Below are 60,948 nucleotides of genomic sequence, written 5' to 3' on the forward strand. Positions count from 1 at the left end.
TCAACCTTTTTTGTGCCAAGGCACACCTGGCATAGCCAAAACATCCCAGGGCACACCTAGATATACGGTATATATATATAATTATATATATATATACGGTATATCTATATACACACACTAGGGGTGTGCCGACACTAATTTCACGAAACGATACGATACGATATTGGGCACACAACTTCAATACGATTTCGATACGATACGATACGCACTTTTTTATCATGAAAATATATGGGGGAGAAAAAAAGCAAATGCAAACAAATATTTCTGTTTTTGCATTATTCAGACATGCAAACTTGTAGCTTTTCAGCTTCCACTAGCCGTTTTGAATCCAAATAGGGCAATAGTGTGACACCTGACCCGAAAAAAAAACAGCATGTTGTCACCCTTTTCACCTCGGGGCTGTTTGCATGCCTGATTATTATTATTGTTTAAAAATATATATATATATATATATATATATTTTTTCAAACCTTCAAACGGTGCGGCACACCTCAGCAGTAGCCCCGGCCCAAAATTGGGACGTTTGCCAGGGTTGATATACACTGGTGTAGAGGACCTCACTGATCTCTGTTCTCTGTGATCCCTTTGTGTTGTTCAGACGCGGTCATGACGTGCTGCGTGGCCAGCTTCCTTCTAAGGAAGAGCATGTGATGATGGTGCGGTTGTCCCCGATCCAAAGGGCGCTCTACACCGAGTTCATGACCCGCTTCCGGGAGGCTGGAAACAGTGGCTGGCTTGGCCTCAACCCCCTCAAGGCTTTCTGTGTCTGCTGCAAGGTAATCTCTCAAGAACAGATTCTGCACTGCGTTGGAATCTGTCGGGGAGGTTCGTCATAACGTGTGCGCATTCAGATCAGGAAGCAGGCAGCGCTTTACCCAATCAAATGTAGTGGGCGGGATTCACATGTCCGTCGATCTTTCCCCCTCGAAACAAACCCAAACTAATTTAACAATAGCGTCCGCGGAGCAGACAAAACCACGGAAAGATATTCACATTTTAACTTACTCTTTCATCATAGAAACAAGTGGGCTTATAACCAAAACGATCCATGTTCTCTGGGAGAAGTGGTGTTAGTGTTCCGTGTAGAAATATTGTTAGTGGGAATGAAAACATAGTGGCACCCACCGGAAGTGAAAGCTGAAGGCAGACCTAAACCCCGGTTTCCTTTGCGCACTGGTGTTACGTTTTCTTCCGCCCAGAGCCAACAGACATAGAACAAACAGCAGAGGTCGCTGTTTTTCATTTTCAGTTGGATCTGGGTTCCCAGATTGGCTGCAAGGTGATGCTGCTTTCTTCATTCATGTGCTTGTATGTCCAGAACCAGTACTTGGCTCTGGGTCCATAAGGCAGGATAGTCAATCTTCCTGTGAGTCTTAGGAGTGGGCTTTGACTTAATGCTGATTTGGCATGGTTTGAATAAGCGATGCATCTTATTTTTCGGATCCCTCCCAGATTTGGAACCACCCTGACGTGCTGTATGAAACCCTGCAGAAGGAGAACCAGGCTAACGAGCAGGACCTGGACCTCGATGACATCGCTTCCAACGCCCGCCCTGCCCCGGGTACGGGCGTCAAGGGCAAAGCTGCTGATAGCAAGGCCATCACCTTGCCTCCACTCAACACCACTCAGGACAGAGCCAATCAAGTCATCACCTATGATTGGGTATGCCTTGTTATCTTTTTCATTAAGTTTGTGATGGAGTAATGCAATTTAGTATTTAAAAAAATGTCCAGGGGTTGACACTAATGGTTGCCCGATTGCCTGGGGTAAGAAAAAAGAAGAAAAAAAAAGTCCAAAGAATTGAAGCAACCTTCTTTTGTTCGCTGTTGACACAACATGCAAGATATGTGCCGGTAACACAATCGAAGGTCCTCATGCTCTGTTCACAGAATGCTCTCTCTCTCTCTCTCTCTCTCTCCATCTCTGAGATGTAAGCATGCACCAGCTCACAATATGAGCCAACTAGAAAAAAAGTGATTTTAGATTAGAGGCATTTGCTTCAATCTAACTATCCTGCCGCGAGCAACAGCAAACTGAGCAGTAACGTCTGTCACCCCTCAATACTCGTTCACTGTGTCTGAGGGAATGTTGGTGTCCCGACCTGGCTGTGTGTGTGGATGTAAGCGCACGCAGTGGAGATATTCCTCTCCTTGCCCGAGTTGTTTACACTTAGTAGTTAATTTGATTGGTTCATGCTGGTCTCGATATGACAGGCCATGCTACATTTCAGGACAGGTTAGGTTTAGTGTGATTTAATAAAACTTGTCGTTTTTCCACCTATTTTGCCTAATGACTGTGGCACGCATGTGTTACACTGGTAATGTGTGGACTCGTTTTTTTTTTTTTTTTTACAGAATCTACTTTCCATTTGTTCATGTGCTAAAGTGTAATTTGGAGATAACTGATTGACAATATTCGCGTTAACATCATGCCCTGGGTTCTATAAAAGTTCAGCATCGCTTTAAAGCGCAAAGCCTCACTTGTACATGAAGTAAGTACGGTACACAAGCAGGCTTTGCAGAAGGATTTGACAGAAGGCAGAAGGTTTTGATCACATTGCTAGAAAGCAGGCTGCCTAGCAAGGCTACGCTGTGATACTAAGAAAAGGCCGTGAAAGAAATCACCATCAGCTGGGTTAATAACTGCCTCATAACTCCTGACAATTGTGAGTTATATAGTTGTTGTTCTGAAACCATAGACAATTATGGAATACTGCATGCAATCCCTTAACCCTTGGGTTTACTATTGGTACTCAAAAAGGGTTGGGAAACATAACTTTCACATAACTCTGCCATATTTGGAGGGTTACCTACATAATAACTTTCAGTCATACATACTATGACAGCATGTCCCACTCCCACACTCCTATAGAATGGGGACGGTTGTGACAATTTGACATTGACAATGTGGTCAGATGGAATACATTTCACCAATTGCTATGCAAAGTCATGTCTGTCTTGACTGGTCAAAGTATCCCCAGAACACTTATTAAGTCCTCTCATTGTGGTCATTGAGTATTCAGCAAATAAGACGTTCAAATATTGACTGTGCCATTGTGTTCATTTCACCTGTCTGGGGTTTCTTCAAGAAACCCTAGACAGGCCTACCCAGGCCTATGGGGGAGATACCAAGAAACTTTCTTGGTATCTCCCCCATAGGCCTGTGTCTAATTCTGCATCTATTTCTTCCATTGATCTATCACAGGCAAAGGGCATAATGTTAAACTACCAGCCAGGACTTTTGCAGAACTCTGCCAAGATGGTTCTGCTCTTCCATTTGATTGAGGAGAGTGTTAGGAGACGAGACAAGGTTTTGGTTTTCAGGTTAGTCCGGTATACAATCCAACATTAAGTGAATAGTGTATTAGAAATAGATTAATTAGCGCTGATAATAATGTATTCATCTAAAAATGGAAAATGTCTGTATTATTACCTGGTTTGGACAGATAGTTGGGGCCAATTAATCTTTACATTTAAAACAACGCTATCATTTAAATATATATATATATATTCTTTTTCAATATCTCTTCCGCACAAATACCCAGACCCAACTTCTATGACCTTTATATAAATGCATTGCTTATTTGAGCTTGTTAAACCTCCCTGTAATAACTGTCATTTCTCCTGTTTGCCCATTAGCCAAAGCTTGTCCACACTGTCAGTCATTGAAGAGTTCTTGTCTAAAAGGCCCATGCCTCCAGGCATCGCTCCCCCAGACGCCCACAATCAGGCCTGGGTCCGCAATCTCAACTACTACAGTGAGTCATCCAGCCTCGGCTCTGTTCCCATAGCAACTACTTAATCACAATGTGGGCTTTAATTTGCCGTGGAAAACTCTTGAATGTGAATGTGTGCATATTATCTCATTGGCGCGTTTGGCTGGGATTTTTACCACGGATGTCCTGTCCGCCTCTATGTAATTTGTTCTGTGTATAGAGCAGAGATTCATTATTGTCTATTATGAATTCTTTTTTTTAAAAACCCACATAAAACAAGTCTTAACGATTTGAGGAGTACAAATGTACTAACCTCTAAAGAATTAACATATGTGCCTGTGTTGGTGTGGATTTAAAATCCATCCACCCGTTCACTCACACCAGAAAGATTTCAGCTTCCTCTAGTGTGCTTGGATGCTCTGGGATTCAGTAAGGAGGTCCTGCATAACTTTCCTCATTTCTACTATCCATACAGGATTGGATGGGGGTACGTCTGCCTCAGAGAGAGAGAGACTGATCAACCAGTTCAATGACACAGAGAACACCAACACATGGCTCTTCCTTCTGTCCACCAGGTAGCTGTTCTATGCTTTATTAATGCTCTGCATCGCATCCGCGACGCATCGTGAGCTTTTCGATCTGCTATTTGTTTGTCAGCAACACCGTTGTACGGCAGAGCCTAAATCTGGCACGCTTCCCCACTGGAATGTCCACTGATATTTAATTCATTGTTGTGATTGTCCACACAGAGCGGGCTGCTTGGGGGTCAATCTGATTGGGGCCAACCGCGTGGTGGTGTTCGATGCGTCCTGGAACCCTTGCCACGATGCCCAGGCCGTGTGTCGAGTGTACCGTTACGGTCAGAGGAAGGCCTGCCACATTTACCGCCTCGTCTGTGATTTCACCCTGGAAAAGAAGATCTATGACAGACAGGTCTCCAAACAGGGCATGTCCGGTAAGAGATGATGTCTCAAAAATGCTACACATTATCTGCATCCAAAAGTGCCTGAGGAAGAGCTCTTAGCCTTAGATGTGCCACGCCACCTGTGTAGACTGCATCTTGAGCCTCTTTTAATGGAGTTTTAATTAGTGTGCTATTAAAGAAAAAAAAGGAAGGAAAAGGTCTGCACACCGTCTTGATGCTCCCAGCATAATTTAATAACAGAGCGGTCAGAAAAAAAGGCACTCCTCGTTTGGATTCTCAAAAACGGTCCGGACCGTTTTTGGCACCCGATGTGTTAACCGCTATAGACTGTAACATTGGACTTGTGTATTCAAGTACCTTTGCTTTTCTAAATCAAACAGACAAAGTCTAAAAGGGCCACTAGAGGCCCCTAGAGCAGTGTATATCAACCCTGGCAAACGTCCCAATTTTGGGCCGGGGCTACTGCTGAGGTGTGCCGCGCCGTTTGAAGAAGGTTTGAAAAAATATCATTTTGAAAAAAAAAAAAAAAAACTATTTTTTTTTTTTTTTTTTTTTTACAATAATAATAATCAGGCATGCAAACAGCCCCGAGGTGAAAAGGGTGACAAAATGCTGTTTTTTTTCGGGTCAGGTGTCACACTATTGCCCTATTTGGATTCAAAACGGCTAGTGGAAGCTGAAAGTTTGCATGTCTGAATAATGCAAAAACAGAAATATTTGTTTGCATTTGCTTTTTTTCTCCCCCATATATTTTCATGATAAAAAAGTGCGTATCGTATCGAAATCGTATTGAAGTTGTGTGCCCAATATCGTATCGTTTCGTGAAATCGGCACACCCCTAGTGTGTGTATATAGATATACGGTATATATATATATATATATATATATATAATTATATATATATATATATATATATAATTATATATATATATATATATATACCGTATATCAAGGTGTGCCCTGGGATTTTTTGGCTATGCCAGGTGTGCCTTGGCACAAAAAAGGTTGATAGACACTGCCCTAGAGGCCGTGCTGCACCCATCCATCATCCTTAAAGCCCTGTGTTCCTGCTAGTGGGCAAAAAAACCAAAAAGGTTCCTCAGTTAAACTCTGCAATTGCGTATATATTCAGTTCACTCTTTAAATGTTGTGTTCTATTCAGACCGTGTGGTGGATGACCTGAACCCGGTGCTGAACTTCACCCGTAAGGAAGTGGAGTCACTGCTGCACTTTGTGGAGGAGGAGCCTAACTTGACCAAAAAGTCTTTGGAACCAAAAGAAGACCTGGAGACGGTCATCAGTCAAGCTTGTCTGCTCTATCCAAACCTCATCACCAAGGTACAGCACACACGCCTAGCTGTTGGTCTGGCTTTAAACTTATAACGAGCACAGATTCAACTTAATGGTTTCTGAGATTCAAAATGTGTGCAACGTATCCCCCAGGCCGTCACTGTAATTAAGTGTGTTTTTGAATACAGGTTTGAAAAGAGGAAATGTCAGCAAGTGATATATTTCACCTTCGTGAAATTTGAACCCAGAACATTTTAGCCTTGTGTTTACAACCCAGCCTTAGGGGAAACCATGGCACAACATGAGTAAGTGGGGCTCCCCTCTTTCCTGCTCCCAAGAACCACTAGCAACAAAGTGTTTTCAGCCTTTTTAAGGGTTTATCAAAACCCTGAAACTTCAGGGTGGGCTAACAGCGAAACAATAAATTAATAAATAATTAAACATGAGCAACCTAGACTTACAGTACCTAATAATAAAATCAAAGGAACCAAAAAACAAATCACTAAACCTAACACCAACAATCAAAAAGCATAATGATCATAACGCAGAGACCTGACATTGTCCCATCTTGAACAAGCATTTGGGCAACAGTGGCAATGAAAAACTCCCCCTTAACTGGAAGAAATGTCAGGCAGACCCAGGCCAAATATTGCTGGGTTTATGTAAATTAACTCATTGAGTGCCATTAACGTGTTTCACGTGTTTTTGAAAAATAAAATAGAAAAAAATAAATAAAATAAAAATAAAAAACATTTGCTTTTCTTTTTTTTTAGAACCCAAGATATCATTATCTGAAGATTTGCAGCTCCATCCACTCCTTGTTTAACTTATAACTTAAAAAGGCTGCATCTCGCTTCCTAAGCACTTTTTTTTTACTTTGAAAAAATAAAAAAATTAAAATCATAATGGCCAGGAACAGATAATAATAATTTGGGCACTCAATGAGTTAAAAAGTAGCTTTATTAGTTTAATTCAATTTCTCGACTACTGCAAGATACTGCTCCACGATGTCAAATGCTTCAGGAGTCGAAGGTCGCCTGGCGGGCCTGTTACCTCCGGAGGGTCCCCCTGGGGGCAGCATTGGAGTATAGCAGCGAGAGCATGAGGTGTGCTCCTCAGACTCCCTCTTACCTGCCTGAGGTGCACTCTAGCCCTGCTACTACTCCTTTACCTCTCTAGAGACCCTCCGGAGGTACCAGGCCCGCCCTCCAGGCGACCTTGACTCCTGAGGGGTTTGACCTTGTGGAGCAGTATCTCGTAGGATTCAAGAAACTGAAATAAACTAATAAAGCTTCTTTAAACGCACCCACCCACCAATAATTATTTTCACACAACAAATGTGTTTGTGACGACGAGCTGGAAAAGTGGTTTTGGACGTAAAACAAATGATTGCAATGGATTCGAAATCATGAAAAACGCCTAGTATGACCCCTCACAAGCTACCAGAATGTAACATTTTCCTTTTTTCCCGGATAAGGTGCGACTATTCCAACATTCAGCAGCTGTCACAGGTTCCCTTCGGGGAGTCGATTTTCAACTTTTTTTTTCTAGACACCTTTACAAACACATTTGTCAAGAAACTTCTCTGTAAGGAATGTGTTCCCAGATTAGCCATGCATCTGATCTTACGACCTCGGGATCGTAACACCTTGTCATCTGGTCATGTTGAATCTACCTAGGCTCCTCTCGGTCCCACTGGGCTCTGTCGTGACAAAGTAATTCATTCATCATTATTCAATTCACAGCCACCTTTCCATCACGAGTCTCTGCTGGTGGACCGGAAGGAGTCCAAGCTGACCAAAGCAGAGAAGAGGGCTGCCAAGAAGAGCTACGAAGACGAGAAGCGTGCCTCCGTGCCCTACTCTCGTCCGTCCTACGCCCACTATTACCCAACCAGTGACCAGACGCTTGGCAATATACCAGCATTTAACCAGCGCAACTGGTGGGTTTCAAAGCTTTCGTGAATAATTTTAACAACTCTAAACCACTCTGTGTGTAGCCCAATTTATTTATTTATGTTAAAGTAATTTTTTCAAGCTTTTCTTGCCTTTATTGATAGTTATAATGTAGTAGAACAACTAGCTGAGGTGAAGCCAAAAGGTGACATGAAGAACTGCAGATTACTGGTCAGAGAGAAATATACAATATAGCGTCATTGTATCATGGCTAGCTGTGTGATTAATCCATATTGAGAAACCGTATGACCTATTTATTTATCACCTAGAACGTTATCTCAGCTACAAACTGTTTTTGGCGATACACATGTAGTAGGTATCAAGTCCACACAGCACTAGTGTTAGCATTAGCTTTATTAACGATAGTATTGTTTAGCTTTAACTTTGGAACCAACCACACAGGGTTGGATGTCGCTATGACAACCAACTACATTGCAGGGATCCTTTCTGCGGTGGAAAGTTGAGGCGAATTCCGTTGCAGTATAAAAGTGACACAAGGCAACACCTTGGCATATGATCCTATTTTGACCATAACTTTTATGTTCCAGGCGTCCCATAGCACGGCCAGATGACAAGCCGGTGGCAAGCGTCCGGCCAATTCAGTCCACCCCGATCCCCATGATGCCTCGTCAGGTGGGGATGGCTGGCTCCAGCTCTGGCGGCAGCTTTCCCGTTAACTATCTACAGAAGGCTGGGGTTTATGTGCAGAGGATTGTCACCACGACTGGTAAACAATACTGTGCTTCTCTTACCGATCAAACTATTTTCAGTCCCAAACAGACACACCGGTGGTCAAAACAGGTGAAAATAGCCGATCTATAAGCTCGCAACGCGTCACATGACGTGATGAGCTTGGAGGTCTGCTCTTTTCTGCGAACGTTTACACGGATACTGGGGTTGAAGTGGTTACGATATTTAAGCTACCAATGCCATCCAAGTATTCGACAAAACGCCATCATTTTGATCATTTAAAGCGGGATCATCATCTGTAAAGCTGCATTGTGCCATACAATACATAGCCCTTACCGTTAAACAATAATAAATAATAATAAACTTAATTTATAAAGCGCTTTTCAAAAACAGTGTTTACAAATTACTTTACAGTGTAGGGGTGTGCCGATATATCGTTCCGCGATATATCGCGATATATGTTTTCGTGACGATATGTATCGTTTTGGGGGGGGAAAAATATCGTTTTGAAAAAATAAAATAATAATCAGGCATGCAAACAGCCCCGAGGTGAAAAGGGTGACAACAATTTGTTTTTTTCCGGGTCAGGTGTCATACTATTGCCCTATTTGGATTCAAAACGGCTATTGTAGCTGAAAAGCTACAAGTTTGCATGTCTGAATAATGCAAAACAGAAATATTTGTTTGCATTTGCTTTTCCCCCCCCCCATATATTTTCATAATAAAAAAGTGCCATATATCGTATTTTATCGATATCGTATCGATGTCGTGAGCCCAATATCGTATCGTTTCATGAAATTAGTGTCGGCACACCCCTTCAGTGCCATGATAAAAACCATCCATGGGGATAAACAACAATTTAAAATTTCATGGATAAAATAAAACCAAAGGGAACTCAAATCTAAGGAAAGGCCTTGGTAAACAAGGGGAATTACCCCTCCCCCTCCACTGCTGCACCATCACATCTATCAAAACGCTTCACCAGCACAAGCAGCTTAGCAGCTACCAGAAGGCTGTTTTTATTATCATGTCAAATAGCCCATTAAGGCCTGAAGCCCATTCTACAAATGTCTTCTAAATCCCAACAGTATTAAAAACTGTTCGCACACTTGTTCATAATTGTCAAGGACCCCCAAAATTATATATATTTTTGTCCGCGGACCCCCATCTCAAAATATCTAGTTCCAGGGACCCCCAGAAGCAAAGATTGGAGTTAAAAATGTTTGAAGATTTGCTCAGATTGTCAAGATTTTTGGCGAGTGCCTCGCCTACGAGCTTGTAGATCTGCTATTTTTGAATAGCCAAAGTGTAAACTAATAGCCTGGCTCCGCCCCCTGAATCGCTTGCCTCGCCTTCAGGGTCTGGTGACGGTGTCGAAGGCGGGGGGGGGATTCTCGGTTGAAAATCTGTGCGGCGAATCGGGATCGGGATAATCCAGTGTGAACCAATCGCCAAAGAGTCCAACCTCGGCCACACCCCCACCTCAGAAAACGTCTGCACTGAGAGGGCTTTCAGACTGAATGATGGAGTGAAACGAGTGTCAGGCTAGAAACTAATGCTTTTTAGCTCAAATCAAAAAATTACAGATGCGTTCCAGGTCTTAACACATTCCATGCCAGAGGTTAATATCATAATGTACTCACCAGTGCCAGCGTTTTATTGTTGTTTTTTTGTTTTTTTCATGTCGCCACAGACCTCGCTAAATAAGTTAAAAGTGCGCGTTCATTTGGTTCTAAACACACAGGGGATCTGTGTGAAACGGCCAGCGAAAACCGTTTCGAAATCCCATCCGCCATCTTGAAGATACAGCGGTGAAAGCTAAACAGTGATCAGCGAGGAGAAAAACAACAACCGAGATAATCGACTTTTAGACAGGATCCCAGACAGGAAGCGGATACGATCGGAAAAAACGGAGCCCGAATAATTCCGTTTCCGGTGGTGCTACCGGAAACGGAAGTGGATAAAAAAATTCAGAAAGTGCACTTTTTGTTCATTTCGAGAAAAGGAAAAAAAACACTGGTTCGCGTAGATCTCCGCGATTGGCAGTCAATGTGTTAATGGGATAAAGAGGTAGGCAGTTTAAATATTTCTGTGAATTACATGTTTCTGTCAATTACATTTCTTTTTGTTTTTGTTTCAATCCACAGACATTGTAATTCCAGGCGCTAACAGCACAACAGATGTACAAGCTCGAATTGGTGCTGGAGAGAGCATTCATGTGATCAAAGGGTCTAAAGGTAACATCAACACCATAGTATGGACTCTGTTTGTTCCTCCCGTCATCAATTTGCCTCCATCATGACTTTCTGTCCTTTCCGACACAGGAACCTACATTAGGACCAATGATGGCAGGATTTTCGCTATCCGTTCTGGAAAGATCACTAGACCACCGATGGGAGATTCTGCTATGTCACGAGGTATACGAGGCTTAATACCACTAACACGAGGGCTTTATGATGATCTGTGACATATTTGTGAATGATAATTCAGGATTCAGGATAATAATATATTATTTTAGATAATCGCAAAATCATCATAATCGTTTCCATGTTGAAAGATTTTCCACACATTTTCAAATATTAAAAAAAGGAGAAATGGCTGATCTACAAGCATACAACGCGTCACGAAGTTAGCTGGTCGCTAACCACGGAGGGTTTCACTTTGCTTCCGTGAAAAAAAAAAATATATATATATCATCGCGACCTCCCGTCAAAAATACATAGTAAAACACAGGAGCCGAGATACAGGATTTTAAAGTAATAAGTTAAAGGTATGGTAAGTGATATTTTTTGGTTAAAACAAAAGGTATTTTGTTAAAAGGTTAAAGCACTATATTCTGATAGTAATCATTGCTATAGAGTGTTTTTTCAGTAACAGATGTCTCCCCGTCTCTCCAGCTCTTTAATAAACAGAAAATACATTTTCCGGTAGGTGTCAAAATCTCAGCCAATCAGGAGAAAGTACCAATTTTTAAGCTTAATTTGCATAGTGTTCCAGTTCTAATTTTGTCTGCTCATTTCTTAGTGTCATCACTTCCAATTTCACTTGTTTAATCTATATCCTTATTGAGTTCTCTGTCCTGGTTGGATAAAATTGGAAATGAAACTGAAACTGAAACGAAAATGCATTTTCTGTTTTATAAAGAGCTGGAGAGACAAGGAGACTCCTAATACTGAACACACACTCTATAGCAATGAGTACTATCAGAATATAGAGCTATTTAACACTTATTTTAACCAACGCAAATCACTTACCCTACCTTTAACCAGGAAGAGAATGGAGCTGAAAATCTTCGGATCACGTTATCGTGGGTTCTGGACCTTTTTCTCCTAAAAAAATATATTTTTTGAAATGACAGAGATCTCCGTCAATGGCAGGGAATGTGTTAAGTTATTTGCTTTATTCATGTTCAATGCCAGACACACAATTCGATAATTAATCGCAATTATTTGAGTGACAATTAATCGTCAACTTAAATTTGTAATAGTAATGTGACTGTATTTTACATGACATGTATTATTACCGCCTCTGGCTCTTACCGTCCCTTTTGCCAGTCACAAGAGATCATCTGAAAGTTTCCTGTGGAATTTAATGTGATGGCATTTTTTCCACTCTCACTTTCTTCAGACTCTCAGGGTTCCCAAATCCGCTCGGTCAGGAACGGCGGCTGCTCATCGCCCGAGGAGGAGCAGCGACAGCACAGCCCAGACGGTGAGCCCCGTCCCTCCACCCCGGACAGCCCCGAGCTTCTCAGAGAGCTCAGCCGCTACACAGAGAACTCCAACGCCGCTGTTGGAAATGAACTGCCGTCTCCATCAGAGATCTCTGCTGCGCTGGCAGGGGACGGAGACGGCTCGCTGCACAGTCGGACCGGAGACCTCGACAGGCACCTCGACGATGACGATACCGATGACGATGATGACGACGACCTCCTCGGTTTAGAAGTGCGCCGCGGCAAACGTAAGAGGAGTACCGCAAGCCGCGGCAAAAAGAAGATGGGAACTAAGCGTGCCTCTGCTGCGTCCCGTTTCCCAGGTCTATCCCATGGCAGTGGGCTCGGCTTTCCACCCGCGGGGCTGAACTCGTCGTCGCTGGGAAACTTAGGAGGAAACATGAGATCCACTGCTTCCACGCATCAGAAGTGGGTGACTCAGAGTCACCCGCTTCTGATGGGTGGAAGCAGTGGAACACCGGGACAGTCACTGGGTGATCTGCAGAACATGTTCCCTTCTGCAGGGACGGACGCTCTGAGCCATTCAGCCACAGGGAATGGATACCTCCCTGCCTGCTCCTCCTCCTCCTCCTCGTCTATGTCTTCTGTTTTCTCCTCCGCCACCTCCATGGCAACTGTCCCCTCAGCGTCCACCTCCTCGTCCCTGGCTTCGGGCTCATTGCCGCCCTATTTGATGAACCCCAACATGGCCGGTCTGCTGTCCTCAGGCTTCCCCCTCAACTACAGTCAGTCCCTGCTGTCTGAGCCCAGAATGTACCCCAGTTCTCTCCTGTCCGGGGCAGGGGCGTTCCCTACGCCCAGCCCCAGCTCTACTGCGTCCAGCTTTCTCTCCCATTTTAACAATCCCACCTCTAGTCTTCTGGGGGCAGCTCTGAGCCAAGCGGACACGCATCTGACTATAGACAATGGCGGCAGTAGCTCCGATGATGACGTCATAGAAGTGACAGGGCAGTAGCCAGCCAGAGACAACAGAGTTCCACAGAGTTTCCATTACGCATGGTAAACCCTCCATTAGAAATGGGAACCCCCCTCCATTAGGAATGGGAATTCCTGCGCGTTTACGTAACACCAATATGTGAAAATTGGAGGACACTTAAATTAGAGGCTGAGCTAAAGTTGATCCATTTAACTCCAACAGGGTTCCGGTTCCTAAATATGGAAATAATTGAGTTTGTTAATACACATCAGAAAAGTCATACCTTTTTAAAAAAATATATAATTTTTTGTTTTTTTCATTTGGGCAAATGTTAATTGCCAAGCTTTCGATGATTTATGAAAATCCCAAATTGTACTTGTATTTAATTGAACTCCTATGTTTTTAGCATTCCCTTTTACCTGCCTTTTTTCTGATCATTTCTTAGAACTATTTGTTATTTTTCCTAATTTTGTTATATTGAAAGTGTACAAGCACATTTTACTACGTAGCAGTAGAACAGTAAGTGCTGTCAAATGAGAAGAGGGAATACAATGCTGAGGAAAAACAAAAACGAATAAAAATACAATGTTAGTATCTGTATATCCCAGTGATGGATATACAGATACGGTAGAAACAAATAGGCTCATACACCTAGAGAAATTGTCGGTTACAACCTTCATGGCATATTTTTTATAGTCTTGTAATTTAAACAGTTTACTGTTTGTCATTCGGCTAAATGGTGGAAATTCACTGAAATTCCCATTCCTAATGATCTCAAATCCAGACATCCATGTTAAATAGATGGACTCGTGAATAACTCTTAAAGGTCCATAACACCATCCATACATGTCTATTCATAGCTTTGGCCATATATAAACATAGACCATTTCCCCGTTAATGACTTTCACATTTGTTAACATTTTCTCAAAAGTCGTTAAAACCTTACCGAACTTACCTGTATAATTGAATGTTGGCTTAACACTTAGCCAACACTTTTCTCCTGGGACTATTTTTGGGTAGACTTGTTAAATCAAGCCGCGGTTTAAATGCATTCAAGCGCAACAATACCGTAACTTTGACAACAAATAAAGCTGCAATAAAGTCAAATTTTGGATCACTAAAAGTTTCCAGTTTCAACTCTGCAAGTTGATTTTCATATCACACTAAAATGTATGGAATCCAATGACTTACTTTAAAAACAAATACAAAGTATCCTTGGGAAGATCTTCAGCAGTAATCAAGTATACCAGTAGTTGTAGTCAATGGGCTAAAGATGCCAGACCACTAGTATGATCCTTTAATAAGTCAGATTCGTCCCTAGCAACAGACACCATAGGATCAGATTTTTGATGACATTTAGTTGAATCTTTCATGGTGCTTTCCAAGCACAGCCTCTTCCATTATATTTCTAAGCAAGACTTGGACAAGACTTCTGAGCTCGGAACAATTGTATCAAAAATATTGGTCATTAATACTGTATATCTGTGTGAAATGAATTGAGACATGCTCACAACTCACTGTTAAAAATGGTAGCTCCACTGATCTGATTTGAAATTGTGTCACTTCCCCCTTCTGGTAGAGAAGACTGGAAAAAATGTTGGTGGTAATTGAAGATGTCAATAGAAAGCAGCTTATGAAATCATGGTTAGAGGACATGACATGACAATGCATTGAGAAGAAACCCTTTGAGACTAACTAGATTGTTTGCTTTCAGAGAGGTTATTGTGGTGTCTAGTTATTTGGTTGACATTGTAGCATCCCCAGGTTGGAAAAAGGACACCAATGATCTGGATCTTTTTTTTTTATATTATATACTGTACCTGAAAATGATGATATTTTGTAAATAGTGGTCATTATTGTTGTTTATATTGCAAGTCCAGACTGCAGTGTGCAGAATTTGGTTCAAGGGAAGAAGTGGTTTTGGGATGATTGTTAATTATTATTACAAACATGATAACCATGAATTATTTTACCTTCTTATCAGAGTCCTTAACTAAAATGAATGTAATTTCATGTTAGCCTTTTATAACACAGGGGCTTACACATGGATCTGGACTATGCTCTTTCATTTTTAGCCTTAAATGACTCTAAGGGGGTCTTGAGACCTGGGGCCCTATTTTGCGCGTCTTTAAGTACCAGGTCGTATGACTTAACTTAAGCCCTGGAGGCGTGGCCAATGCTGTTTGGCCACTCAAAATAGAGAAACAAACGGCATTAAGTTAAGTCATAAGACCTGATACCTAAGACGCGCAAAATAGGGCCCATGGTATTTATGACGGTACACGTTTTCATACGCTGGAAGAAAGTTCTGATTATTGAGAAAGTTGGTGTTACACTCAAAGCGCAAGTTTATAGTCGAGTCAGCATTGTGACTTAAAGGCACCAAAGTGGCTACAACAATGATTTGGTGTTGATAGTTCATTATATTTGTCGCCTTTTTTCTTTTTGTTACTGAAGTTGCCCACTATCTATGGATAGCTTGCTTCTCAGTCTACCTACTTGCATTGACTGTTACATTTGACTTGTCATTTTAAAAACACTTTCACTAACTTGTTGAGGATAAATATTGCCCAAACTGTGGAAGCTGTCATATTGTGCAGCTTATCATCTCCGTACATCTGAAGCGTACCATATGTAGCCAGTCTAGCCACTAATCACAAATCCACAACCATGAATATTCAACCACAAAGAACTGTGGCAGAAGGTTTTTTGATGGCCTTACAATTTGATAGGTGTGAGGTAGCTTTTCATAAAATTGTCTCTAAAAAGCAGTTAAACCGAAGTAGCAAGTGTAGTTACACCGTACTTAGGAATTTTATGTATTTTTGGTCTCTGGCCTGTAGTAGCCTAGTGTACCGACAGTCCGACACCTCAAGGTAATTAGGGTTGAGAGAGGTCCATTTCCACCATTGATATACAGGCTAGAAGCAGTGTTTGTCAACACTATGAGAACACTGGATAATGTAACATTACATCATTCACTATGGAATTTAAATGTGGCATACATATAATTTTTTGCAGGGCCGTTTTGTGCCTCAAATCCCCCAGACACGACACTGTACACATTTGCTGCTGGCTCGTTATCTATTGGTCTGTATGTCATGTTTTTCTCATTAACATCGTGTGCTCAAGCCTGTCTTGAGCATTGCCTGATTAGTTTGTCTTGTCTAAGATACAGAGCTGGCACTTTGACTAAAGATCATATATCTGCTCAACATGTAAATCATTCTGGCCCCATGCCTTTGTTCTCAAAGTCTTCTCAAATCAGTTGGAAACACCTCATCTGAATCTACAGTATATGACAGATTGTGAAATATTATAGCTATCCGTGTATAAACAAGCCCTGTCTGTCATATCAAATTATTTTAATGTGCATATTTTTTTATGTTTCATGAGACTATTTCAATTTTTTAAATGTTTTTATAACTTCTGATTGGTGTTGGCTCACCTCTGGCAATTTGTTCCTTATTTCAATGTGTTTACCAAATTTATTTATTTATGATGGAAAAAATATATTCTATCACCTTTTTGTAATTACATTTTTTTAACCCTTTTGTTCACTTTGATCCATAGACGGCTGATCCAGTAAGAACTGTCATTTCGTATACGCAGCCTAGAGTGGAGCAGAATATGACTGTGTTATCAATGTTATTTTAACAATAAAACACTCTTCTATTGCAGTGTGCATAGTAGGTACATTTTTTAATTGAAGCATTGTGCATTATATATTTTGGGATTCAGTCTAGAAATAATTAAACAATCAGAATTCATATATCAGATACATGAATCTTATTTACAAACAACATAACTGTGGAAAATAAAAAAAAATCAAAGTCAGTCATAGTTCCGTAATAGAATGTAAACAAATATATTTTGGTCATCATTACATATACTAAAAACAATATCAATATGTTTGTATAACACAATTAACACAGTGTTATGGACTTTGTCAGGACTGCAAGCGTTTTCTAAGCATGTAAGCATTTGTCACTTGACTCATTATAGCTAGGGCAGCAAAAGCCGGGCAGAGTGCTGCCAGGTACCACGCGTATGTCCCTACGGATGCAGTGAACCAGGCGGAACAGATGCCCAGGAAAACACTCACACTACCAAGGAGATGCGTGATGAGACCAGATGCTGCGTGGTAGCGCTTCAACTTGGCCAGGGACCATCCCTTGGCTAAAGAGTGATAGATCAGGGGCAGAGCCGCCAGCGACTGCACCCCGACAACACAGACTGTCACCAGGCCGAGGAGGCCGTGCCATGAGGTGAAGTGGGCTTTTCCATTGAGGTGCTTGTTGTAGCTGATGGCTGTCAGGCCCAGGGCGGCGCAACAAGCGCAGAGACACTGCAGGATCCAGTGGAGGCGGCCCTTGGTTTTATGTGGAAGTTTCCTGATAGGGGAGCCGTGGCGAGAGAAGACGAGGATGGCTTCAGTCATGAAGAAGACGAACTGTTAGAGAAAGTATAAGTTAGCAGGATACGGGATAGGTGGGCACTAGGGACATCTGGGCTCCAAGATGTAATATTTGAAAGTAATGTAAAGTACACATGATGTGATACATCATTATTAGACTTAATTTTATCCTTAAACTTCTTGTTAATGCCCCAAAATGACTGGATATACAGGGTTTGTAGCAATTGTAGAAATATTAGACCTTAATTGTCGAATGTTTAAGCATGTTCTAATCATGTATACTTTATAGAACATTTTTCAAATATTTTATGTTTTAACATTTTGGACAAAATAGCCAATTTTACATCGAGATGTCCCTAGTGTCCACCTATCCTGTTACCAGTTAGCATACTAAATAATGTGATGAAACTCTTTCAAAGTCATGTTCCAGGTTGATAACACACTGATAACATCAACTTACTGCCAGTGTCATGAGGAAAGGATGCCAAGAAAACCAACCTAAGAAAAAATGTAATAACTAGATTTATTAAACAAATACAAATAATGAATGGGCAAAAAGCCACAGTGAGATATGGATATGTACCAGTGGTGGAAAAAGTACTCAAATTCTTTACTTAAGTAAAAGTACCAATACTGCAATATAAAAATACTCTGTTACAAGTAAAAGTCTAGAATTCAAAATTTACTTGAGTAAAAGTACAAAAGTATTGGCATCAAAATGTACTTAAAGTACCAAAAGTAAAAGTACTAAATATTTGAAAATAGCCGATCTACAAGCTCACAACGCGACGCGTTGTGAGCTTGTAGATCTGCTATTTTCAAATAGCCTAGGTATAAAATAGGGCTAAAGTGGTTAATGTATGTTTCATTATATCATAGTTTATATCTGCAAAGTAACTAGTAACTAATATTTTCAAATAAATGTAGTAGAGTAAAAAGTACAATATTTGCCTGGAGTAGAAGTAAAAGTACTGAAAATTAGAAATACTCAAGTAAAGTACAAATACCTCAAAATTGTACTTAAGTACAGTACTTAAGTACATGTACTTAGTTACTTTCCACCACTGGGAAGAAGAAGAAAAGAGCCACTCACTTGACCCTGGTCGTGACAGAGCCGCTATGAACCCGGTAAAGACAACACACATAAAGTGGGTCAGAACCACGCAGGCAGTTCTGGCGACACTGTAGCTGATCCGAGGCGGCTCGGTTGGTTCCGATGCTTTGATCTGATTCTGGGCCATTTCGCTCTGTTGGCCCGAAATCAGTGAATCAATCAATGACCAGGCGCTGGTTCTGGTTCGATACCATTACATTACATTACCTCAGGAGAACTTTCATTTACGGTTTGAGTTCCATCATGCCTCCGAATGCTAGAAATCATTCCCCAAATGTGGGCATTATAAGGGATATTTATGGTGCCAAAGTTCTGTCAGTCTTTAACAGAGACCGTCATTTGTGTGGTAACATCATTCATGGTCATATATACATAATACACATATATTTATATAAGTAAAAAAATTTCATCTGCTCGAGCTGTTGGTCTTCTGACGTGAACGCTTCCTTGTTTTCAACCAAGTGCATGCTGGGAAAGGTAGTTACTAGTAGTGTGTAAACTGGTGTAGTAGTCCAGTGGTTCTCAACCTGTGGGTCGGGACCCCCAGGGGGGTCCTCACATGATTTATTTTTGTTTTTTTTGGGGGGGGGGGGGTCCAGATGACAATTGAAGGCCTTTTAAGACCTTTTTAATTCCTAAAGAAATAAAAAAGTAATCAACTAACTACATACTATAACAACTGGTCAAACATTTGGCCAAATTGTGAAATAATATAAGAAAGACGCAAAAATCGTGAAAATCTTCACAATATTTATCTGTGGAACCGAGTCAGCTCCTACAATTCTAAGTGGTCTTTTTTTATCATAAAATGTTTGAAAACATTTTGTAGAGTGATATAGCCTACATTTATAATGCAACTATAATTAGTTTGAATAAACATCCAGTATATATAGGCCTAAACATAGTCTTTTAATTATTTTATAATATATAGGCTACTGTGTGTGTGTGTGTGTGTGTGTGTGTGTGTGTGTGTGTGTGTGTGTGTGTGTGTGTGTGTGTGTGTGTGTGTGTGCGCGTGCGTGCGTAAGTACAGTATACTATAATAGTATAATATATTAACCCATAAGTGACTATGGGAATTATGCTGTGTAGCTACTGTTTCAATATTTGTATTAAATAAGTGGAAAAAAAACATGACATCACATCAGTGATGTCATGTACAATAAAAAAAAGAAAGACAGTATACAATACAATAAAATAAAATAAAAGAGACACACACACACAATACTAATTATTAAAGAATACCTGACTACCCACATGTATACCCCGGGGATACACAAACACCAGAATTGTGAGTTTAAATGAGGGGGCCGAGGCCCAGCCTCCCAGGACAGCTGTATTTCTTTAGGAACACTAACACAGTGCCAACACCAAACCAGCTCACAAAAAGAGGAGAAGAGAGACAGGATGCTTACTGCCATTACTCCCCATTGAAAAACACACAATGAATAAAGGGATGGCACAATAATAAAACACATTAATAAAACAACAATAACCAAAAACTGGGGTGTGCCATGAGGCATATGCTGGGAAGCCCCTCCTCTGTCCAATGCACACCCCAGATGCTACAATTTGAGGTGTTTTTTTTACTTTACTGGAGTATTTCCAATTTAGTACTTTTACTTCTACTCCACTACATCTCAGAGGCAAATATAGTATTTTTCTCCACTACCATTATATGAAAACTTTAGTAGTTACTTTGTAGATTTGTATTATTATTACAAAACATACATTAACCACTTCAGCCCTACTGTATATACATTTAGACCATTTGAAAATAGCCGATCTACAAGGTTGTAGATCTGCTATTTTCAAAAGATTTTTTTTATACATTTGGGACATTCTGCATAATGAGTATACATTCTACTTTCAGTACTTTTAAGTACATTTTGATACCAATACTTTTACTCAAGTAAATTTGTAATTCTGGACATTTACTTGCAACAGAGTATTTTTACATTGCAGTATTGATACTTTTACTTTAGTACTTTAGTACTTTTCCCACAATGCAATATACTTTAACATTGCAATGTCTTAGAGACCAATATACCACTCATTCCAATCCAACTTCTCAATGGACACTCATTGTTCATCCATTCCCTGGTTATTGTGCTCCAATTCTTCCTAAGTGTGTGACTCAGCCGGTTGGACGAGTCAAGGCATCTAGATAGACATGAGTCACAAAACACATGGATGCATTCTCACATTTAGCTTGTTTTCAGTGTTATCTCTGTGAGCTGCTAATAATAACTGCTATAGCTACAGTATAGTGTTTGACCGCAGGGAAAAATATAAATAAACTAATGTAATAGCCCATAGAACAAGGAGGCTTGGCTACGCTTTGGACACCATGTTTGAACCTCAAGGCTTTCCCCCAGGCCTGATTTCTAAATAAACCTATTCATTAATTAGGCTATTAAAAGACTATGGTTCCAAAAATAGGCCTACTTAACAACTAAACAAGTTTTTGTTTGTTTGACACAATTGCATTTTAGACCATAGGCCTATCCACAAGTTTCCTAGGGCATCGTGGGCATCACTTCCTGTCGATTTGATCAGGTATCAGGGGTCAAATTGACCATGCCCTAGGAAACTTGTGGATAGGATTTGTTTTATATCATTATGATTTGTCACATCAGACACTATGAGCGTGCACCAAACAGCTTGTTTTAAAGCGATGCAGGCTTTTCAAGTAACTTAAAGATTTATACAGGCTAAATGTATGTTCTTCAACTAAATCTGAGCTACACACTTTGAAGGCAAATTACTATGGGGGAGGGGGGTCTTTGTGTGATAGGAACTTTTTTCCTTTTCTTTTTTTTACATGAATCACTTGAACCCTAGCAGACCAAGTACAGAGCCAAAGGTCAAGTTTACCAAGTATGGAGGGTTTATGGTTTAAATAAATATCTTCAAATACATTAACATCCAACATGGAAAATATAATCTGTAAACAAACAAACTAAAAATATGAATTTACACATCCCTGATGATAATAGCCTATACTGTCAAACAAATATATGAAGCTATCTATGGAATCTATTAAAAAGTTTAATCTGCAACACAATTTTACACAAAATAGGCTATGTGGTGGTCCCTGCTTCATCTCTCTCTCAGCTAAGGGGTCCTTCCTTGGCCTGGAAAACGTTGAAGACCCTGACCCATATATGTGCCATATAGGCTATTTCTGTAGATTCACCTGCAGTCTGTCTGCTCCACAGTTATGTATAAATACCAAGCCACCCTGGATCAGTGGTGGAAAAAGTACTCACATGTTTTACTTAAGTAAAAGTATCAATACTGCAATGTAGCCTACTGCCCTACTCTGTTAAAGTAGTAGTCCCGTATTCAAAATGTACTTGAGTAAAAGTACAAAAGTATCAGCATCAAAATATACTTAAAGTACCAAAAGTATATGTACTCAATAGGCTACTGTCCCAAGTTTTCAAATGTCTAAAATATAAAATCTTCTGAAAATAGCAGATACACAGCTCACAACGCATCTTGCTTTGAAGTGGTTAATGTATGTTTTGTAATAATAACCTAAATCTACAAAGTAAGTAGTAACTAAAGTTTTCATATAATTGTAGTGGAGTAAAAGTAGCCTACGAAGTTTTCATCTGAGATGTAGCCTAGAGTAAAAGTAAAAGTATTGAAAATTGGAAAAACTAGTAAAAAATAATAAACCTAAAAATGTTAAGTACAGTTGGCTACTTGAGTAAATATACTTAGTTACTTTCCACCGCTGATAAATAGGCTACCCTCAGGATTAAACAGCAGCCTAATCCGGTGAGTGACATGTAGGCTAGTGTGCATGCGCGAGTAGCCATGGTTCACATGAAGCGTCATGGTGCCGAGTCCCCCTGGTTTATAGCGGTGTTCGATTTTTGTTACATTGCCAACTCTCACGTTCAGATTTCAAATATAAAGTGCTTACCCCTGAGCCACGGATGTTACAAGGCGATCCGGACCACGATAAGTACCTGTATCTCCCTTATTGTTCAATAAAAAGCATTTTAATCCGATCGCCGGCCATTTTTTTCAAATTGTCTCCGATACTTTCAACCATGCGACACAAATGGTTGGGAGGTGTATTGCACTCTGATACATTACCAAAAAAAGGCCGGCGATGGGATTAAAATGCTTTTTATTGAACAATACGGGAGATACGGGTACTTATCGTGGTCCGGATCGCCTTGTAACATCCGTGGCTCAGGGTAAGCACTTTATATTTGAAATCTGAATGTTTATGTACATGTGAGAGTTGGCAATGTAAAAAAATCGAACACCGCTATAAACCAGGGGGACTCGGCACCATGACTGTCATGGTATGACAGTCATGTTTCAGGGCTAATGCGCGAGTGGAGGAGCGTGCACCGACCACTGGGACACTGTGCAACGAAGCAATGTGTTATCTAACCATAACTAAGTGATCCATAACTAAGTGATCCACTGCTCTACATTCAGAAACGCTTCTCTGTGTGGCTGCATCCTGCATGGTGAATATAACTGAGGTAAGGATGTTACACATTTTATGTCAGGAGAGCAGAATACATTTATCATCATCAGGCTGTTCCCGTTTTGGATCAACCTACAGCTACAGGATTAGGACATTTGACGGACCTGCTGGTTGTTTTTTGAGTTGGTGTGGTGATGCATGAATAATGTTGTAATAAATGAAAGATAATGCAGCTTAATATTTTGACAGTAGCCTTTACACACACTAAACTTTAACACTACATAAGTGATAGAATAAATAGACAGGGTCTTTGGTGAGCCTATAGCTGTTACAATGTGCCCTTGTTGTTGCCCTGCTGTGTGAATGAGGTGCTGGTGACCCAGTTGGCAGATTGAGCAGTTTGTTCATATTCAAGTCACAATGCAACCCAGGAGAACATGTTAAACAAAGTTACAACAAAGTAGCCTACCACGTGTATGTTGATTTAATTTTAACAACAAAAAAAAGCTTATTTTGTCTTGATCTTAGAATTAGATACAGTTTTAAATGCGTTTAGTTAGACACAAAACACCTAAACAGGTTGCAACTTGCATGCAGCCATGCACCCCCTCCTCCCACTGCTTCTCCCTTTTGTGTTTGCCTATCATAGCATCATGCATGTACCGTTAGTAGGATCTATATTTGTTTTATATAATTTTTATAATGACTTACATTTTAATTGAATGTCATGTAATACGGCACCGTTTGCACTCAAACAATGTAAAGGAAATTATCCAGTAGCCTGCTATACTGGCAGTCTGGCAGTGGAGGAAGAAGATTTTTGAAATACCACAGTGTAGAAATACTTTAAAATTTGATTTGAGTAAAAGTATTAGGATGCAAATATAGTAAAGGACCAAAAGTAAAAGTAGGCTAAACCGACTCATTGCACAGAATGGTTAATTTCAGAACAATATTACTGATGCATTAATGTGTAGCCTATATGTTGCAGCTGTCAAAGGAGGGGCTTATTTTAATTATACCAATCAATATGCAGTGGAGTAAAAAGAATAACATGTGACTTCAAAATGTAGTGGAGTAGAAGTATATAAGAAAAAGTAAACTAGTACAACCTCAAAATTGTACTAGAGTAGAGTGCTTGAACTCCTCTTTCCAGAATGATGCTGCTGTTTTACAGCAACACATAAAGCAATATGAATATGAGTTCCCCCAGTTTGTACAGGATTATAACTGCCATTTTGCCCTACATTTCAATATAATCTCATGAATCCATTCTATAATAAAGGTTTATCTCTCTTTTGTGTGTGTGTGTGTGTGTGTGTGTGTGTGTGTGTGTGTGTGTGTGTGTGTGTGTGTGTGTGTGTGGGTTGGTGGATTGAAATGAAACCCTGGTGTTCCTATTTAGGGGAAACTGGCAATGTTTTACAAATGTGTTGAAATATAGTAGGCTACATAGCAGGGGTTCTCAATCTTTTTTATACCAGGAGGACCTCATTTTATGGGGGAAATATTTTGATATGTAGTGCAATTTTAAAGTTTAAATTAAGCACATTTAAAAAATAAAGCATAGAAAACACATTTACAATGCTGTGATTCCTGCTGATTTTGTGTCTTGTCAATGTAGTTTAAAACCTACGGAAGTGTTTCTGTACACGTTTGTAAATGGAAGCACGAAGAAAATGCTGGTAGCCTATAACCATGGCCAGAATCTGAATTAAAACATGAAGAAAATGCCTTCTTAATGGGAAGGATACATTTTTATTTTTTCAGTTGTCAATGTATGACCCCACTTCAGGTCCTGACCCATCGTAGCTCTGGAATATTGTATAATATTATGTACAGCAAGTGTTGTTGTTGTTGTTACTAACTTTCACTATATGTTGTGGAAACAATTGCAGGTCCAAGGACTCCCTGGCCACCTGTGAATCCACAACAAATCCACCTCAAAATGGAATGAATCAAGAAATAAAGGATCATCATCATCTGACGTTTTTCAGGTCCTCATGAAGGTTGTTGAGATGACATTTCCAGAGGTTCCCTATAAACTCATAAGTCTGGACATGTTCCCTATAAACTCTTAAGTCTGGACATGTTCCCTATAAACTCTGATGTCTGGACATGTTCCCTATAAACTCTTGATAACTCTGGATGGCGAGCGTTCACGTGACATGTGACTCTCCGTGCCAGGGACAAGATGTCTAAAGGTGAACTGATTGAGCTGAAGGACCTCAGTCAAAGGGAGGATCATATTGAGCTAGCGACCCCTTCGATCCGGGCAGCCCCTCCACCATTAACCCTGAGGCAACCCAGCCAGTCCCTGGTTGTCCATATGGTTGGAGATACTGTAACTATTGAGGGACCGTTGCGTTGGCCAGGAGAGGCGGCCGAGGGCCATGACTTCCAGCCTTGCAGTTACACCCATCTCACCTGGTGTGACCTGTGTGGAGACTTCATCTGGGGTCTTTACAAACAGAGCCTACGCTGTGCCAGTGAGTAAAAAAAGGCAGTTAATTATACAGATAGGATAAAACTGATTTGTATTGTCTTGAGTAATTACGATTCTGCAAAGGAGCTTAAAGATGCAGTAGCCATGGTTAACTTTAATAGTTCTGTCTTCCAAATAATTAGCCTCATAGATTTCATACGGAACTACGTGCACAAATTATGATTACCCTTAACAGGCTCAAAATACTCAACCCAAGTATATGGCTGCTTCCTGTATGGACAGGTCCAATACATTTTCATTCTCAAATAGATTAACCTATTCATGATATTTTCATCATTTCCAAAGTTCCAGGATTGTTAAAAAAAACAAAAAGCAGAAATGAATGTGTTATTTTTTCAAACAGGCAAAGCATTATCTCAGAGCTTGACCCTATCAGCAGGAAGCTCTGGGGAGCTTCATGGGAATGTTTTTGTTTAAGGGAGGAGTTGTGCTTTATCAGTCAACATATAGAGTGGAGAATGACAGGACATGATATGAGCAAAAGCCATGGCATAACAAACGCTATGAGCCTCCTGAGCCATCAAGATGGCCTAAAAAGCTTGCTAAAGCAAATAGAAAGGCAAGTAGTTTATAATCAACTTCAAAGTCTCATACAGAGTATATAATACACTCAATGAACACATTTTTATTCACTTATTCTTTCATAACAAGCTGCAGCATAACCAATGGCCAACTTTGTTCGGTTAGGGTAGGTCTGTCAATAAGAGCAAAATGAGGTCATTAAGAACTTCGGCAGTGCATTTCTGAACTGTGTTCAGTAGTTCTTGCATCTTCAATATTTGCACTCAATGCACTCGTGATTTATGCTTGTTTTATTTCCGCCATCTGTCAGCAACATACCATGGACTGTTAACGATGGCTGTGGATAATCCCTCTCTCTGCGACTATAAATGTAATGTATGTTGCTTCGCTTATGTATGTATGTATGTATGTATTGAGCCTCCGTACCTGCCATCTGTATTGTCCCTCTTTGCTCTTCTGCATAGCCTTGACCGGCACGACAGTCAGAAAATAAATAGTCTACCGTAGCCCTTATCTCGTCTGTGTCATTACAACAAACACAGCCAGATGGCAATTCATTAATGGAGAGAGGCAGAACATACTGTGTCTGTCGCCATAAATGATATGAAAGCACGTCAGAGTCTCGGAGATTGACAACAAACAAACACCGGAGATCCATGCAGAATATTGAGTGGGCAGGGTGTAGCATTCAGAACTCAGCCGAGTTCTGAGGCAGTATAAAACACTGTAGTCCTCGTCGAACTCTTTTCGGTTCAGCAAGCCCTTCCGAAGCCGGCAAAAGCCTTATGAGTCCTGCACCAAATATATTTGTTGGCCTATCAGCAGATACAGTACTGCAAACTAATTTCTGAGCCTCAGACACTCAGAGCCAACTAGAAAGGTGATGCAAATCTGCTATGTACATTTCCAGTAATGATAAATTCTCCCTCTCTCTCTCTCTCTCTCTCTCTCTCTCTCTCTCTCTCTCTCTCTCTCTCTCTCTCTCTCCCCCCTCTCAGATTGCAGCTACACCTGTCATTACCGCTGCCGCCCATTCATCCAGTTACACTGCAGCCCAGAAATCAGCACATCAACAGGCCAAGAGACAGATGTATCTGTAGACACCCTAGAAACGGATACAAATGTGGTAAGAAACACTTTAAGCAAATGTAGTTATAATTCTTGGGGATTTACATGACATTACATTCTGTGGATTTTCAGTCAGACACGCAGCATACAGTGAGCTCAGCTGACGACGCCACACCACTCACAGTTCAGCAACATTAGCACACAAAGCTCCTGTGAGCCTGTTGGCACATCATTGGTGATGTGTAGGCATTGCTCAAAATATATGCAAATCACTGTATCCCAATGTAAAGGATGAATGAAAGCAATTCGGCCACCATACAGTAAGACTGAAGAAGATTTTCGATTCAAAGCCTTTTCCGTTGCACAGAGAAGTCAATCCATATGGCGTTATTATTAGACTGTCTTGTTTATTTTACAAAAACCTGTGGGAGTGTGCAGTACATTGACAAAGAATACAATCCCCCGCCTGCTTCCCACTCATGCCATGATCACAGACAATTGTGTTCGTTGGAGTGCCAAGCAGGGCCGGATACAGAAATTATATCCGTTTTTTTTGGGGGGGGGCCCAAAACCATTTGGGGGGTTTTCGGGGGCCCCAAACCCCCCAAATGCGTAGGAAAATATGCATAGGAAAATATGCATTTTGGCACAGTTAGACCTATAAAAAAATGTGTTGCCTTTTGTCTGACCTCTACCCTGAAACCTGCCTGGCTTGGTTGAACCTGCCAGGGGTATGACCCCTGGCAGTATAGACCCCAGGGTCTATAAAATAAAAAAAATAAAAAGAATTATATATATATATTTTTTTACCCCAATTTTGATTGGGTGGGCAGGATGCACGTTTGGGTGGGCACTGCCCACCCCTGCCCCCCCCCTAGAACCGGCCCTGGTGCCAAGCCAAGGCAGAAACAGCATGGAGGAATTCATGCAATAAACTCATTATAATTGGATTTTTATTGAACTGTTCAATGTTTGTACTTGTACGTTTACATTAATGCTTGTCATCCATTCCATAAGTGTAATATTTATCTGTATATGTGTAGGAGTGCCTGAAAGAAATGACCGTAAATATGAAACATTATTCTATTTATATAAGGTGCATTGCTGGCACTCCTATGCTCATTAAATATCCAAAGTGTTTCCTTACACAAGAATGATTATGATCTTAAAACTAATGCCCTATTAAAACGTATTTATGCCCAATAATTTCTATGTGTAAACACCATGTGTGTAAGTTGTGTTCTTCATTTTACATGTGTTCTTCATCAACGCTGCCTGTAAGCTTTTAAGACAAGCTCTCCCATGACATCCTGTGGCCTATCTTCTACATTGTATTTATCTGTTCTCCATTTCAGGACGACCAATTCGGATGGGATAAGCGACAGTTGACTGTTGGCAAAATTCAGCAGAAGGTCAAAGAATATAATGTTCAGATTAGCAGCAACCACTACATGGTGATCGTAAGTGATATATTTGTAATTGTATTTGTACATTTGGGTTTGCACAAACAATAATAATAATAATGATTATTAGTATTTTGTCTTTTGCATTTAAAATTTATATTGTTATTTGTTACTTGTGTATATCACTGTGATTAACTCACAATGTTGTCATTTATATATCCACTCACCTCGCAGAATAAGGATGGGTCATACACTGGATTCGTCAAGGTCCATTTCCAGTTGACTCGACCTATCTCTCTCCCACCTCCCAAGATGTCGTTGACACAGGAAGGGGGTCAGCAGGAGGGCAGGCTAGAACGGCGGACATCATTTTACCTCCCTAAAGACACTGCCAAACACCTGCATATAAGCTCCCGCACACAGGCACGGGAAGTCATAGAAGCACTGCTCAACAAGTTTACCGTGGTGGACAACCCTGCAAAGTTTTCACTGTTTGAACGCATTGAGAGACAAAATCAAGGTAATGCCATGTTCAAATTTGATGATCTCCTTCTCAAATTATTTTCTATTGATAAAAAAACAAGATCTGACATAAAATGTCATTACAGGTTCCCGCATTATTATTATGAATATTATTATTATTTTATGTTTCCCTATAGAAAATGAGGACTAGTTGCAGCATCTATTTATTGACAAGTTTGGCAACACGTAAAAACAAAAACAAAACCTTTCCCCAACCCAACCCTTCAGCGGCTTGCACCCCACAACAAAGGGAACACTATCCAAACTAGGAAGGTTCACTTCTCGGTGCGCAGATCTCTGGCTGGTCAGGTTGCGTTAGTCGGATGTGTTAGTTGTGGAGTGCAGCCGTCAGAACATGAAGAAGCTGGTGCACAGCACACAGTGCAACTTTGTGCTTTTGTGGCTATAGAGGCCCTATAACATGCGATATAAATTTGGGGATGATTGGTTGCGTTGAAGATATACGTATGCCATTTTTGTAAGAAGTAGGCCTCGCCCACAATTCTTTGATTACAGGTAAACAATATGGAGTATGAAACCTTGTTTGACACACAAGAGCATTAGTAGCAAATTTGGTGAAGAAAAAAAAATCCTGTGTCTGCAACAAACATTGATCTGTAGCATTTGTGGTGCCACCTATGAGGGAAGTGACATTGCTTTTGGCTGTGTGTTGCGAGGCCCCTCAATGTGTGGTTTAAATTTGGGGTACATCGGATCAGATCATGATTTGTGGCATTTTTTATTAAATGGGCCCCTAGCTCCTACAAGTTTTGGAAGCCAGTGGTAGCCATTAGCCAATCGGAGCAGTGCCTGAGATTAGCTGCTCACAGACAGTCGGACGGACGGACGGACGGACGGACGGACGGACACGGGTGAAAACGTAAACTCTGCCTCCCTGCCATTCTGGTCTGACCGAAATAATAATCTCCGGCCTCCCGGCCTATCTGGAGATAACAGGCCGGGTTATTCTCTGAGCCGCTAATTAAATGGCGGATTTTCTCTAAGTTCGGAGAGTACAAAAGATCCTCTGAACTTCATGAACTGCTCCAACTGGAATATTATACAGTTGTAGGAGTATTTCAAGTACAGTATGAAGACTACAGTATTGATTCATTAGATTGTATCTATTTACCAAACACTGTTCTCTCTTAGGCCTGATTTGATGATGATAATGAGTGCACCGAAAATAGCAGATCTACAAGCCCACAAGTTGTATACAGCTATTTTCAGTGCGTTTTCAGCGTGCGAATAAGTATAACTCTGGCTTTATTTTCTGTGTTTTCCCAAGTGAACCTGCGTAAACTGTCGGATGATGAATGTCCCCTCCACCTGCGTCTTTGTGCCGGTCCCAGTGAAACGGTCCTTAGTCTGGTTCTGAAAGAGAACGAAACAGGGGAAGTAAATGTGAGTTTTCCTCTTCATCTTCAAGAAGTTAAAAGGATCCCTGGCTGTCTTAATACATTATAATTGTCCTCTATAACTAAAATTTAAAATTTAAAAACTCCTTAAATATTTTATTCATTTTAGAAATAGTTCATCTTTCACTCAATAGGGACAATGCCTGCTGCAAGTTGATGATGTCTAAGGTTAATATGAGCATCAAATCCATATTTTAAATATGTTTTTTTTTGCACATGCATTCCATAAATTCCATAGGGCAAGACCAACACATGGGCAAATGACATCATCAACTTGCGATGGGCATTGACCATATCGAGTAAAAGATGAACCTTTTCTAAAAGAAATAAAATATTTGAGGTGTTTTAAATTTTTTCTTTTAGTTATAGAGGGCAATTATAATGTCTTACGGCATATTTGGCTTATTAGCCAGGGATACTTTTAAGAGCTCAGAGGTAATTACAAAATAATAATGTGGATAACTTGAAAGCATTTTTGTTCTCCCTACAGTGGGATGCATTCAGCCTTCCAGAGTTGCACAACTTTCTGAGAATTCTTCAGCGTGAGGAAAAGACGCGCGTCCAGCAGATAGTGAGGCGCTATGCAGTCGCCAGGGACAAGATGAAGCAAGCCATGGCAAGCATCACAAGCCATGGGTGACTTCATACTGTACCACTCACTGTAAACATATAGACATATCAATAACATCACAAATCAATAGAATGTTTCACAGCAACAGGGAAAGAGAAAATAAAGTGCTCAACCCACTAAAACAGGGAAAGCATCTGTGTGTCATTTGAGATTTTAGCCATATTTTATGCTTTGGCTATATATACAAATAGCAGATATGAGCTTGTAGATCTGCTATTTTTGAAAAAACTTGAACATTTGTGCAAATCTTTGAATATATACGTATATATGTTTTTAAGGTGAACATTTTTAACTCAAATCTTTGCTTCTGTGGGTCCCTGGAACAAAAGTATTTTGAGATGGGGGGTCCACGGCCAAATACATATCATTTTTAGGGGTCCTTGACATGAAAAGTTTGAGCACCACTGATATAGAAACATACGTTTTTCTGAAAACTGTTAGGATTTAGTAAGATATTTTTTTAAACGGACTCAGGTCTTAACGGGTTAACAGGACACAATGAAGCAGGGATAGAACTACAATATATAGGCTTAGGCTTTACTACTTTTTGTACATTAATAAACTGTTGAACAGAAATGTGTGAATAATATTGGTTTCTTAGTTCTGTGAAAGACTCGCTCATGCTGCTGCACTGTGAAGAGGACGTACAGTATCTAAGTGTCAAATGAGTTATACACTGACTGTAAAGTTATTAAAATGTCAGCACTTTAATGGAAACTGAAATTAGTTGGGAAAGTAGGAACATGAAATAATGCTGTATACTTATATGGTGCCATTGTTATTAGTGATACAAATATATTTGATTTGAATGTGACTTTTCTTGCTCTACCCTGGATTTGAACCCTGGTCTCCTGCACACGTACCAATGAGCTAATAGAGCCTGCCTGCTCGCTCTGGGGAGAAATTGAATTGTGACCTTCAGGTCAAACCAGAAACAGGATCATGTCAAAGGTTGTGGTTGTGTCCAACCTAGAGAGGGAAGAGCAGGGAGACCAACTACAACCACATTGGACTCAATAGAAATGTATTTATAATAGAGCTATCTTTAACTATCTTATTGGAACTCTGAACTGTCTGATTGTTTTGGTGATTTTTGGTGAACTTTAAGCATAGGTTTGATAGGCTGAAGTAGACCAGGGTAGCAAAGATTTATCCCAAACTGGCACTGGTAAAAGACATGGTAGTTTTTTTAAAGGAGGAGGGTATAACTACATTTAAGGGGTGTAGATTAGAACAACAGCCCTTAGAAAAGAATCTCCAGTTTCTATGCACTGGGGGATGATAATCATCATTTGACTGTAGTTACATTGCTACATTTGATGAATAATGTATATTGTTTGAATAGGTCGTAACTTCTGTGTGTTTTCCTGTCTCCAAAGTTCTTATTATAATCACCACATCAAATAGAAAATACTGATAGTAGACAATAGTACTTATTCCCATCAGTCCCGTATTGATTATTGGTTAGCCAAAATACAGTTAGACAATGGTTTTGTCAATATTTTGGCCTTACTGTCACGGGAAAAAAGAAAGTCTCCGTCTCGCTTCAATATTGTAAATCCCCAAAGGCCCAAGATGTGATTTAACAGGAATAGATCAACTGAGCTGATCTTATAATTGTTGAAAAATCTAATTGTCCCAATTTCTTTTTTGAGAATTCTGGTTGAAGATGCATTTAGTTTTTTCAAGGCAGAATGCGGTGACTCCGTTATTATTAACTGGAGGTAAGCGGAATAAGAGCCCGTTTGGGACAGGACAGGTAAAGGGCCAACATATTGCTGCTATCATTCAGAATGGGAATGATTCATTCCCTTCCCTCACCAAGTCACCATCAAATGAATAAACATCATGGTTTTAGTTTGCTCCTCCACTGAAACAATCACTTCATAAGTCACTGGTTCTCAACCTTTTCAGGCCGTGAACCCCCAAAATAATCATAATTGAACTGGAGACTCGTAGCTCGGACCCACATCCACACCCTAATAAGCTAAGCACTTGGAATGTAGGAGTTGAGGCATTGATTACGTTTAGTTTGACTCGGTTCCACAGATAAATATTGTGAAAATAGCCGATCTACAAGCTCACAACGCCTGGCAACGCCGAGGCGTTGTGAGCTTGTAGATCGGCTATTTTCACAATATTTGCCTCTTTCTTATATTATTTGACAATTTGGCCAGAGTTTGACCAGCTAGTCTGTTGATTACTTTTGATGCAGTAATGGTATTTTTTTGTAACTCTTTTTTTGTATTAAAAAGGTCTTAAAAGTCCTTAAATTGTCACCTCACCGTCATCTGGTGAAGACAGTTAAGACAGTGAAGAAGACCCCAATCACTGGGGGACACCCCCCCCCCCCTTGGGGACACCCCCCCCCCCCCCCCCGGACCCACAGGGGTCCTCGACCCACAGGTTGAGAACCACTGAGTCAGACTTCAGTTGTGATCACATTCAGTGGTGGAAAGTAACTAAGTACATTTACTTAAGTACTGTACTTAAGTACAATTTTTGGGTATTTGTACTTTACTTGAGTTTTTCCAATTTCCAGTACTTTTACTTCTACTCCACTACATCTCAGAGGCAAATATTGTACTTTTACTCCACTACATTTACTTGAAAACTTTAGTTACTAATTACTTTGCAGATATAAACTATGATATAATGAAACATACATTATACAACAGGTAGTTCCGACCAAGCAATCTGATTGGTTGAAATAGCTTTCTAGCCGTGATTCAAACCAGCATCATATCACGGGCCTAATCACATTAAATAAATCACTCCGCAGTCCGCACCTGATTAGACCATATATGACACAGCTGTGCTGTGAAGTCACGCTGTGACTGTCCCACGGTAGGAAAACAAACAGACAGTACCCACCGCCGCCACCGGGCGGAGAACAACAGCTACGCAAGATGGACTATGTTGTTAATTTTGACTTATTTGGTGGACTTACTGTTGATCAATGGTTAGAAGAGAGCACACTAAATCGCCTAAAATCCTATAATAAAAGGAATAACTGGAAAAAAGTGTGCTTTATTTCAATGGTAACATCCATACTGTATAAATATCCTCCTGTGTTAAAGTAAAATTACTCCCATTTCGTTAACAGTCCAGTGTATGTTATACTTTATCGTACGAAGGTATCGCACGGCCAAAATAGCCGATCTACAAGTTCACAAGGCATCGCCATCTTGACGCGTTGTGAGCTTGTAGATCAGTTATTTTGGCCACGTAACACGATCGTACGACGGAGCATATAGCCTACTGGAATCAGCTGTGTTGATGAGACGAGAGTCAGAGAGACAGAGTGCTGCGCTGCCACAGGGACTATTTTGTCTCAGTCAAATAAACTCTTCTCTTTACAGGGAAACGGATAAGCGATTTTTTTTTATTATGAATTGCCCCACAATATGAATACATTTGGATGTGTTTTGTTGGTAACTGTTGTATAATCGCAATATTACACTCGAGGGTGTGCTTTACCTTACATTATTGTCACTTCTGTGATGCGGACGCGGAACTCGGCTGCGCCTCGTTCCTGGACCGCATCACAGGCGTGACAATAATGACGGTAAAGCACACCCTCTCGTGTAATATTGCTTAATTAACCACTTCAGCCCTATTTGAAAATAGCCGATCTACAAGCTCACAACGCGTCGCATCGCGACGCGTTGTGAGCTTGTAGATCTGCTATTTTCAAATATTTAGTACTTTTACTTTTGGTACTTTAAGTACATTTTGATGCCAATACTTTTGTACTTTTACTCAAGTAAATTTTTTATTCTGGATTTTTACTTGTAACAGAGTATTTTTGTATTGCAGTATTGGTACTTTTACTTAAGTAAAGAATTTGAGTACTTTTTCCACCACTGGTCCCGACCCACAGGTTGAGAACCACTGAGTCAGACTTCAGTTGTGATCACATGTCTCTCGCTTGTCCTTCACACTCCGTGCCAGTTGGTGGCGCTGTTGCGTTATTACGTTGCCCAGTCAGTCCAGTCGTCAGTCAGTCAGTTAGCAAAGAGGATGGTTAGCAGCTGTATCTTAGCTCGTGCACATTAGCAACACAGGCTAATCTCTACTTAATATCATATCATAAAGTACAACAACACAATCAAAGATTCTATTGAGACAACAGACAACAAATCAGATCATCTATCGGTATGTCTTCAACTAGACTAGCTGTTAACTAGCTGTTAACTACGTTTGTTTAGCATTGAAGGTGCAGCCATAGCAGCTATAAGCTAGCATAGCATAGCATAGCAGCTATAAGCTAGCATCCATGCTAACATCAGCTGTTTTATCATGATGTTCAGTAATAAAGCTTAACGTTGATTTATACAGCGTGAATGTTTGTTGTTTAAAGATTAACTGCATCATGTATCAAAGCTAACGCTATCTTGGTTTTTAGCGCATATAGTGCACATTGTAATAAACGCTGTACTGTAATAGGTTAGTAATTGACAGGAGATTATAATCATAGCTGAAGTGTTGTTGTAACGGTGCATAATATTTATACTCTGTCGCACGTCAACGGCGTTACTAGCAGTTAAAGGGCATTCCACCCAAAATAGAGGTGGATTCTTACTTTGACTTTTTAGACACATAATAATAACATGAGCTCTTGTGTTATAACCAGTGGTGGAAAAAGTACTGACATTTTTTACTTAAGTAAAAGTATCAATACTGCAATCTAGAAGTACTCTGTTACAAGTAGAAGTCTGGAATTCAAAATTTACTTGAGTAAAAGTACAAAAGTATTGGTATCAAAATATACTTTAAGTACCAAAAGTAAAAGTACTAAATATTTGAAAATAGCAGATCTACAAGCGATGCGACGCGTTTGAGCTTGTAGATCGGCTATTTTCAAATAGCCTAGGTTAAAATAGGGCTAAAGTGGTTAATTTATGTTTTATAATGTAATCATTTATATCTGCAAAGTAACTAGTAACTAAAGTTTTCAAATAATTGTAGTGGAGTAAAAGTACAATATTTGCCTCTGAGATGTAGTGGAGTAGAAGTAAAAGTATTGAAAATTGGAAATACTCCAGTAAAGTAAAAGTACCTCAAAATTTTACTTAAGTACAGTACTTGAGTAAATGTACTTAGTTACTTTACACCACTGGTTATAACGTATAAGCAGACCTGGTTTGGGGGGGAAAGAGCCTATTAAATTGGTGTTTTAGCAACCGCTAATCTTTTTTTAGAATTTAACATAGCGTTGTTTGAGCATGGAATGTACCGTTTATGTTTTTATCTATTTTTGTCTGCAGTCATTTTTAAGCCACGCATACATTTCTCTAAATGTAGGATATCCAAGCCAAGGTCTTTGGCTTTTCTGCTTTTCAAGTCAGCAACAGATATGATGGCTAAAAAATTGTATTGCAAATTAGATGGACTGGTAGGATTTTAATGTAATCTCTCTCTCTGTTTTTTTTATTTTATTGTACTGCAATTTAGCATTTTCCCCTGCATTGATTTCCTTTGCTCTCCTGTTCTGCAGTGCTGAATCTCTGGTACAGTAAATCTACAACACTACTGGGAGTGCTGCCTGTGACCAAGAAAATAATGTCCCGCAGTTGAAGATGGGAGGTAGTGGCTCCAAATCCAAAGGATATTGGCCTTTTAGTGGCTCCGGCAGCGTCGACGACCCAACCAAAGATGGAAATGACCTCCCAGACTCAGCATCATTGGCGAAACGAAGCTTCCGAAATGCAACTCCTTTTGTGTTTACTAGAAGAAGGTAATTATAGGCTACGTCACGTGATGTTGCTCTCTAGGAAAGATACCCAGGGATTGCGTTACAGCAGTTGTGCAAGTAATCACTGGCCCCAATATACTAATGTGGCTATTTGAGACAATATACTAATGTGGCTATTTGAGACAATATCATTTGGTGTGTGGGAATTTCCTCGCTTGAAAACAAAGACGTGGGATTACTTCCATGGCCTACTGGCAACACGCACGCACACACACACACACACACACACACACACACACACACACACACACACACACACACAGCCTCTTCTAGATGGCTCGGCCCCTAAAGTGTCTTGCTGTGAAAAAGCAAAGTGTTACTTATATAGAATATAAATAAATATGTTGCTTGTTTTTACATAGATATTTCAGCAACTTTTACAAACAACTGATTTCCTATGTAATGGCTTGGTATGTTAAAAGTTAAGTTACTTGACGTTACTGTTAATGACCTCGATGCTATATTATTAATGATGTCGCTTGCTCTGCTACAGTTCCTTGTACTTTGATGAGGATGGTGACTTGGCCCACGAATTCTATGAAGAGACAATTGTGACAAAGAATGGACGTAAACGAGCCAAGCTGAAGAGGGTTCAGAAGAACTTGATACCTCAGGTGAAATATTTTACAATAAATAACCAAAGTTCACTTAAAATGCTGCAGTGTTTTGCCTTTCTTGCAACCACAGGGCAAATAAAGAGAAAAAAAAAGTTCTATCGCTCTACAGAATAGCTGCGAGAGGTTACGTTGCCACAGGGGATATTGTTTTAGTTCTGTTGCTCAGACTCTGGTAGCTTTAAACTAGATCGAGAGTATTTTTAGCCCTTTATATTACAGATATGTGTAAGATTAGTCCATAAAATGCAATATATCCTGATAGAGGATGACTGAAAAGGCCGAACGGGTCTCTTTTTCTGGGACAAAGTCAGGGAAAGTGTCAAAGTCGACTTCGAAGCTCTATGTTAAATTACTTCTTTAATCTGACACTTTTATTTATATTTTGTCACTTCAAATAATTGTTCCCTCTCTGCCTTCTCTTACAGGGAATGATAAAGCTGGATCACCCTTGCATTCATGTAGATTTTCCAGTTGTTCTCTGTGAAGTTTGATGAAGTCTGAGGAGTGTTCTCAGATTAGCCACTGTGTCAACTCCGTCCCACAATTTCCAGTTATGATTTCCAGTTATGCCTAGAGAGCTGGAAACCTCGACCCTTGTACGAACCATCATGGCCTCCTCTTGAAGATATTTGATTCCCTTTGCGTGGGATAGGCAGATCATGTGGGTTTATCCTCTGCATGTGAACTGTGTGGCTCGTGTACAACTAAGACACAAAAGTGTGTTGTTTGAAAAGACATCAGAGACTAAAAACATGAAAATGATCTGATTTGGCAGTACACAGTCTGCAAACTGTTCAGGGTCTGTGTTTGTAAGTATGTATGTCAGCGTGCTTATGAACAAGGCGAAATTCAAGAAAGAAGAAAGTCTTGACTATAATGTAGCAGCCCTGGTATGCTGGTGTGATTTCCTGAACACTTGAAGAAGTTGAAGGTCCGCTCAGTCATTCATTATTATCACAGTCATTCATTATGGTCATGATACATGATGCTCCATTCGTCAAGCACTTTATTGGTGCAATGTTTTATTTTTTGGGGGGGCGGGGTGGAACACCGACGTTGTTGTTTTGATCTTTGGCTCCCACAAAAAAAAAAGGAATTGAGTATTTGCCAGCGTTTTGTCACTGACTGGAGTCATGTGTGACACAAGTACACATGAAGAAAAAGGCAGCCTTAGGTGTCTGTTGGCTCGGCTGGTTGGTGCATGTCGCATGTCTCTTAGGGCTGTCACGATTATGACATTTTACATGACGATTAATTGTCACAAATAATTGCGATTAATTGTGTTTTTGACGTTGAACACTGGGACACATGATTAAAAATTACATTTCTGGTTCGCTTTTAGGCTTGGAAGTTGCACAGGGCAGATATGACAATAACCTAAATATACAAAGAAATGGCTGACATATTTAATACCTTTATACTTTAAAAAACAATAGTAGAAATAGCCGATCTGCAAGCTCGCAACGCGTCGCTGGGACGAGTTGTAAGCTTGTAGATCGGCTATTTCCACTAACATTTCTTTGCAAATATATGAACGTTTTTCAACATGGAAACGATTATGCAAAAGAATTGCGATTAGGCGTTTATGTAAGAATTGGGACTGGCCTAGTCGCATGTCTCCTCTTTCTCTGCCCTTGGTTTCCTGTCTCTACACTGAATAAAGCATTAGAAAAATAAAAGGGTTAGCCTACCTACAGTAGTGTTGGGATGGCAGATCAATAACATTTTTAATTTGTTCAAGGCATACAGCATAATGTTGGCATTGTTTTTGTTTGGAATATGTTTTATTATATTATACAAAATGCTAGACCACATGTTAGCTATAGCATTTCCTAATGATTGCTAATGACTTGAGTGGACCTTTAAAAGAAGATGTTCTGAGTGTAAACCGGGCACTGTGTGTACAACAGTAGTGGTCCTAAATCATCGTTGAAAAGGTGAATTTCCATCCGCTTTTTATTTTAATTTCTTTTGTGCTTCAGGACTGATGGTTGAGAGCGTCTTGAGCAATCAGGGCCATATCCTACGAATTGTATGTGGACAATATCCTCATTTCATTTTATCAATCAAGCATGAACCCGGATCTGCTTATCAGTCGTACCCCTATGGAGTTGACAATCAGTGGCCAACAACAAGCTCTGAAGTGGATTAATGTGATATTGTAATGTCTGATAGACTGGCTTAAGTTACGTTGATGTGACCAGACTTCAGAGCCGCACATGTACAGAGTAGCAATGAGTAATAAGAGATCCGCAATTCCTTTGCTGCTTTGGCACACTACTACAGTTCACTTTTAATTTATTATAAACTGTTAAAATTGCATCTTTTTTTAAATTACAACCTTAAAAATGGCAAACATGTCTCATGGTCTCTTTATTAATTCACTTTAGATATTTATTTTATCCCCTATGTCAGTGGTTCTCAACCTGTGGGCCGGGACCCGCAGGGGTGTCCACACATGTTTTTTTGGGGGGTCACCAGATGACAGTGAAGTGACAATACTAATACCTAAACAAATAAAACCAAAATACCATTACTGCATCAAAAGTAATCAACAAACTAGACATTGGCCAAATAGTCAAATAGTATCCACCTGTTTCCTTGGGGATTTACTGGAGCACAGGCCCTATATGCACAGGCCTGGTGGGGGACATATCCTGTGGAGCCTACAACCGGATCTGGCGCCCATTCTCCGCTGGAAACTTGTGGATAAGAAAGAGGCAAAAATTGTGAAAATAACTGATCTACAAGCTCATTGCGAGGTGTTGTGAGCGTGTAGATTGGCTATTTTCACCATATTTATCAGTGGAGCCGAGTCAAACAAAATGTAATGCCCCAACCCCTACAACAAGTGCTTGTCAGGGTGGGGGGTCCCCAGTTCAAATATGATTAGTTTGGGGGGTCGTGGCCTGAAAAGGTTGAGAACCGCTGCCCTATATTGCGGTCTAGGCTGATGTTATAGCCGTTAATTCATATTCCATGCATGCATACATTGCTAAACAGTTCTTTTTCAAAGAATCTGTCAAACTAAACTGAGTGATATTGAAGTTCAGGCTAAAAAATGTTCAGTAATCTGAAATGGAGACCACTACCACTACTAACTAGTATAATAGTGATGGAAAGTACCAACTAACTACACAGGAAATTGCAAAGGGCAACCCTTGCTGGGAGGTGTACTGTGTGCATGTGTCTGTTAATGAGAGATGAGATAAGAGAGAATTGAAGGTCCTAAAATCTAAATGATCACCATTGCAACCTCCATGGGAAAGGGGTTTTCTGTAAAGCTCTGTGATATTGTTTTTCATTGAGGATAAAACGGGGTTGTGTCAAAATCCACTTAAGTTTATTGCTTTCATGAAATGTTATTACGTCATGTTAGCTTTTATAATGGATTTTTTTTTCCTAAGTGAGTTTTTTTTTGACCCGAGTCCAGAGAGAGATGAAACTGCAATTAGTTTGTGCCGTGGGTGGACATTTTCATTGAGCTGTAATAATGACTTGGATAGTGGTAGAGATAAAACAAAGATTTGACCTCCTGTTGGGCATTCTTTTACTGGCTTGGCTTAAAATGATGTATTACTTTTTTTTTAGAGTGTTCAAAGTAAGTGAAAAGTCACAGTTTTTACCCTATAATTACAAACCACAGTTTTCATTCCAAATATAACTTAGTCGTTGTCCTGAACATGTCAATATTATTTTTGTTTTTATTATTATTATTTGTTTACACAAAATCAGAATTATGATGAGCATTTTGTCAAGAAGCTCTGGCCTTCTGCCATGTGATTTATTTTTTAGGTCAGTGGCATTTTGGATTCTGTCCTAAGAGATAATGCTATGATGTGTTTTGCGCTGTGTGTGCATTTTCCACTAAGCTTTAATAATGGGTTAAACACTGAACCGCAATGTGGAGGGAAATTAAACCTTTGTCCATCCCTTATAACATTGTTTTTCTGTATAAGTGCAGCAGTACTTGTGGTGGGGGTTATGGCAAATTAATAAGACGGGTCAAACTCAGGAAGGGATGGAGGTGGAGTCTCACATATTTAAATAGAAGCTCAGTAGAGTTCAACAGAGACTAAACCATTACACTTTTATGGGGAATACGCTGGCTAAATCCAAGGTGGAGAGTGGTTTGACCTCGGCCGAATACACCAAGAGGAAGTGACTACTGGTAAGAATTTGTATGTAGAAAGATTTGGGAATAACATTATTAATTTTGTATCACCTTAATGAACAAGTAGCATACTTTTCACAATGGCATTGTGTAATTTGTTTAATTGCAGTGTCCTGTCTTGGACCAACAAAGAAGTTTCTTGTATTTCCTAGTGGGTCAGTCAGTAGGCCATGACAATGTTGTACCATTTGATCAATCTAATTTAATTTGATCAATTTATCTAATGGATTTACATTACAAAAGTTAAGCAAAATTGCCTGAAGCAAGTTCTGAAGTGTAACACCGAGCATTTATATAACTCACTGTTGAATTAATTGTGGTTTTCAACTGGTGGTCCGTGAAGGTATTACATGTGGTCCCTCACCATGCAGTAATGTAGGAATGTTTGTTTTAGTTTAGAAACAGAACACTAAATGATCTATGATGACATGTCAATGCAGTCATTTACTGGGAGGAGGAGGTCAAGAAATTCCACAGCAATGGGGAGTTAGTTAGAATCTCAAGGAAGGGGAAGTGCCTGGTTGAGTCATCATTAGGAAATGTGCTCGCATGTATGCTCAGTCATAAATGAGTTAAAATCAGTATATCAGTTAACACGAGTTTAATGGAAGGTTGGATAAAGTAAGAGAACAGAATTAGGGTAACTGTGAGATAGGTATAGATCAGTGGTTTTCAACCGTTTTTGAGCTCTAGACCACTAGCATATTTCAGTTAAATATAATATAATTTAATATAATATATCATTTGTTGCGCATAGTATCGTGATAAATACATTTAGCAAATGTATTTTATTTATTTGTTTACATTTTAAAACATTTTCCCATGGACCACCTGCAGGCATAATTATGCCATGGACCACTAGTAGTCCATGGACCACTAGTAGTCCATGGACCACTAGTAGTCCATGGACCATTGGTTGAGAAACAGTGGGATGCATTGACATGGAATGCATGAGTGTTTCAGAAAAAAATCATTTTAGCCCCATATCCCCACCCAAGACAACAGTGGTCCCTAGGTTGATTCTTTGTCAAGGTGGTGGTCCCTGTCAATTGAAAACCCTTGTGCTATAGCCACAAAAAAAATTGCAGCGTTGCACAGTAGCAAAGTACATTTACTTGAGTACTGTACTTACTGTAAGTAATTGTTTTTAGTATCTGTACTTTACTTGAGTATTTGTATTTTTTAGATACTTGACTTTTACTCCACTACATTCCAAATACAAATATTGTACTTTTGACAACATTCATAGGGAAGGGGAAAAGGTGCCCTATTTCAAATAGGCCTATAGTGGGACAAAAAGCTAATCTACAAGCTCATTCTTTTAACAAAATTTCTCGACAAATAAATGTCTAAATTGTAATACAGCAATGCATTGATATTAAAAAGAAAATGTACTTTATAATTTGTAATTTAACAAATTGTTTTAATTATTTTCTAAATATAATTTTTTTTAAATCCTTTTCTAAATAGCAAACTAGAATTTGCCACCTAGAGTGATACAGATTAGTGAAAATTCTGGCCTGGGCACATGGACTACACTTCCCATGATCCTTCCTGATCGAGGTTTGAAGGACAGACCATTTGCTGGGATTGGTGTGGGGGGCGATGGGCATGGCACTAGGGTATAATTGTTATCAGATTTAAGGCAATCAAGTTCGATGATAACGGTGTTAATTAAATAATATTACAGTAAAAATGTAAAACTATATAATATTTATCGAAATGACAAAATAGGGTAAATTGTGTCATTCTTAAATGTAAGAATCCCCCCTCAAGTCCGAGCTCAGTATATCCGTTAACTCTTCCAGCGTTGCCATGTCCACTTATTATAAGCGACTGTTGGACTTATTTTTCTGTAAAGTTGCTTATAAATATTGGTAGTTGCGTTGTTTTGGGGCTTGTTGTTTCCAAAGTGTAGTTGCTTATTTGGGGCTTGCTTAGTTCCTATGTTGTCTAACTTGTCTTGTTTAAACCGGTGGTTCTTCTCAAACATTTTCATGGCAAGGGGACCCTCAAATGAATATGCATTTATCCGCAGACCCTCACCCCATAGATATATCTATGCCTCAGTGGTGGAAAGTACTTTACTAACATTTACTTAAGTACTGTACTTAAGTACAATTTTGAGGTATTTGTACTTTACTTGAGTATTTCCAATTTTCAGTACTTTTACTTCTACTCCACTACATCTCAGAGGCAAATATTGTACTTTTTACTCTACTACAATTATTTGAAAACTTTAGTTACTATTCAGATATAAACTATGATATAATGAAACATACATTAACCACTTTAGCCCCATTTTATACCTAGGCTATTTGAAAATAGCAGATCTACAAGCTCACAACGCGTCGCATCGCGACGCGTTGTGAGCTTGTAGATCTGCTATTTTCAAATATTTAGTAATTTTACTTTTGGTACTTTAAGTACATTTTGATGCCAATACTTTTGTACTTTTACTCAAGTAAATTTTGAATTCTGGACTTTTACTTGTAACAGAGTATTTTTATATTGCAGTATTGGTACTTTTACTTAAATAAAGAATTTGAGTACTTTTTCCACCACTGCTTGTTTTTGTAGATCTGGCAACACTGACTGAACTCTTCCTGTTCATCGCCAGTGAATGGTGACGTCACCATCATCTGCATGAAAAGGGGAACGGGCTGTTTTTTTCATGGAGTTTAAATATTAATACACATTGATTGATACTTTCACGGAGTATGAGCTATCGCTTTCATATGGCTGGACTATGGGAGAGAGTTCCCTCATACTGTACTTTTATTAAAAGCCTCATGAGAGGAACAGAGCGAACAGACCAGTGTGTTGAGAGAGAGCAGGTAAGAGATAGCTATAGCTAACTGTTAGCCTCAACTCAATGCTAGAACGCTCACCCCTAAACACAGTCGCCCCCTGTGGGTCAAATCCGGCAGAACGGTCACTACGAGGTATTCCTAAACCTAACCTCAGTAAAACTATGTCTAAACCTAACCTTATTCCTAAACCTAACCTCAGTAAAACTATGTCTAAACCTAACCTCAGTAAAACTATGTCTAAACCTAACCTCAGTAAAACTATGTCTAAACCTAACCTTATTCCTAAACCTAACCTCCGTAAAACTATGTCTAAACCTAACCTCAGTAAAACTATGTCTAAACCTAACCTCAGTAAAACTATGTCTAAACCTAACCTCAGTAAAACTATGTCTAAACCTAACCTCCGTAAAACTATGTCTAAACCTAACCTCAGTAAAACTATGTCTAAACCTAACCTCAGTAAAACTATGTCTAAACCTAACCTCCGTAAAACTATGTCTAAACCTAACCTCAGTAAAACTATGTCTAAACCTAACCTTATTCCTAAACCTAACCTCAGTAAAACTATGTCTAAACCTAACCTCAGTAAAACTATGTCTAAACCTAACCTTATTCCTAAACCTAACCTCAGTAAAACTATGTCTAAACCTAACCTTATTCCTAAACCTAACCTCAGTAAAACTATGGCCTGAACCTAACCTTATTCCTAAACCTAACCTCCGTAAAACTATGTCTAAACCTAACCTTATTCCTAAACCTAACCTCAGTAAAACTATGTCTAAACCTAACCTTATTCCTAAACCTAACCTCAGTAAAACTATGTCTAAACCTAACCTTATTCCTAAACCTAACCTCAGTAAAACTATGTCTAAACCTAACCTTATTCCTAAACCTAACCTCAGTAAAACTATGTCTAAACCTAACCTTATTCCTATACCTAACCTCAGTAAAACTATGTCTGAACCTAACCTTATTCCTAAACGTAACCTCAAACTATGTCTAAACCTAACCTTATTCCTAAACGTAACCTCAGTAAAACTATGCCTGAACCTAACCTTATTCCTAAACGTTACCTCAGTCAAACTATGTCTAAACCTAACCTTATTCCTAAACCTAACCTCAGTCAAACTATGTCTAAACCTAACCTTATTCCTAAACCTAACCTCAGTCAAACTATGTCTAAACCTAACCTTATTCCTAAACGTTACCTCAGTCAAACTATGTCTAAACCTAACCTTATTCCTAAACCTAACCTCAGTCAAACTATGTCTAAACCTAACCTTATTCCTAACCTTAACCTCAGTCAAACTATGCCAGAACCTAACCTTATTCCTAAACGTAACCTCAAACTATGTCTAAACCTAACCTTATTCCTAAACGTAACCTCAGTAAAACTATGCCTGAACCTAACCTTATTCCTAAACGTTACCTCAGTCAAACTATGTCTAAACCTAACCTTATTCCTAACCTTAACCTCAGTAAGACTATGTCTAAACCTAACCTTATTCCTAACCTTAACCTCAGTCAAACTATGTCTAAACCTAACCTTATTCCTAACCTAACCTCAGTAAAACTATGCATAACCCGGGCCCTAACCTGATTCCTAGCCTTAACCTCAGTAAAACGAATACAAGATCCACGGTGGGCAAGCGGTCCGTGAAAATAAATGGGGGTGAGTGTGTTTTGGGGCGAGCGTTCCGGCCCAACTCTGCTGAAGTGGGGGGACAGACAGTCAGCTAGCAGTGAGCAGAGCTGGACAGGAAGAGAGCATCACAGCAAAACATTTAACACCGATCCACTGTCAGCTTTACTGTTCATATCATATCCCCGCCATATTGTTTATCTAACATTAGCATCGCCAGCTTTTCCTACAACTTAAAGCTGAGACATTACATGATGTGACTGTTGACCTATGAGAGGTCAATTGTGGGGGGCTTTAAGTCTTTTTCAGCAGTTACCCCCTAGATCTCACCTATTGTATTCAAATGTCGTTTTCACTGTCTCAATGCTATTTTAATGTTTTTTTTTTGTAAAGCATTTTGAATTGCCTTTCTGAAATAAACTTGCATTACCTTTTTTTTATAAAATAATATATATATATATATAAAATGACATTTGTCACATTAGTGACTAGTGGTTAGGCTTAGCCTTGGATCAAGACTATCGTAGATGTATTTGAAAGAGTCTGACTTTTACTTCAAATGTTTGTTATTGCTTTTCATTATGTATGTATGGTATTTTATATGCTGTTATCAGGGCGTCCTTGAAAAAGAGAGCTTGCTCTCAATGGGTTTCCCTGAATAAACAAAGGAAAAAGAAAGAAAGACTTTCTATCATAGATACAAAAGTCTTTCTTTCTTTTTCCTTTATTTAGGGAAACCCAATAAAATACATCTATGATAGTCTTGATCCAAGGCTAAGTTAGGCTCTAACCCCCCCGATTAGCTCTAAATATATATTCTGATTTATTTGGTGCTTTGATCTTGTTTTTAACAGAAATGTTTTTTTTTTTTCTTCTTCTGTATAGTGAAGGTGAGAGAAAGTGACCATGGCGTCTGTATCTCGCATTCTCCTGGTGCTGGCTGGACAAATGCCGTGGTTGTTTCTGACTCTACTCGCACCGTGGACAGTCTTCTGTGCACAAGAATTAAAGCAGACGAGATGGCCTTTGTTCCCCCAGAAGCCAGTTCTACTTGCATGGAACGCCCCAACAGAGGACTGTGGCCCTAGGCATGGCGTTCAGTTCCCCCGGGAGCTGTTCCAGATCGTAGCATCCCCCAACGAGGGCTTTGTCAAACAAAACCTCACAATTTTCTATAAGGATCGCCTCGGGCTCTATCCCTATTATGAGCAAGACGGTACTGCGGTAAACGGAGGCCTTCCACAAGCTGCCAGCCTCACTAGGCACCATGAGAAGATGCCTGAAGGTGTGAATAAATACATACGTGAGCCAGAGGCAAAAGGTTTAGCCATCATCGACTGGGAGGAATGGCGCCCACTGTGGATCCGTAATTGGGATATCAAAGATCTGTATCGAGAGAGATCGAGACAAATGGTGGCCCAAAAAAATAAAGACTGGCCCCCGGAACGCGTCGCGAAAGTTGCTCAGCAGGAATTTGAACTGTCGGCTCGCAAGTTTATGGTGGAGACACTCAAATTTGCCAAACATCTGAGGCCTAACCAATTGTGGGGCTTCTACCTGTTTCCAGACTGTTATAACCACAACTACAGGAGTCTCAAGAATTACTCGGGCCGCTGTCCCGATGTTGAGGTAACCCGTAACGACCAACTCAACTGGTTATGGACTGAAAGCATGGCTCTCTATCCTTCCATATACATGGGCACTGTTCTACGCTCCACCATGTCTGGGCGCCACTTTGCTCGCAACAGGGTGAAGGAAGGAATGCGCCTGGCATCTGCAGGGGATGGGCTAGCACGGCCTGTTTTTGTTTACACACGGCCTACTTATACCAACGATCTGACGCTGCTAACTGAGGTTAGTCGCTTTAGTCATTAGTCATTAGTCATAAGGCTTTTTTTTTTGTATGTGGTTTATACCCCTTTTTCTCCCCAGTTTAGTCGTTATGTCAATTGATTCCTCTCCACACACATTTCTGTGTTGTCGCCGCTGTTGTATCCTACTGGCTAACCTACCAGTGAGGAGCTGACGGGTGCCGCCCCATCCCGTAGGAGTACGTGCAGCGACACTTATCCCCCTCCCCGCCCGCTTCCCTCCCCCGTGCACGGGGGGTGGGGGCCAATAATCGTGTATTGCGTGTAGACGCTCGACAAAGCCGGATGCACCACGGTGGATTCGAACACACAACCTCCGCGCTGGTGGGCAGGCACTTTACCACTGAGCCACCCGAGTGCCACAAGGCTTTATTATTGAGTGAATGTGTATATTGAGTACCCGGCAGGGGTAAAGTACCTGCCCATCACAGGGGTAAAGTACCTGCCCATCACAGGGGTAAAGTACCTGCCCACCACCAGGGGTAAAGTACCTGCAGGGGTAAAGTACCTTCCCACCACCAGGGGTAAAGTACCTGCAGGGGTAAAGTACCTGCCCACCACCAGGGGTAAAGTACCTGCCCACCACCAGGGGTAAAGTACCTGCAGGGGTAAAGTACCTGCCCACCACCAGGGGTAAAGTACCTGCCCACCACCAGGGGTAAAGTACCTGCCCACCACAGGCGGATTTTGAATCCACTGCGCTGCATCTGGCTTGGCCGAGCGTCTGCACAAACACAATTGGCCATGGAGGTCACGGGCTGGGACAGAGGACAGAGGACAGAGGACAGAGGACAGAGGACAGAGGACAGAGGACAGAGGACATCTGTTGTTGCATAGGGAATGCTGAACAGGAGGAGTAGTAGGCACTAGGCAGTACATCCTCCCTGTCGAGGCTCCTCACTGGCAGCTGAACCAGTAGGATATGACAGCAATGGCAACACAGAAATGTGTGGGGAAGAATGAATTGGCATAACGACTACATTCTGGAGGAAAAGGGGCAAAAAAATTATCGGCTACTGCAAATTGTTTAGTTGTAAAAACAAACAAATCAATAGTAAACTAAGTATAGAAAGCACAAACAAGTACAGGCTTCAAATGTCTAGCATACAAAGATTTGACTGATTCCCTTTTAAACCTACGGTAAGGGCATGTGGCCTGATAGTCCAATAGCAATCTTTCAGTGACTCGATTATGCAAGCTTATTTATCCCCAAATCATTTGCAGCAATGATATTGCTCAAATAATCTAGGCCAAAACAGTGATGGCTTACCTGTCAAATAAGATAAACCAAAAAGATGAAACCGAAAGAATGAGAGTGTTTCACTTGTTTAAATTATGTACAATAAGGTGTGTGGATAATAGACGTTGACGATAGACGTTTACATCGAGTCTGAGATGATAGATTTTGGCTACGTGATAGAATTATGTGTTCTTATATTGTAGACAGACCTGGTTTCCACCATCGGCGAGAGTGTTGCCCTTGGAGCTGCAGGTGTCATCTTCTGGGGAGACTCTACCTATGCAAGCAGCAATGTAAGTGTAATAAATAACCAGCTTATTTCATGCAATATCGTATAGCCTTGAGTTTAGTTGGTTTAACGCTTCTTCCCTCTGTCCCCGCCAGGCCAGCTGCTCCAGCCTCAACCAGTATCTACGGGGGCCGCTGGGTCGGTACCTCCTCAACGTGTCCACAGCAGCAGAACAGTGCAGTCAGAGGCTGTGCGGCTCCCATGGACGCTGTTTGCGTAAGGTTTCAGACGGCGACGTGTTCCTGCATCTCAGTCCTTCAACCTACACCATCTCAAGCCAGGGTGGCCGGTTGAAGGTGGCAGGGAAGCTGGGTCAAGCGGAGCTGGCTGGATTCCGCACACACTTCCAGTGCCAATGCTATACCGGATACAGAGGTGAGGGCTGTGCTCAGAAAGAAAAAGGGAAGAACAGAGCCTCCTCTACTTTGGGCATCTGGCCCTTCAGCCTCCTACTCCCACTAGGACTTCTTATCCTCCTGCACTGAGGAAACTAAGACCTGAGCAGGCGTTGGTGGTTCTGTGAGCTGACCATTACCTCCACAACATGAAGATTTGAAGTATTCAAGGACGCTTATCAGGATGCAAATGTTGTATTCTAGGATGAGCACAGAAACACAGCCTATAGCAAGTTGAAAGTACAGTGTGTTTTTAAACGCATCAAGGAAGAAGGGAAGAAAAGTATAGTTCATTCGTAGATATCCAGATGAAAAACTATACAGATTGCTGGTGCATCTGAACAAAACTCTGTATTCTACGACCACAACGCTCGCTCCAAAATTGTGCTAGCCACTGTGCAGCCACTGTGACCATGTGAGTTGTTGAAACGTTTTGAGCGCTTATCACTCCACATTTGTGCCTACAATTATGACAGATTTGGAGACGAGTTACACACTCTTCAATTCTTGTTAATGCACAGAAATCACATGACTGGAGTCGACCTGCCTGTTTCAGTTTGTAACTGTGCCTTACATAAACCTTTTTCATATACGACAACATAAACATTCTAAATTGGTCCAATTGTATTACCTGTTAACAGTGTTTGTGACTATCAATAGCTGATGGGAAATAAACTTGGACCCAAGCTGTTCCCTAGTCAATTCCATTGACAGGGTCTATAGGGCTATTTTGTTTCCCACTTAATAATCAACACTCATATTTATCTAAGATTCTAAGTAGGCTACTGTTCATCTCAACCTTCTAGGACAAGACATTGAATGAAAGGAGGAAGGTATTGTGTACACCTATATGTTTCATCTTTAACAAATGAAAGCAAACCTACCACCATACTTTAAACAAAGAACATGGTTTAATTCTGACCAACATTACCTTAACTACAACCAAACCAATCAAACTGTTTGGCTTCTGTCATTTTGTAATATTCATATTTTACACGAGCTTTCTCTGGAATCACGAAAACAAGACACTCCCAGTGACACCATGTTGTTCTGTTGTAGCTCTATCTATGTATTGATTTATATGCTACAGAGGTGCATTTCTTGTGTATTTATTGATCCAGTATTTGTTAAGTGTGAGAATCTGTATGTGGCTAATAAGTTATTAGCAGGCTGGCAAATGACGGGTGCAAGTTGTGATGCTGATGAACTGAATATGTGGAATAAGTGGAAGACATACTAATTTAGTTGTCACAGCTTTTATAAATGTTTACCCACACAGAGGATGCTGGGGTTGTACTGGTACCGTACTCTTTTCTGAAAACTGTTGCAATTCTGCACTTTATAGCCATTATGCAATTGGGGAGAATATGGTTTTGTATCGTGAAGACGCTTCCATCAAAACGGTTGGTTTACTATCTTAAAGGGATAGTTCACCTCCAAAATGATCTGTTAGTCACCCCATGGAGACTTGAATTCATGGATATTTGTTAGTTTTTGTCTCATTCCTAAGACAATAATTTGATGACCAGCAGCGGTTCATGTAAAAGACAGAGTTTCCTACAGGAGCCGCTGCCTACCGGTCCGCTGGTCATCAAATTATTTGCTTAGGAATGCGACAAAAACAAAAGAATAGCCACAAATTCAAGTCGCCAAGGGGTGACTAATAGATAGAAAAAAAGTCCATTTTGGGGGTGAACTCCCTTTAATGAATGCCTGAGCCTGTGTGCATTGGGCTTTATCTACTTCAATCATGTTGCATTAATGCCATGCGCTTTTATTCTTTTAATTTTTTATTATTGCTTTGTCCCTCTTTTAAATGAAGTTGTTCACCGTCAAAGCCTTGTGCTACTGTAGAATGCAACTTCTTACTGTTGTCTCACTGTGAATATGTCCAAAGAAATGTGTCCTCTTCTTGGAGATCTAATACCCCTGTGGCCTTGTCCCCTACTTAGTGCCATAGTATGAATGGGATGTTTTATCTGTTGCTATTTCAACAATCTCTGTAATGTACTTTAATATAACATTGCATAGGGAAAAACTGAAAAACAAAGTAACCCCCCCAAATTCTTCCTGAACTAACTAGGGGACTTAACACTTTCATGGCTAGCATGTCCATTTCTCTTGGACTTGCTTTGAATTATCATGCTTATCCTTTGACATACCTCTAAATCTGACCAAAGATACAGAAAAGTCCAAAGATAAAACCGCAATTGTATGATTCAAGATCACTGTTTGTCCCTGGGGAAAAATTGGCCTTGGACATAAAGTCTGCCACTTTAAAATACATTTGATCTGTTTGGTGATCCTTTTTATATTAATGTTAATTCCAGATATTAGGGTTGAATAGTTTTAGTTTACAGTAGATGGCATGCTACAGAATGTTTCTTGGGAAAGTATATGCAGTTAACTCAGTGATTATTTCATGATATATTGTCACCTTAATTTCGTGTTTACTGCAGCCAAAAAGGAGGAATATGTAGAATTATTTTAGTGTCAAATCATTTTAAAATGACCTACCATACATTTTAAAACACTTAACCTCACGCTGCTTCATTATATGGTGACAGTCGTCAGTACTGTTCAGTACAGTCATTTTTATAATTGCACAGATGACCAATTTTGCATTTGTTTGTGTGAAAAGGTTGTTGCTCCATCTAGTGGTTCAACTGCACCTTTGGTGAGCTTTCTTTCCAGTATAAATGTCAAGAGTTGCCATCCCAATTAAAGCCTAAATAATACTTTCATACAATTGTGTTGCTCACTGAAAATATGTTTTCAACTCGGTACGTGATATGACAAATTAATTAGCCGTAATTCTTCTGGCCTGGTCAGTTTTTCGACTACATTTTGCTTCTTCTGGGGTGGTTAGTTTTTCCACTACAATTTGCCTTTTACAGTGCTATTGTTTCACACCAGCAACAACCTTGTATGAGTCTAGCAGAGCATCTTGAATGATTCTTAAACTTAATATCTTTTACTGATTGGTTTGTCTTGATGCCAAATACTTAAAATGCTATGGTCTTGTATCAAATAAAGTTTCTTATTTTTCTACATTTGGGGATTTGAATTTCAATAAAATACAAACCTGAATTTATTTTGCCTGAGCTGTCATGTCTTCTGGTACACAGGTGGCGGATTTCACAACTTAAGTAATAATTTGATAATATGGATAACCTTGTTATAACAGGGAAATCTTCCACTCTTCTTCCTAAAACATCCCCTGGTGTGTATGGAATGTTGCAGTCAAAGATTATCAAGAGGAGGAACTATTTAATATAAGCCAATGCATACAGTATGAATAGAATACTGAATTTAAATTAAACTGCTAAATGTTGGAATTTTGACATTTTATTTGTAAGGTCCAATGTTAAACAAATGTGATGTACTGTATCAGTTAGATTATAGATAATCTTCATCTGCAGTCCCTTTGGCATGTCACAATTAAAACATAAGCAGAATAACAGTACAAATAAAAACACAGGACAAATACAAAGTTAAATAGCCCTCTGACTTTAAGAATTTAAATGCTTTACAAGCTTGACACAGTATCTAATTAATCATTTAGTCCCAAAAAGTATGGTACGGTATGTTATACAACTGTGGACTCAATGTAAGTGGTTTTGCCCGCGTTGGTACATTGACATGTCAGAGTGATGCTTAAAACTCTTCCCACAGAACTTACACACCGGAAAGCGTTGTCAATCGCTTTCCGTCTCTTGCTGAGTCTTGCGATCAGCACCAGTGCAATGTCTGTCAGTGTCAGAGTGACGCCAACATCATGCTTCCCGGTCAAACTCTTCCCACAGTCCTTGCATTGAAAAAATGTGTTAACTTGGAGAATGTTATTCCGTATTCTCAAATACTTTAAATGTTTTCCACATACTGAACAAACTAAAACAGCTGACTCGTGTTGTTTCAATGCGTAACTTGAGGGATGCGCGTTGGGAAAACATAGCCCCACAGCGATCACACAGGTGAGGTTTATAACGTGTGTGCATGACGTCATGTAGTCTTAAATGCTCACATCTCCCAAACATCGTGCCGCACTGTGTGCAGCTATGCAGGCTGGAATTAATCCGTTTGTGACGTTGCAGACCGCTAAAATATGAGTGTTTTGCTGCACTGCTGGCAGGAGAATGGATGTAACTGTGGTGCTCCAAGTCGTGCCACGGCCAAAGTCTTTATTACACACTTCAGTGGTACAGCCTGGCATTTTGTACATGCCTCTCTTGTTTACGACATCCTCGTTGCCTTCTTTGTGCCATGTTTTTCAATCTCTCAGCAATGCCTCGCTGACTCTTTGTTAGCTTGTGAGTCCAGTCCAATTCTGCGACCGGCCTTCACTGCTTCTATGACTTTACTCTATTCTACAGGATGTACATTCTTAACATGCATCTCAAAGGCTTGTCCATCAGCCAGAGTTCCAATACACAGCTGACAATAGAACCTTCTCCTCCTTCCATGGTCACTCTATCTGAAGCTATGATGTCCTCAAATGTTTACACAAGTGAAAGAACAGGTACTTTTGGAATAAATCTCTGTTGTCAAAACAGCTGTCAAATTCACAACATCTTGAAGTATTCTAAGTCTGCTTTTCAAATTCTGTTACATCTTTGTTCTCATCCATCAAATTGATGCCCTCGTGTTTCCTCTTTTTAGTCAGTTCTTCAGAATCTGTATTTCCATTCGGACTCAGAGCAGTCGGTTTCACCCTTTTGTTGTTTTTGAGTCTCTTCCGTTTGGTCCTCCTATGTTGCTCAATAGGTGCAAGCATGCTATGTGTCACCGAAGGAGAAGCCTTGCGGCTCCTTCTGCCCGTCTGTGACGTCCATACAACACAACTGACCCTTTGACTTCAGCCCAGTCATCTTCTATGTATTATTTAGTCACTGACTTGTGTTTTAATTTCAGCCTGGTACTTTCCCTTGAATTAGTGTTGCCTCTTTTTGTATTTTGTCATTACAGGTTTGTAGTCCTCATCAGTGCACCGTGGCCTTTTGCTGTCGTCTCCTCCCTTTAACACATCTGTGGACATCTCTGTCATGCTCTTTCAGCTCTTGATTGTCGGTGAATGATGCCTCACATTTATCACAAGGAAAAAACTGAAGTTCCAGTGTTGCAAAATCTAAAACAAGAAAAGGCATATAACTGACACATCATCCTCACATAAAAGTCCTACTGATCTTTATAATACTACAAAAATAATCATAGCAATATATTTTAATACTGCATGCTCTGTACCATTACAATAAAACATCTCTATGAATATCTTCCTGTACAAAACTACAGAAACCCCTCAAAATATGAACGTACCATCATGATGTTCTGTGACCATTTCCTCTGAGTCCTCCGTTTTTATACTCTGAACTTGGTTTGCCACTGCCAAATGAGAGAGAGGAAAGGAATACATCAATGAAACTCACTAGAACAAAAGTTAAGCTTTTCTACATCGCTCTCTAGTTGGTATGTATCCTGAAATTAACGTTGGCCTGACATGACCATAGAGTTATATATAAGGACATGACATGCCATTCAATGAACAGGAAATTACGTGCATTTTATCTTTATCTTCCACTCTTCTTCCTAAAAACATCCCCCGGTGTGTATGGAATGTTGCAGCCAAAGATCATCAAGAGGAAGCACTATTTAATATAAGCCAATGCATACAGTATGAATAGAATACTGAATTTAAATGAAACTGCTAAATTACCATCATGATGTTCTGTGACCATTTCCTCTGAGTCCTCCGTTTTCATACTCTGAACTTGGTTTGCCACTGCCAAATGAGAGAGGAAAGGAATACATCAATGAAACTCACTAGAACAAAAGTTAAGCTTTTCTACACGCTCTCCATTTGGTATGTATACTGAAATTAACGTTGGCCTGACATGACCATAGAGTTATATATAAGGACATGACATGCCATTCAAGGAACAGGAAATTACGTGCATTTTATTTTGTCCAGGTAATTACAGTTTCCGAATTCCAATATCAGGACAAGATCGTGGACAAGACAGCGTTCGGCATGAGACAGATAGTGACTGGCAACGTGACGTCAGCAAGGGGGGCGTGGCGTAGTAGCTGCAGCCACGTTTTGGGTCAGAGAGTACATAAAGATGCGCCTTAGACTACAGAGTGACGGTGGTCTGTGTTTGTCAACATTAACTACCATTAACTAACCTGTCTCAACATACCGTACAACGACAAGCGATGAGGAAAAACAGCGTTACCGTTACCTCAGCAAAATCGGGGACATTGACGGACTCGACCCGTATGAACACACCGAATGGACAGAAGATGATTTTGATCTGGTACCACCACTACACCTGATGCAGTACCTTATTATATTATTATGAAGGAAATAGCTATTATACATTTAATTGCTTCCATAGCCAAAAATCTCTCCTGGCCCACGTACATCTTACATCTGGGTGGGTGCACAAACTGCAGATTCAGTGTGAACAAGAAAATCGTCATTCGTACAATGGTAGGTAAACACACATACATTTTTCCTTCAGTGTCCTGTTCTCCTCCAACAAGCGGCTAATTTCAGCACAGAGCGGGGCCACAACACATGGTAGGGGAGCATCATCCACCTCCTCTTTGACATACACCTCCTCTTTGACATACCCCTCCTCTTTGACATACACCTCCTCTTTGACAACCACCACCACATCTGGAGCTGTTGCAGGGCCAGTGTTGCTCAGTACAGCAGCTTGCTGTATCTTATTCCTCCGTTTCCTCCGGTCAAGCCGGCCAAGGTTGTCAATCGATGATGCCTTCACTTGTGTGTGCCCCAGGTGTAATGAAGGTGCCCAGTCAGGATCGAACTCTAACATTTCCATGGCTGGTTTGCCTGGAGAGAAAAAACAACAACATTGCCAATTAGTTATGTAACTTGTGCTGCAGCCATGATAGGGGTCAGAGAGTACATAGAGACGCGCTTAAGACTAGAGGATGACGGTGGATGACGATGGTCTGTGTTTGTAAACATTAACCTTTTTGCCGACAACATAGTGAACGGGATGGTTAGAAAGAACCTTGCGCTCAACATACCATACGAGGACAAGCTGAACAATGAGGAAAAACAGCGTTACCTCAGCAAAATCGCGAACATTGATGGTCTCGACTCGTATGAACACACAGAATGGACAGAAGATGATTTCGAACTGCTACAGTCACTTACACGACTACACCTGATGCAGCACCTTATTGAAGGAACCAGCGATTATACATTTAATAGCTTCCATAGCGAATTCTTGTAGATTGGGTTAGCTTTTTTTTTACAGATAGGTAATGTGGTCATCTCCACATAGTAGCTCAGGCTGTTAGCTGCTCAACATTTACTAACAGCCTGCCTACCTGTGCCTACCTCACTCACTGTGTTTGAAGGGGTCATACCTATGCTCCCCGGGTTCTATGTTCCCCACTAAGGTTAGGTCCTATATTCCCCGTACGGTCCCTGTTTGAATAACTGAAAACGGGGCATCCCTTGTAGTTGTTACCCTGTCTGCCTTTGCGTGTAAATTGTGTTTCATTTGTAAATTGCATTTCACTTGTAAAGTGTCGTTTCCAGAGGAGCTGTTTTGCATCTCTATGCTGTAGTCGTTGCACGAAAACCTGTTGGTCAAGAACCTTGAGTACAAAGGACCCCAATGGAAACAAGCCGTAGGCTTTCTTGGGGTTTTCAGATCCTCTTGGCTGACCTTGTATTGAACTGTACTTTCCTTTGCTTTTTTTCTGCAAACTGCTAATAACGTATTCAATCAATCAAAAAAACGTAAACTATAGTCATAACTCTGCACAGATTGTTGTGTAAGTTGAACTAAGTTCATGTGGAGCAACACAGCTGGGCTACCTTAGTCTAGTTGCATTACCTCGTTACTTTTAGTCAGTGGTGGAAAGTAACTAAGTACATTTACTTAAGTACTGTACTTAAGTACAACTTTGAGGTATTTGTACTTTACTTGAGTATTTCAAATTTCCAATACTTTTACTTCTACTCCACTACATCTCAGAGGCAAATATTGTACTTTTACTCCATTACATTTACTTGAAAACTTTAGTTACTAGTTACTTTTCAAATTATGATATTATGAAACAAAATACACAAATACATTAAGCACCTTAGCCCTATTTTAAACCTAGGCTATTTGAAAATAGCAGATCTACAAGCTCACAACGCGTCGCATCGCGACGCGTTGTGAGCTTGTAGATCGGCTATTTTCAAATATTTAATACTTTTACTTTTGGTTTAAGTACATTTTCATGCCAATACTTTTGTACTTTTACTCAAGTAAATGTTTAATTCTGGACTTTTACTTGTAACAGAGTATTTTTATATTGCAGTATTGGTACTTTTACTTAAGTAAAGAATTTGAGTACTTTTTCCACCACTGCTTTTAGTCAGCAGAGACAAAATAACAGTTCCATGTTTTTGGTAATAATTCACCTTTGTGAAAATGCTTTGAACAAACACGGCTGTACTTGGATAGTTTGTCGAATGTTAATTATTTGCGTCCCACAGCTGAGATCCAAGCCATCCGACGTCTCTTGGTTAACTCGTCCATTTGAGCTCCACGTGATGTTGCCTCCATGCTGGAAAGGTGAAAAATGCAACTCCAATATCTCGACCCGACCTGCTATGACACTTATTAACTGAGCTAGTGGTGGAAAAAGTACTCAAATTCTTTACTTAAGTAAAAGTACCACTACTGCAATATAAAAATACTCTGTTACAAGTAAAAGTCCAGAATTAAAAATGTACTTGAGTAAAAGTACAAAAGTATTGGCATCAAAATGTACTTAAAGTACCAAAAGTAAAAGTACTAAATATTTGAAAATAGCAGATCTACAAGCTCACAACGCGTCGCGATGCGACGCGTTGTGAGCTTGTAGATCGGCTATTTTCAAATAGCCTAGGTATAAAATAGGGCTAAAATTAAGTTAATGTATGTTTCATTATATCATAGTTTATATCTGAAAAGTAACTAGTAACTAAAGTTTTCAAGTAAATGTAGTGGAGTAAAAGTACAATATTTGCCTCTGAGATGTAGTGGAGTAGAAGTAAAAGTATTGGAAATTGGAAATACTCAAGTAAAGTACAAATACCTCAAAATTGTACTTAAGTACAGTACTTAGTTACTTTCCACCACTGACTGAGCAAGTATGTACCATTGTGAGTCAACTGAATGTAATAACACACGGAAGAGTCACTGTTTACAAGCTTCGTCACAAACCCCGTGATCCACGTCCAATCAGGTGTAGAAGTAGAAGAGTCGTCATTTAATATAGATGGGTTTCCCGTTGGTAAACATGAGAGGATGATGCGCGCGCAGTGGAGGGAAGAGCCTGTAGAGGGCGCTATTACCCGCAGCAGCTCTGGCCATAGTACATTGATAAAATAAATGGTCTTCACCGGGTTTAATGAAAGTAGATTAAATGATGCAGTTTGTAATATCTTCTTTACTCAATAAAAATGATTTGTCGGAAGTTGGATCTGTCTGTATATAATAGCAGCATTATGCCTATTATGCCTATAATAGCAGCATTATGCCTATCTAAATCCCGAAAATAACAATAGAGTGAATGGCACTTCCGGGTCGTTCTACCTCCCGCATGCGCAGATTGCACACTCTGCTCTGTGATGACGTCGCGCGGAAACCCATCTATACTCTCTGACCCAAAACATGGCCACAGTTACCACGTGACACATGTTGACGCCCCCTTTAGATTTTTTTGCTACGCACTATTACACAGACAGACGTCACATGGTTTGGTGTGACTATTAGATAATAATAAAAATGCAATCATTATTTATCGTGGGCGTTTTTTTCTTAATCTTTTTTCTTCTTTTTTAAAGATACACGGAACGTTGCATATGCAGACGGTTTCGGGTCCGGAGGATTGTACAGGGTGCACGTTGATAAGCCAATCGCAGCGCGGACTCCAGTGTTGCCATGTCCGCTTATTATAAGCGACTTTGGGCTTGTTTTCCTGCAGAGTTGCTTGCTTTTCGGTCTATGAGCAGAGCAGCGCGCCTGGGAGAGCGTTAGAGAAAAAATAAAGTCACTAAACGCTCTGGACCAGGGCCAGGCTACCGTAGACTAACATTACCTAGTTCCTTTAAGTTAGCAGAGACAAAATAGCAGTGTCATGTTTTTGGTAATAATTTACCTTTGTGAAAATGCAGTGAGCTTGTAATAATACAAGTTCACACTTGTAGATCTGCTATTTTCAAAAGATTTTTATACATTTGAAAACTTTTGAAATGGGACATTCTGCTTAATGAGTACTTTCTACTTTTGGTACTTTAGTATATTTTGAACCAGCTGGGGTCATCACGCAAGCTTGTGATGGAGATTGGGATTGTCAAAATTGGTATGTCAGTGTAAAGGTCCTTACACACCGGCGAATGTGCGAATATACGCAAAATTCGGACTCGTTCCGAATAATTAAAAGACGCTTTTTCGCTTCGCTTTTCCGCTTTTTCGCGCCATGTACGCTTGCATTGACTTTATAAGGTTTTTAAAAAAAGCGTATTATTCGCACGAAAAAATCGCCCCGGTGTGTAAGGACCTTAAAAGTGGTTAGGTATATTTTAGAAAACCTGGAGACTGGGAAGTTATTCACTTTCAGTTTGCAGAGACAGAATAGAAGTTTCATGTTTTTATAATTTACCTGCGTGAAAATGCTGTGAACAAACACGGCTGTGCTCGGGTAGGTTGTTGAACGTAAAGTCTTTGCGTCGTACAGCTGAGATCCAAGCCATCCTACGTCTCTTGGTTAACTCGTCCATTTGAGCTCCGTAATGTCGCTTCCATGCTGGAAATCTGAAAAATTGTACTCGTTTATCTTCCGCATTG

General features: G+C 40.1%; 6 protein-coding genes across 7 annotated transcripts in view; 4 read left to right on the top strand and 2 right to left on the bottom strand.

Moving 5' to 3' along the window:
* Positions 1 to 16,877, top strand: part of rad54l2 (RAD54 like 2) — a 27,120-nt gene extending 10,243 nt beyond the window's left edge. The window contains exons 11-22 of the mRNA XM_080424832.1: positions 599 to 776; positions 1,453 to 1,662; positions 3,205 to 3,323; positions 3,639 to 3,757; positions 4,191 to 4,290; positions 4,465 to 4,670; positions 5,803 to 5,978; positions 7,676 to 7,872; positions 8,434 to 8,612; positions 10,723 to 10,812; positions 10,900 to 10,992; positions 12,203 to 16,877. Coding sequence (XP_080280958.1) covers positions 599 to 776; positions 1,453 to 1,662; positions 3,205 to 3,323; positions 3,639 to 3,757; positions 4,191 to 4,290; positions 4,465 to 4,670; positions 5,803 to 5,978; positions 7,676 to 7,872; positions 8,434 to 8,612; positions 10,723 to 10,812; positions 10,900 to 10,992; positions 12,203 to 13,263 — 2,728 coding nt within the window. The 3' untranslated portion in view covers positions 13,264 to 16,877. The remainder of the gene's footprint in view (positions 1 to 598; positions 777 to 1,452; positions 1,663 to 3,204; positions 3,324 to 3,638; positions 3,758 to 4,190; positions 4,291 to 4,464; positions 4,671 to 5,802; positions 5,979 to 7,675; positions 7,873 to 8,433; positions 8,613 to 10,722; positions 10,813 to 10,899; positions 10,993 to 12,202) is intronic.
* A 30-nt stretch (positions 16,878 to 16,907) lies between these two features.
* Positions 16,908 to 19,133, bottom strand: cyb561d2 (cytochrome b561 family, member D2). Its single transcript, XM_080424838.1, has 3 exons — positions 18,735 to 19,133; positions 18,102 to 18,139; positions 16,908 to 17,677 (listed from the first exon to the last, which is right to left on the bottom strand). Exons 1-3 carry the CDS (start codon positions 18,880 to 18,882, stop codon positions 17,174 to 17,176), a joined length of 690 nt encoding a protein of 229 aa, XP_080280964.1. The 5' UTR covers positions 18,883 to 19,133; the 3' UTR covers positions 16,908 to 17,173.
* Positions 19,134 to 25,408: 6,275 nt separating this feature from the next.
* rassf1 (Ras association domain family member 1) lies at positions 25,409 to 31,293 on the top strand (the record flags this gene model as incomplete). The annotated part of the gene is made up of 6 exons (XM_080424208.1): positions 25,409 to 25,703; positions 27,241 to 27,368; positions 28,666 to 28,770; positions 28,948 to 29,233; positions 30,524 to 30,639; positions 31,144 to 31,293. The coding sequence occupies 6 exons, from the start codon at positions 25,409 to 25,411 to the stop codon at positions 31,291 to 31,293; spliced, it is 1,080 nt and encodes a 359-aa protein (XP_080280334.1).
* A 4,001-nt stretch (positions 31,294 to 35,294) lies between these two features.
* tusc2b (tumor suppressor 2, mitochondrial calcium regulator b) lies at positions 35,295 to 40,015 on the top strand. Its single transcript, XM_080424224.1, has 4 exons — positions 35,295 to 35,442; positions 36,785 to 37,024; positions 37,536 to 37,656; positions 38,085 to 40,015. Exons 2-4 carry the CDS (start codon positions 36,867 to 36,869, stop codon positions 38,148 to 38,150), a joined length of 345 nt encoding a protein of 114 aa, XP_080280350.1. The 5' UTR covers positions 35,295 to 35,442; positions 36,785 to 36,866; the 3' UTR covers positions 38,151 to 40,015.
* Positions 40,016 to 44,495: 4,480 nt separating this feature from the next.
* On the top strand, positions 44,496 to 53,177 carry hyal2b (hyaluronidase 2b). Its single transcript, XM_080423282.1, has 4 exons — positions 44,496 to 44,670; positions 47,174 to 48,142; positions 49,603 to 49,692; positions 49,784 to 53,177. The coding sequence occupies exons 2-4, from the start codon at positions 47,195 to 47,197 to the stop codon at positions 50,171 to 50,173; spliced, it is 1,428 nt and encodes a 475-aa protein (XP_080279408.1). The 5' UTR covers positions 44,496 to 44,670; positions 47,174 to 47,194; the 3' UTR covers positions 50,174 to 53,177.
* A 395-nt stretch (positions 53,178 to 53,572) lies between these two features.
* On the bottom strand, positions 53,573 to 58,745 carry LOC308081690 (uncharacterized protein). Of its 2 annotated transcripts, XM_080423283.1 has the most exons (5): positions 58,536 to 58,745; positions 56,589 to 56,939; positions 55,794 to 55,859; positions 55,397 to 55,462; positions 53,573 to 55,208 (listed from the first exon to the last, which is right to left on the bottom strand). In XM_080423283.1, the coding sequence occupies exons 2-5, from the start codon at positions 56,926 to 56,928 to the stop codon at positions 55,063 to 55,065; spliced, it is 618 nt and encodes a 205-aa protein (XP_080279409.1). In that variant the 5' UTR covers positions 56,929 to 56,939; positions 58,536 to 58,745; the 3' UTR covers positions 53,573 to 55,062. The 2 variants fall into 2 exon arrangements, with proteins under 2 accessions (XP_080279409.1, XP_080279410.1); XM_080423284.1 differs by lacking the exon at positions 55,794 to 55,859.
* Between the last annotated feature and the right edge of the window lie 2,203 nt (positions 58,746 to 60,948).

The sequence above is a fragment of the Gymnoscopelus braueri genome (assembly GCF_963280865.1).
Source record: "Gymnoscopelus braueri genome assembly, chromosome: 3".
Taxonomy (NCBI): domain Eukaryota; kingdom Metazoa; phylum Chordata; class Actinopteri; order Myctophiformes; family Myctophidae; genus Gymnoscopelus; species Gymnoscopelus braueri.

Coding starts and splice junctions, on each gene's coding strand:
- cyb561d2 (XM_080424838.1), bottom strand. CDS start 18,882: ATGGCCCAGAATCAGATCAAAGCATCGGAACCAACCGAGCCGCCTCGG. Junction 18,140..18,734: donor TCTGTCACGACCAGGGTCAA/GTGAGTGGCTCT, acceptor ATTTTTTCTTAG/GTTGGTTTTCTTGGCATCCT. Junction 17,678..18,101: donor CTTTCCTCATGACACTGGCA/GTAAGTTGATGT, acceptor TTTCTCTAACAG/TTCGTCTTCTTCATGACTGA.
- tusc2b (XM_080424224.1), top strand. CDS start 36,867: ATGGGAGGTAGTGGCTCCAAATCCAAAGGATATTGGCCTTTTAGTGGC. Junction 37,025..37,535: donor TTTGTGTTTACTAGAAGAAG/GTAATTATAGGC, acceptor GCTCTGCTACAG/TTCCTTGTACTTTGATGAGG. Junction 37,657..38,084: donor AGAAGAACTTGATACCTCAG/GTGAAATATTTT, acceptor CTTCTCTTACAG/GGAATGATAAAGCTGGATCA.
- hyal2b (XM_080423282.1), top strand. CDS start 47,195: ATGGCGTCTGTATCTCGCATTCTCCTGGTGCTGGCTGGACAAATGCCG. Junction 48,143..49,602: donor ATCTGACGCTGCTAACTGAG/GTTAGTCGCTTT, acceptor CTTATATTGTAG/ACAGACCTGGTTTCCACCAT. Junction 49,693..49,783: donor CTACCTATGCAAGCAGCAAT/GTAAGTGTAATA, acceptor TGTCCCCGCCAG/GCCAGCTGCTCCAGCCTCAA.
- LOC308081690 (XM_080423283.1), bottom strand. CDS start 56,928: ATGGAAATGTTAGAGTTCGATCCTGACTGGGCACCTTCATTACACCTG. Junction 55,860..56,588: donor CAGGACACTGAAGGAAAAAT/GTATGTGTGTTT, acceptor CTCATTTGGCAG/TGGCAAACCAAGTTCAGAGT. Junction 55,463..55,793: donor GGTCACAGAACATCATGATG/GTAATTTAGCAG, acceptor CTCATTTGGCAG/TGGCAAACCAAGTTCAGAGT.